The sequence below is a fragment of the Chanos chanos genome, chromosome 2 (assembly GCF_902362185.1).
Source record: "Chanos chanos chromosome 2, fChaCha1.1, whole genome shotgun sequence".
In the NCBI taxonomy this organism is placed as follows: domain Eukaryota; kingdom Metazoa; phylum Chordata; class Actinopteri; order Gonorynchiformes; family Chanidae; genus Chanos; species Chanos chanos.
Window position 1 is genome coordinate 32,054,325 of NC_044496.1, and position 72,089 is coordinate 32,126,413.

The following is a 72,089-nucleotide window of genomic DNA, read 5'->3' on the forward strand; positions in this document are numbered from 1 at the left end:
ATTGATTTTTTAAATTTTTTTTATAAATAGTATAACAGGGGACGACACTGCAGCCGCGCCTCATGGGTATTTGGGATGCTTGGTGTCAGGGAGGAAAAGAGAAGACCTATTCTGAGGGTTGTAAGACGTCGTTCAACTCAGCAACTCATGCCTATTGTACAGAAGTACATTAAACATGGAGCCACTGTTATTTCAGATGGATGGACAGCCTATAGATGCCTGAATGATGCTGGCTACAATCACGTGAGTGTCAACCATGAGGAGTTCTTTGTTGACCCTGACACTGGAGCACACACTGAAAATATTGAAAGATTCTGGGGACTCTACAAAGCTTCCATTTGGAGACTGAGAGGAAACAGATCCGAGAATATGCTGAAAGATCATCTGGATGTGATCGAATGGACATACTGGCGGGGAATGAGACATAGAGATGGCCCTCTTGCTATGCTCATACATGACATTAAAAAAAAATACCCTCTGTGAAGTGATGAAATATATCTGTGACAATCATACTGTCCTGTATTTTAAGAATACTTCCCAGGCTGTCGGAAGCTTACGGTTTTCAAGAAAGATCCCTGTGTTTAAATGAAGTTATAGTTCAGTGTCATAACGATCTGAATACACTGGTAGCTGAGACAGAGACAGGTTTGTTATGTTGTTTTGAAGAACTGATTTCCCTGCAATGTTAAGTCCAAAACTGTTATTATCATGCAGTTGACCATGGAAGCTGCCATTTTTGTGTGTTTGTGTGGCCACCTTTTGGCTACAAAGTTATTATGAGCACATGAATGTTATCAAATACTGTCTTGTTAATGTTTTCTATTAAACATTTCAGAATTTCCAATAACTGATTTGATCTTTCTATTATTGTAATTAGAAAACAACCTTTACTTTGGAACAGGGAACCTGTTCTTAGGTAGTACTGAGATATTGGCTGTTTATTAATGTCTACTGCATATGAGTTTTCATCATGTCATTCTTGTAAGGGGGAAGTAAGTCCTGACTTTAGAATAGGGAACCTGTGCTGGATCAATAATGACATAATTCATAGGCATTAATGATAGGACTGTGCTTGTTGCCACTGAACCAATTTCCACTTTAGAACAGGGAACCCATCTCCTGGATGTAAAGGGCTGTAGCCCACAGCAGCCTGCGCAATGAAATATAGCAATGAAGTTTGTCAATATGAATACTTATTTTACACTTACTCTGGCACTATAAGTAACATATTCAGACAGTATATTAGGAGCCTATAAATGGTCTGTTTTGATACTTACTAAGTATCAGTAAGTTGAGATTGAGACCTATTAGTCTGTTATTAAGGATATATCAAGAATAAAGGGCTTATTTGTTAAGGGTAAGAAATCAATAAATATACACCTAATAAATGATTAATGATGCTTAACACATACCTTATTGGACACTAATACAGGCATTTATTAGTCATGTGTCAATGGCTAACATGTGAACCTTAAAATAAAGTGTTACCAAATTCGGATAAGTAAAACCTAACCCAACTACAAAAATTGAACAACAAATAACAGTTACAGTTATAATAACAGCAAAATAAATTTTGTGTTGGAATTCTTCATGTTCTACAAACTTTAGCTTCAAACTTCAGCAATTCTGTTGCAGAAATATTATCATATTTGATAATTTGATATATCCCTCTGCTTTCAAGTGTATCCTGTGCATCACCACATGCATCATTAAATTTGACGTGTTCCCCTTTACATGCAATTGTCTTTTAACAGTTTTTGCACATCCCAGTGTTGGAATCCTTTTGAGTAAAATACAGCCACATTTTAGACCGTTTAGCTTTAGTCATTTTAACCGTGTGTAACCTATTGACACCTAGATATTTAAAACGGCAATGGTCCCCCCAGCCGGAGTTTTTTGTTTGTTTGTTTGTTGTTTTGTTTTCTTTTGATTGCACGCGAGTTGCTAACATTTATAAGTCCCATTCCTTTTAAATTAAATTCTATCAAATTCCTTATTTTTAATGAAATTTAATTGAATTAAATTCCGTTTTATGGTTAGTACTTTTCTAGGAACAAATTTGATTTCCGAGAACCTAAACAACGTTGCAAGTGCTTATGGGGGGTATTTCAGGAAGCGGGTTTAACAAACTCCGAGTTTAATTCTGAACTCTGAAAAAGGTGTTTGGTTCGGTTCCCACCTGCATCGGCAAAGGCGAGATAATCGGCGTGGGAGAGAATTGCTGCCCTAGTCAATGCGTAGGTTTGAATGCAGAAGTCTATTCATTTAACATGTAAGCACACTTTCTTTTAATATTACAGGTGGAAGTGGTGGAATGTAAGTGAATAAAATTCTATTTTCCTTTAGGAGCAATCCTACGGGCACAAAGCGCACTTGGTAGCCACTGAAAGTGAAATATAAAAACATAGTTCAAACAGGTAAGACACATTTTGCTTAGGCCTATAGGCTCATGATTGTACCTCATTTCGGTTTTAATCATATTTGACATATTAAACCAAGTAAATGTCATTCAGTGGCTATTTCAACTTGGAGTAGCTTTAACCCCCAACAGAATGCTGTTTTAAGACACACAAATGTCCTCTCACCTAATATCCTGCTTAGCAGATTAACATTTGGGCTGTAAATACTCCCAGAGATTTTGCCAATTATAGTAGTTTAAAGTATACTGAATCAGAAAGCTCTTCATCACAGGATGATGATGAAGACACGTTGTCTGCTGTCTCAGAGGGATTCAGAAAGGCCTACTGTGGTTTACATTAATATTATGTATGGTAGCTTCTGATATTTCTCTCCCTATTAAAATGTTTTTACATTCTTGTGTGGAATTTTGAGTTTAAAATGCACATTGAAGGGATGACACGTTCTTATCCTTTTTAACAGAGCATGACTGGGCATCACCAGGAGGAGAGTCCATCAACCTCCACAGCACAGACTGACACAGTGAGATGTTCAATAAATGCCAGGTTAATTCTGCATGTAGATCTGTAGAATTTGATGTCATCCTTATGTTTTCTTAGTTATGAATTAAGGAGGAAAATGGCTAAAAATGACTGAGAAATGATGCACTTGCAGTGGCAGATTAAATGGCCTATCTTGAAATTCAATTACTGGAACAGCAGTTAGAGGTGGGTGGTCACAGGTGAATTGTTAATTGTTGGAACAATCTAAATACAGTAGTTGCATTTGTAGGAAATAAAGAAGACCAAATAAAATGTGACTGATTTTTCTTTATTTGACTGCTGGGGGTGGTGGTGTCTTAATCTGTGAAATGTTTTTGGCAAATTCTCTCAGATGGCTCCTCCATCCAGGACATCTGCAGGGTGGATGGGACTGTCTTCCTCAGGATCGTTCATTTGTGCGGCAGGGTGCTGCTCTCCTCTAATTGTGGCAATATTATTATGGAGAACAACACATGGCAAAATAATGTCACACGCCATCTCTGGGGTTAGCCTGAGTTTACGCAGACACTGGAGCCGGGCTTTGAGCATACCTATTGTCATCTCAACCCAGGCTTTAGTCCTGCAGTGGGCCACACTGGAACGTTGTTGGGGGCCCAGCTCAGGGTCAGGGTAAGGGCTCAGCAGAGAGGGCTGGCATGGGTACTCTCTGTCACCAAGCAGGTGGCCATCAAACTCTCCTGTAATTATACAGTGGATACATTTTAAGGGTGTTAAAAGAGGGAGACAAGGGAATGATATTTGTGCAAAGCTTTACTTACCATGTGCAAATCCGTTGCTCAGGGTACACTAATGATACATTCGTATATCATGCACAGAGCTGGGCCACTGGCTTCAACATTTGTGATAAAGTGCACTGCATCACATATGATCTTGACAGTGCAGAGAATGAGATACATTAGTTGCAGTATATTGTGATGTATAGTCTTTGTTATTGTAAGACAATAGTCAGTGTACCTGCACATTAATGTTGTGGAAAGACTTCCTATTCACATAGTCAACTTCATTAACTGAAGGAGCAGTGATAGGGATCTGTGTGCCATCGATGCAGCCCATGACACTGAGAAACGCTGCAACATAAAAACTAACGATTGATCCCAGTCTGAGGTCGCAGCAGAATGTCATGAACACGATATAATTTAAAATATCGTTACCTTTAACTGAATGATTCTACATCAGTCGCCTGCAATCCTGTGTAATTCCTCTTTGATGGTCCTTAGAGGTCTGACACTAGGAAAATGTGCAGTAGCCGTTTAAGTACAAGGGACACTTTTTACGGCTCTACAAACAGTTGCTTTCCCGATATATTCGGCGTCGCCAGTGTGATAAAGGAAACTCCCGTCGGCAGAAATAAAAATGAAGAGCAAAGAACTTACTCCGATCTGAGAGCAAGAAGTCCACGGTGTGTAATATGTAGGCCGTTGTTCGGATAAATGATAGATTGTGATGAAAAACGGTAACGCTCGATTACGTAGTCATCAGGGAATGATAATACATCTAATTGGGGTCTCAAAAACTTCTCCCGACATAAGGCTATGCGAATTAATTTGGTTTCAACACCGATCGGGTTAGCGACGAAAGGAGACGCCATGTTTTACAAATGCTTCAGGTTCAGTCGGAGGGAGGAGCTAGAGAGAAACTCGGGATTTGTTGAAGAAAACCTGCCAGCGAGCAGGTTAGGTTCACAGAGTCAGTTACTGCGGTAACTGAGCCAGAGTTTGAGTTACCTCGCTTTCTGAAGCGGAAAACCCAGAGTTTCCCTCATCTCAGGGTTAACAAACTCAGAGTTTTCACTAAACCCGCTTCTTGAAGTACCCCCCATGGTAAGCCTCCAACGTCAACATTAACCAGTGGGTGCCGCCATGTGATCAGGCCTTTACTTAAAAAAACAGAAGCTTGACCCTAAAGCCCTAGCAGCATAGGAAAAGGAATAGTTAGGGGGTGAAGCTTCAAAGGGAGAAAAATGTCTGGCTTTAACCAAGTTTCACACAAACCCATCATGTCCAGGCTAAGATCACTGATCAAGTCACTAACCAGCAACACCTTATGTAAAAGTGATCTGATATTGGAAAAATTGTAGCTGCTCAGCTAATAGCCCATATGTCCTTTGAAATATTTCAGCCAGGCTTCAGGTGTTTTCACTCTACTGAAACCATGCTTACTAGAGTAGGGTTTATTAGTCATGGATGCTAGTGCTACTTCTCTTCTTATTCTGCTTGATCTGAGTTCGGCATTTGACACTGTCGATCACACTATGTTGTTAAAGCGCCTGGAAAATCAAATTGGCATTCATGGCCTGGCGCTCTCTTGGTTTAAATTTTATCTCTCTGAGAGAAAGCAGTGTGTCCACTATAATAATGTGACTTCTGAATACTGTAAGCTTAACTATGGTGTCCCTCAGGGATCAGTCCTTGGCCCTCTTCTATTCTCTATTTACGTGCTCCCTTAGAGTGACATTACTTATAGTTTCAACATTAACTTCCATTGTTATGCTGACGATACTCAATTTTTTTTACCTATCCAGCACAATGAACACTCTGAATTCACTAGCCTTGAGGCATGTCTTTGTGCTATTAAGGGTTGGATGTCTTCAAATTTCCTGATGCTTAACGCAGGCAAGACTGAAATGCTGGTCACTGGTCCCACTACGAATAAGCATCTTTTTATTGATCTTACCCTAAATTTTGACAACTGCATCATCTCTCAAAACTCTTCAGCTTAAACCTTAGTATAATTTTTGACTCTAGTCTCTTGCTAGTCACTCATATCAAGAACACAACCAAAACTGCCTTTTATCACCTCCTTAATATCGCTAAAATTAGGCCCTTTCTAAGTATGGCTGATGCAGAAACCATTGTTCACGCATTCGTCACGTCTGGTCTTGATTACTGTAATGTTCTGTACTCTGGCCTGCCTGCCTCTAGTACCAAAAGTCCTCAGCTGCTCCAAAATGCTGCTGCCAGACTTCTGACCAGAACAACGAAGTTTGATCACATTACACCTGTCCCGGCTTCCCTTCATTGGCTTTCAGTTCATGCAAGGGCAGATTTTAAGGTCCTCTTATTAACATATAAAATTTTACATGGGCTTGCTCCTGCCTACCTTTATGACTTAATTACACCCTATAACCCCCCTCACACCCTGCACTCTCAAGATTCTGGACTATTCGTCGTTCCAAGAGTTATGTTACTAACTTTTAAGCACTGGTTTAGTGAGTAAAGTTAAACAATGTACCGCTTAATTTTTAATTAATGTGTACATTTCAATTTCTAAATATAGATTGATAACGTTAGCTATACAGCTAGTGATTGTACTGTCTGCATTGTTAATAAAGAAGTGACATTAATGAGACTGATTTTCTCTATCTATGTATTCCACAAAAATGAGAACATTCACGCAATGAATTTTAGTACCCATTGTTATGTCTAATTACCAAAATTGCATAATAAGCAGCAGCTCGCTAGCAGCGGGTGTCTCTAGCGGGTGTTCCTGCCTGCATACAGAGACTCCGTTACTCCCTGGCATTGGATTTCTCGGGCAAGTGATCCTATCGGGATAAAGAGACACTGTTTCTCTGTCGAAGAAAAGGACAAAGTAACAATGAAGCGAGATATTTGTACGGCCAAAGTTTTAATGTACTTTCTCTCGCGCAGTTGCAACTTTAACTTCAACCGGCTAATTACACTGTAACGCACACAATATTCGACGGAAGAAAGGTGACCGGATCCCTTTTTATTTCTTTAAACGTCGATGAACTAAATCAAGAACCCTTCAAGATCATCGTACGGGCCACCGAGCCCTGAAGGTCTTCAAGTGACAAGGAAAGGGACTTCTCCCTGGACCTGTGAATCGCACTGCTCATCAGGTCACCTGACGCATCTTCGGTCGCCACGCAATGAGCTATTCAAAGTAAGGCTGGCATCAGGGCACACTTTAGTATTAAGATTATATGCAGTTAACGTGAAGGAAGTGTTGTTATTTGAATTCTTCTTCTCGTTGCTCATCCCCACTCTAGTTGGTGCCTAGCACACATGCTTGCGCACAACATCCTCATACCACGCATACCTATTGCCTGTGCGCCTGCGCACAGCCTCTCTCCCTCGCTCCTCCTCCTCTTTTCTGTGCGCCTGCGCACAGCCTCTCTCCAAAGAACTTCTCCCTCTCTCTTCAGTGCGCAGCTGGGCACACACCCACATACACGCACGCTCTCTCTCTCTCTCTCTCTCTCTCTCTCTCTCTCTCTCTCACACACACACACACACACACACTCACGTATCTCTGGTCTAACACTCATTCAGTCATACACTGAATACTTGTACATAGACTCATCACCATTATATTACCATTTACCCTTTGATCATTCTATTTGCTGCTGATTATTGATTGTACCATATCAGTATTAGTTTGCCAAGTAGTATTGATTATGTTAATAAATAGTATCTTTGAAATGAACTGTTGTCCTGTCTGTTTCTGCCGCAGCATTCACTGAATGCCAACCTCTGCCATCAAAGTACTCCCAATTACCTTCATCAACCTTGTTGTCCATGAGTGTTATGGATTTAGTAGTGTAATTGTAATACTCTCTAAGACTGTAGCACAGTGTTACAGCTAGCTTATTCCATTAATCTTGGTTGTTTAATTATAAAATATTGAACACCCAAATTAATGGTTAATAAATTATAAGAGACTGATTTTTATGAGACTGATTTATTAATCCTATCACACCTACATCTTTTGGTGTCCCTGTGTTAGGATTGCAATTGTACCTACAAAAGAAAGAAAGAAAGAGATAAAAGATACATCTTACAGATGCGCTGAGACGCATCATCAGTGATATAACCTGGGGTCATTGGGTGTTTCGGGTCTTTCAACATCAGACACCCTCGCTTGATCAGACCCCAGCTTGCGTCCCAGCAGCATTCGACCACAGATCTGCCCTCATGATCCAAAGCCACCCTGTGGCTTTCTCGGCAGCTTCAGTAGCAGATCTAATGGCCTACCTCTTTGCCTCCCTGGTGATGCCAAGTAATGTAAATGCTTTGCAGAGTGAACGCCCTGCAAATCCTCAGCAGCCCACCTCCACAGGCTCACAGCGAGTTCGCCAGCCCTGCCTTCTGCACTCTTCCACAAGCCCCTGGTGTTTTGTGCGCTTCCTCTTGTTTGCCTCATCCATGCACTCTTCCCAGGGCACTGTGAGTTCCAGCATGATCAATTGCTTGGTGGACTCTGAGACAACGATCATGTCTGGACAAAGCTGTGTTGTTGTTATCTGGGCTGGGAACTTCAGCTGTTTACCCCCCTCGCCAGTTGCCAGTCGACGGCAGTGGTGAGGAGGCTGGACTCTGCTCTGGGTTGTTGGTGGGGCTTCTCTCCGGCTCTGAGGAACGTGGTAGTCTTTGGCTTGTGGTGGCCCTTGCTGGTGCTGATGGCTGTGGCTACACTCTCAGCTACTGCCTGGAGCACTTGATCATGGCGCCAGCGATAGTGCCCATCTCCAAGGGCTTTTGGGCAGCTGCTAAGGAGGTGTTCCAGGATCCTCTTCCCGGAGAATGAGGGCAGGAAGGCATCTCACTTTTGCCCCAGACGTGAAGGTTTGCTGGGCTTGGTAGGACGTTGTAGACAGCTTGGCCCAAGAAACTGATGCAATGGAAGTCTGCTTGCCAGATGTTGGACCAGGTGATCTTTCTTTGCAGTACATTTTCCCATCTAGTCCACACTCCTTGCTGTCCCATCGTACCTCCTCCACTCCTGCCCGCACTTCCTCCTGGACAAGATGTTGTCGCTCTTTGCCCTGGATGTTGTTGACCCTGGTCACCGGGAAGTAGCCTATGCCTGCATGCCCTGTAGCTATGGACCCTACCAATGCCTTCTGCTTCAGTCGTGACTCAACCACCTCCAGGGATTTGCCTGCGCTCCATTTCCTGCCTGTTTGGAACTGGATGCCGGCAGATGCCACTTTTGGATCCCTGGATTCTCTGTACTGGAGAGCTTCCCGTGTTCGTGTCACTATGAATTGTTCAGCAATGCCACTGATCGGGAGCTGCAAGATGTTACTGGTACCATACAGGGCAGCACTGTTCAGACTGCAAGGTAGACCTAGCCACCTTCGCAAGTAGCTGTTGATTGTCCTCTCCAGGGCCTCGACTGTTGTTATGGGCACTGCATACACCAACAGAGGCCACAGGATCCGGGGTAGTATTGAATGCTGGTAAATCCAGGCCTTTAACCTCCCCAGCAGGCCTGTTTTGTCCACCTTGGTTAGCCAGGCCTCGAGGTCTTTGCTGGTTTTCTGAAAGGAAGCAGTGTCTTTTAAGCTGCAGTCACAGATCTTCTCAAGGCTCTTGACTGGCTGCTCTGTAATGGATGGGATGATGGCTTCGGCCAGTGAGAACTGGAACTTGACCAATTTTTCCCCTGTTCAGCACTAGAGACCTTGATTTTGTTGGTTTGAAGCTCATCCTTGCCCAGGTGATGAGCTTCTCTAGGCCTTGGAGTATACACCTGCTGGCTGGGACAGATGTTGTAGTGACAGTGAGGTCCATAAATGCTCTTATTGGGGGCTGTCTCACTCCAGTCTTGGTCAAATTGGCCCCTGCATTATACCTCTGCTGCCTTGACGATCATGTTCATGGCAAGGGCGAAAAGGATGACTGAGATGGTGCAGCCTGTTATAATGCCTTTCTCAAGCCGATGCCAGTCTGATGTACCAGACCCAGAAGTGACTCTTAGCCTGAAGTTACCATAATAGTCCAGAATAAGGTCCTTGATTTTACAGGGTATATGGTGTCGATGTAGGGCAAGCTCAACGAGTTTGTGTGGTATGGATCCGTACGTGTTTGTAAGGTACAGCCACAACACAGTCAGGTCTCCCTTGCTTTCGTGTGCCTCCCTGATAAGCCGTGTGACCACACCAGTGTGTTTCAGACACCCAGGCACTCCAGGGATCCCACCCTTCTGTATGGAGGTGTCAATATAGTTATTCTTCAGAATGATCTTGGTTAGTCGTCGTGACACGATACTGAAAAATACCTTGCCTTCTACGCTTAGCAGTGAGATGGTTCTGAGAAGACTGATGTTCTCAGAGAAAGAAAAAGAAAATTCTCTAAATATAGTCTTAAATTTCAACCACCCTTTTTTCCCCACACGTGGCACAGTATTCATTGGACCTGGGTTCTACCCGTGCTTTAACTCTAAAAACTGAGTATAAAAGAGATTTTGTCATCTTTCATTTTAAAATACATCCCAGTCAATTCCTTTTACTCATCTTTCTCATTTCCCTCAATTCTTTTAACCCAATATGCTGGTATCGCTTTTACTGAACTCTGAACTGCTACTTTACTTTGAACCTCATCACCTTTGTCTCTGTGGGCAAAACCCCAGGTTGTTTCTCATGTAAAACATCCTTAATCTGCTATAATAAACTCCTGCATGTAACCAGCTCTTAATGTACACAGCTATTTATCATCGAATCAAAATTTGTGAATTTAGGAATGATGACTTCAAGAGTCAGCTCCTCTCTTTCATGCTAAATATTCTCTAAAAATTCCCCTGCACCCTAAAGACTTCTCTGTAAAACTCAGGCACCTCAGCAAACAAGTCCTCTTTCATTTTTACGTGTAAAATTGCCGTATTCCCCATCTCCCCTGCTGCATTTATTGATAAAATATCTAAATATTTCCTTCCATCCTCTAATACTTTTGTCAAGGACAGGAGCACATTTTTCTCTCCAAGGGCTTTTCTACTGAGATGCAGCATTAATATTTCAATTGTATATCTCTTTGTAAAAATCTTAATAAATGTATCAATTTACCACTTGCTTTAGGTAATGACATACTATGCAGTGTTTGTTTCCTTGATAAGCTGGTGGAACCATCTATGCCATCAAGATGCATCCAAAAGGAGAGGAAAATAGGACATTGTTGCAAAAGCCCTGACAGAGAAGCACCCATGATTGAAAGAGCCTGGATCTGCTTTTGGCTGGTATGATTTAACATCAACCTAAAGTTTAAAATGGGAAATTTTAGGTATTGGCTGTACATTGCTGGTTGTTCAGAGCTCACTGTGAAGAGCCAGAAGAGGTCGGCATTGGGGAATGAAGCCAAAACAATAAAACAAAAAGTCAGAGGTAAATTTTCTGCCAGGCTTTCCTAAAGGAAAAAATTCTAATTGTCTTGAAGTTGAGAGAAGTACTTTGGAGTATAGAAAAGCAAGGTGAACTGGAGCCAAGTTGGTGTGCTTATGGACAGCACATTTTTCCTTGAGGTGATAGAAAGTGATTGAGAATGAGCCTGTATTCAAAGATGTGAAGAGCAGGTGGCCTTCTTTGTTTGCAGAAAGACAGGTTAGTATCCTTTCCTGGAAAGCATGGGTTGCTTTTACAGCATAGAATTACATTGCAGCATACAGTAAGTGAATAATATTGTTGAACCACATAACGATCTCAGTATTGTAACGAACGCTCTCTATTTCTCAGAATAGAAAGGGGCTACAAACGCATAAAAGGTCTGGGCGGACTATTTGCCTATACTACAGCTGCTGGCGATAAAAAAAACTATGCCGTCCTCTTTAAGATCACAGTAAGGACACAATACATATTACTATACACACAAACCTCCGTTGAACTGTCCGTATTTATAACAGAATCGAATTAATCCCCCACCATACATTTATCCCGAAAGAAAGAAAAAAGAGCGTACCAAAGACTGCGCACGTTATTTATAAAGTGCACTGGATAGACAAACAGACATCACCATACAATCAAACAACACAATTCCCCAACAAAAAATTCATGATTTACATTATATACAATCCCACAGATCCCCACCAAGAAGTCCACTATATACATCGAACGTCCCAGCTTCGCAAAGCGCACAGGTCTTTTTAATAGTTTCACTCGCGGCAGCGTACCGACCAATGATACGCTTACACCTCTCCGAATGGGACACGGCGGTCCTGTTTAAAAAACCCCGCGTCTCACCCGTCTGTACAAGTTGGCAACCGCTTCCAGGATTTTTGCCCCACAAAAGGGTAACAGAGGAAAAAAATGACCAAAAGGTGGAAAAAGACCGATTGTGTGCGTCCACGCCAACAAAAACAGTAATCCTTCTCATGTGCGACACGTATCAACACAGTTGTTGTCCAACAATGATCAAAAGGTGATGCCGCCTCTCGCCTGTGCCGCTTCTGCCTCCTCCCAACCTAACCTGCTGGCAGTACCTAAAAAAAATTGTCCCATCCCACCAACACCTCCAACTGATTGGCAGGCCAATAGATGGGACCTTAGTCCTTTTCCCGTGTTTTTTCTTTTAATGCTCGCTGTCTGAAAGTCCCATCCTCCGACTGTCTGTTTATTATTATGACAATTTTATAAACAGACATTTAAATGAGAACACAAGGAAGGAACGAAAAAAAAAAATAGACATATTAAAACATATATATTTATATATATTTTAATGGGTGACCATTACAGTATGAAACACCAGATTACTGTTCATGAAAAAACTCTACCACTGAGTCTGGTGTGAAAACAGCCTGGAGTCCAACAGGATTATGTAATAGTAAGTCTTTAAATGGAGTATAGCAGCTTACACAGATGGTTGGAACCACTTTGTTGATGAGATTGTCACACTAAAATATGTGACATGCAAGTTATTAGTTATGTTTCAGACCTCAGTGATCCTAATGAAGTGCCAAATCATTCACTTTTGAGATGTTTAACAGTATCACTGTTTTTTTTTCTCCATTTCTAGAAAAAGCTGTTATAATACTGTTACTTCATTTCATTTGACATCTCAGTCTATGGAGAATTCACTGTTAACCAACACATGTATTCGGAGGCTGTGTTTTGTGTCCTATTGTAATTTTTTATCTTTCCTCTCTGATTAACTGATGATGAAAACAAGAAGTTATAAGGGACAAATGTTGGGCTCTTGGCAGTAACAGAGAAAATCCTCCAAGCCTTCTCCTCAAGAAAATTATTGCTAAAGCCTATGTTTTGGAGGAGCAAATCATTCTTCAGGATCGGGGGGATGTGCTAAATACTTTTACTATTCTTACTGGTCTTCTTTATACCTTAACCATCAGTTATCCCAAGAAGCTAAGGTACACATATGAGGTCATCCAGAAGTGATGATAAACATTGGTAGGGACACATGCTCTATAAGAGTTCATGAACTACAGAACAAACTGCTCTTAAGAATACAGATGGCTGTCAACTTTGTTTCTTTCAGCAGTGGTTGTGCAGTTCTCTTTCACACACCCCTGTACTTAGGCACACAATCATTGTATCTGAGAGCATCAGTTGTTTATTCTATACTGTTGCTTGCATTTTCTGTTCATGTCTGTCATTGTTACCACTCTGCGTTGTATTTACCACTGGGCTCGAACCGGCGACCCTCGGGATGGGAGGCGAGCGTGCTAGCAAGAAAGCTAAAACCCACAGGCACTAGCATTGATCACTAGTACACATCTTAAAGTGTCGGGGGGGTGAGGTATACTCACTGCGCAGCACTCTACTCGCTTGCTACCGTTACACTCTAATGCACACAAATGTGCTCCTGTCCTCTAATGTGCTCAACTGTTACAAGAAATGTTAATTGTTTCAAACAACTTTCATTTTACCATTGTTGTGTAGTTCTAGTAATGTCACCACGCACACTCACAGTTGTGTCTTACTCAGAAACTGAGTGTGGCAGGGTGAAGCCGAACAGGGGTTCGGGTTGCCCGAAACGCACCAAAAACAAACAAAAAAATGGCTCCGCTGCAACTAGCACGTAAGTGCAAGGTGTTTTATTTACAGTGTAAACAAAAATGGTCCCAACCAAAGTGAAGAAAAGTGAAAAAAAAAATGTCCAAAATGGCAAATATGTACAGTGAGAAAAATATGTGTGTGTGTATATATATATAAATATATATATATATATATATATTTACAAGAAAAAACAAAACAAAACAAACAAACTAACAAAAAAAGATAGATTAACAAATAAATAAACAAACAAATCGCTACTTTCAATTCTCAAAAAAAACTCACCTCAATACACCACACAGCTACTCTCTGTACTCCTGACTCCCTCAACCTACAATGATGAAAAACCCCCTTTTGTACTGTAAGCCCCTCCCCTCGGAACATACCAGCTTCCTTTTGTTGACTTAAAATAAGATGGCAATTAATTATCCTCTCCAGTACATATACAAAATCACAAACACAAATTTTTCACTCCACAGTAATGTTTTATCTTTTACTAGTTCTGGCTAGTAACAGCCGATCATCACATACGTAAAAACCCCTTTTCGCTGGAGTGGCCCCTTCCCCCTTGTGCATCACGCATGCGCCACTCCGGCTAAACCAAATAAACGAAATTGCGTTCCTACGGTTCTGTTTGGTCCTCCCCTGCACCGGTAGTCCTATGCTACTGCACCAAACGGACGGACAAACAGAGAAGAGGGAGACACGACAACCAACAAACATTACAATGCAATAAGAACGTTCAAACCAAGTGACATGTATAATAAAGACGGGACAAACATTTAACGGGGTAATTGTGTGTGAGTGTAAACTGATAAAGACAATAACAGTAAAACCAACAAACATTTAGGTGTAATTGGGTGTGTTTGTAGGGTGCTTTAAACTGTAAGATTGTGGACGTGAATTGGAAATGTTTCTGTGTATGAAACCGGGTAACCTGCTGCGTGCTTCGAGTGTGCACCCTCGAAGCTAGCGCAATATGTTATTGGAATATGTGCATTATTGATATGTATGAATGATGTACATGAAACAGGGCACAAACACGAACGAACACTGTACAACTAGGGACACAAACACGAACAAACACTGTACAACTAGGGAAAAGTGGTTAGTTTGGGGGGAAAAGACGCCACTCACGGCCTGAGACAGAGCCCTCTGTCACACTGAGCATGCTCTCATATTGCATTGTTATAAGAGTTAATTGTTTTGATACCATTTGCATTTTGTTATGTAACTGCCTCTAACAAAATGTTTTTCAGGTCAAACATGATGTTCCTCACAGGAATACTGCAAATCAGATAACAGAACCATGCTTCTCCTTCTTAATGGATGATTTCTCACTTAGTCGTTGCAAGTTTCACTACTTTTTCTCAAAGTGAAGCTTTCAAAGGTAAAATAAGTCATTCTATAAAGGAATATTGTAATTCACACACAGAAAACAGACTCTCCGTAAATGTGATGTTTTCTCACTTATGCATTCCGTTTCTACAGTTTTTGCCCAAAAATAATGTTTTACGACTAAAAGGAATTACGCTTTACAGGAACACTGAAAATCATACAAAAATCTCTTTGTCCTCTGAATTGTACAGAACAGTTTACAGTGAAAAGCAGTTCTCCTTCTAAACTGATGCTTTCTCACTTAGCTGTTCCAGATTTTGATATGTTTGCTCAATATTGATGTTTTACATTGAAAACAATTTGTCCTTTCTAGAATTCTGCAAATCATAAGAAAAGTGTTTGTCAGTTGGATGTGTTCTTGCTTAGCTGTTGCAAATTTAGATGTTTTGATGAACATTACTGTTTTATAGTGGAAAGGGTTTCTCTTTCTATTTTTACAAAAATTTCCAGATGTCTCAAAGTGAAAGGCATTTCTCATGGTGAAATGGATGTATTCTGACATAGTTCTTGCAGGTTTCAATGTTTTTCCTAAAAATGACTGTTTTACAATTTAAAGAAGTTATGCCTCAAACAGGAATACTGCAAATAACAAACATATGAACTTCTGATAATAACAGAATTGCATACTTCCTCACTTAGTTTTGCTGGTTTTACTGTTTTGCTCAAAATTAGCTTTTTAAGTGAAAAATTATTCTGCAAATTCCTCTCTCACAAACACACACATACAGACACACACGCACGCACACACACACACACCCACAACAGCTGCAAACAATAGCATGCCAACAAAACCAAATAGTCATTTTGTTCCCAACCAAACCAAATAGTCATTTTGTTCCCAAACAAACCAAATAGTCATTTTCTTCTCCATGCATCACCAAACAGACTCCTCTCACTTACATTCACTCACCACAAGAATTTCAATGCATTTGTGACAAATGAATGTTTTAAAACTAATAGAAGTTACTGCTCTCAAGAATACACTGAGACATACAAAACAACAACAACAACAACAAAAGAAAATACTTGTGTACTCAATGCTCTCTCAAATTGTTGTTTCGGCTCTCACTGTTTTGCTCAAAGCGATCATTTCACAACTAAAACAAGTTATTCCTTACAGGAATATTTCAAATCACAAAAGAGCACTGCATGTCTCCTTCTAAACAAGATGTTTTAAGTCTTACAGATTTTGCTCAAACTGAATGTGACACGACTAAAACAAGTAGCACAGTGGAACATATGTCATTTGAGACATGTTTCATTTCATCAGTTAGTAGGAAGGGGTCACTTGTAACACAGTAGATTTGTTTGTAGCTGTAGTGGTAAGAGTTAGGTGCTCACTGAAGGTTGTGAGGGAGTTTGCAGGTTGGGTGGAATTGGATAATTCATTCAATCATTAAAGAACCACACTTGAGAAGAGGCCAGCTTGAGACTCTCTACTGTGTGGTGGTGGAATCACCAAACAGTTCCCTCATTGCCATACTGTGTGAGATGGAACATATATACTAATGAGTGACCCAACATATGTAGGTGTTGTTGAATCCTGTAATGTTGGCTTATGTTGTAAGCCAACATTAGGAGGAACTGGAGACTGATGAAGAGAGTGATCTGTGTTGAGACGGGTAGAAGAAGAATGTGATATGATGGTGGCTATGTACGCTGACGCTTGTCGTTCGCAGTAAACATCGTAATAAATAAACATCACAACTCTTTTATTTTATTGCTGATTTGCTAACAAAATGTCTGTAAATGTTCCTGCACCCACAATGTTTTTGCCCTGCCTGGGAGAACTGGCGATGCCTGTCAATGCCTGTAGTTGCGCAAATTTAACAACTATTTATTGGTGATAAATGCAACAGAGAATACCTGGCTCAAAGCCCGCAAAACAGCAATGTTACTTCATTGCCTGGGAGCCAAGGGACATCAGATCTTTTACGCATTGCCAGACACAGGTGACACTTACGCCTCTGCTGTCGCGGTGTTAGAGAAGCACCTCACCGCCAAAGTTAACATCGTAGTGGAGCGGCATGCATTCAGAAAGCGATTACAAGCACCACATGAAACCATAACACATTATGTAGCTGCTTTGAGTGCTCTTGCTGCTAAATGTGACTTTGATAATAAATCTGATTAGATGACCTGTGATCAACTGCTGGAACACCTTATAAGTCATCATATTAAGGAGAGGCTGTTATTGGAGCCAGACCTAACTGTTGTGACGTATTTTAGTTCAAAATTTATAAGGGCATGGAGAGTAAAGATGAGCAGAGACACTGACTGTGCAGTCACTTTTCATGTCAACACATGAAACGCAATGCTGATTTCTGCACCATTGTGCACTCACTCTCATTCACTCATTATCCAAGCTGCTTATCCTAATTAGGGTCATGCAGGTGCTGGAGCCTATTGTAGCATTCATTGGGCAACCCTGGACAGGTCTCCAGTCCATCACTGGGCAGACGCACAGACCAACACATTCACACCTAAGGGCAATTTAGTATCTCCAGTTCGCCTGACCTGCATGTCTTTGGACTGTGGGAGGAAACTGGAGCTCCCGGAGAAAACCCACGCAGACATGGGGAGAACATGTAAACTCCACACAGAAAGGACCCTAGCCACCCAGCCGGAAATCAAACCCAGGACCTTATTGCTTGCGCTACCCACTGTGCCACTGTGTGCCCATCGTCGTGCACCCTCAATTAAATCCATTACTCAAGTTAACTTCTCTACAGATGTTGCAGAACATTCTGCCATTTTGCTCCTCAGCCGTGTGAACTCTTGCTCCCACTTAACCCGGTACTCCCTCTTGACCTACTTGCTGCAACTTGCTTGCCCCATAACATTAGCTGCCACTAGCTGATACACGATAGCAGTATCACTTGTGTGTCCTTCATCCTCCACTGCATCAATCCCTCTTTTTTTAACTCATTTATCAACACCATCACAACTGTTGGGCTTTTTAAAGTAACTTCATACTCTCAGCAGCTGCAATATTTTGCAATAGCATGTAGCGATATAGCCTAACAATGCTAAAGCCAGCTAGACAATGAAGTTATGCACGTAGGATCAGAGACAAGACTATGCAATCCCTAATTAATATGCACACTTGCCACCAACTGGACAGGGGTGTGAATTACTTAATGTTACAGCAGGTTGCCATCAGTTTTCTAATCTGTCAGAATGATGGATGATCCTCAGATTTTTTCCACGACGGAAAATATTTGTTTAATGTGACCTCAGGTTGTACATACAAAACAGCATCTGCTCGACCGCTATTGGTGGCCATGAATGGACTTACAGGTTCAGGCCTGTATATCTTCATGTATTCCCTGTCAGTCTAATGATAAAATGACCTTCACTCACCCTGCTTCCCTGCAGCCTGTGCAACTCTCTGACGGTCCTTGGAAGAAACTGGACCTTGATATTGTTCGGCCATTTGAAACAGCTGTCCCTGGCTGTCAGTATTATTACTATTACACTGACAGATTACTTCTCAAAGTGGCCTGAGCTCGCTTCCTCCCACAGTGCTACGGCTGTTGATTTTATAAGGTTTCTAACTTCTGTCTTCAGTCGCCACGGCAACCCAGAATGCATTGCCATTGTCATTGGGCCTCAGTTCACTTCTGCTGTCTTTGCTGAGTTCCCAGAGCCACGGGTCATACATCATATCCGGACGTCAGTCTACTATCCGGCAGCCAATAGAGCCATTGAAAGGTTTCATCGTGCCTTAAGAAACTGCATACAAACAGCAATTCTGCAGTCGCAGCTATACAAATTTTCATTGTTAGAAAACATCTCCATTACTGACTGGTCTTATCTTTTATATCTTTATATATCATATGGATGCAGGCAACACCAAAAATTTATTTTAGAAAATTTTACAGCCAACTGTGTTAATATGCTCAAGCCACTAGATGTTTATAGAGTAGCCAAAAAGGGAAAAAAGTGAGGAAATATCTGTCTGCACCAAGAACAAGACAATGTGCTACACACACAGAATCGCTTCTGTATGATCAATATTAGTAGATTTTAATACTGAATGTCATTCATCAGAGAATTAGTGACTTAAAGCATTCACACAATAAAATTACTGACCAGTCAGTAATGGAGATGTTTTCCAACAAAGAAAATTTGTAATTTTACTAAAATTTGGCTGTTAAATTACAAAGAATATCCACAGGGAAAAGCTGCAATTTTACAGTAATTCATTGTTGAATTATGTATAGTACTTTGCTGTAATTTTATGGGAACTGTTTGGCAACTTTTGATGCCAGACATTTTACTGTTTTTTTTACTTTTTTTTTTTTTTTTTACAGTGTGGGAACTTGATCTGATCATGTTAAAGGTATGGCAGTAAGCACTGATAGAAAGATTTATGTCTATTGTTGCTGAAATAGACCCTCAGTTCCAGTTTGGTGGCATTGCTGCCAACTTTGGTTGGCAGTGACAGACGAATGGTTTCGAAAATCAAAAATCCTTCTGTTTTGTGAGGCTTGGTCTGACATTCATCTGTGCCACGTTTGGTAAAGTTTGGAAGAAATTTGTGGCCTGTGAAAGATTTTGAAACATTTTGAAAAAAATTGAATATGGTGGTCACAAGAAATAGACTGACATGACAAGTTGCCATGTCTTAGCCTGAGGACCTACCATGGTATCACCAGACATGTGAATCAGTTATTTATGCTGCAATTTTTTTGTGCCGCCTTAGAATGGGGTCCTGAGTCCACGCACCAAGTCTGGTTTTGATACATCAAACTGTCGCTGAGTTATGGCTATACTTCCTGTTTGGCAACTTTGCTGTCGAATACGATCAGAGAACAGGACATGCTGACATGTCCACACCTCAGGATCAAAAAAGGCATGACTTGAAATAACAATTATTATATTAGACCAAAAATGTGAAGAGTAATGAGCAAAAACATGTTTTTTTTCTATTATAGCGCCTGTGTAAACTTTTGAAACTTTTTTTTAAAAAATCCATTATGGCGGAAAATCCAGTATGGCAGAAATTGACATCACTGGGTGCGTTGAACTGCGCTTGACCCAAGAAATGCAATGGTACCTCACTTTTGAAAATTGGGCATACAAAAGTTGCATTGTGTAAACGCACCTCCAAATTGAAACTGTTGGTGACGCTAGAGCGTTCGAAGTGCGGACATGAAACTTGGTGAAAAGAATGAGGAATTGTCCCCAATGAATGTGCCAAATTTCACAACTTTTTACCATACAGTTCTAGGGGCTGCAATAGACTCTAATGGCAGAAGAGAAAGAAAAAGAGGAGGAAGGAGAAAAGGTAGAAACACAATGGGTGCTAATCTAGGCCAATTTGTATGAAGATTGGACAATATTTGTGGCCTGTGAAAATTTTCTTAATTTTTTCCAAAACAAACGAACAACAAAATAGCAGGCATTTCATTTAAGTTCGGGTGACCATATTTTGGTTTTCAAAAAAGAAGACAGCGCAGGGTGGGGTGTGTGTGTGCATGTGGATGCATTCCTCTTCTAACTTAAAGGAAATTTTAGTGTATGTCACTTTTAGTTCTTGTCGTTGAGCATGTACAGATGATGGTTGACAATGCAATGTGAAACTGCATCTCTACTTAACTGCTGCAATACATAGCCAGCTAATCTTTAATAAAACAAACATCTGCTAGCGTAATAACAGTGGGGAGATGACCTTATTTCTTTCCATTCAAGTTTTGGTGGCATTACGGCTTTCTTAAGGTCTCGCGCTGTTAATGATAATGAATGAGGTGCAATTAAACTAATATTTATGGCATGATACTGTACATGACCATCTATTGGTGGCATGCGAGAGGGCGGGACCTAAAGAAAAGGGTCAAAGCAATGCAAATGAACACACAATGAATGGCAACCGTGGACAGCAAAGGCCAAATCCCGGACATTTTTGGCAATTTAGAAATCCCGGCTGGACGTGTTTTTTAGGTCCCAAAATGAGGACATATCCAGGAAAAAGAGGACGTATTGTCACCCTTATTAAGTAGACATGTACAATTTGTCATGTCTCATCTTTGAGATCTCCCGAAGCATCAACTGACACAAGGATCACTTTTGCTAAGAGAAACACATCAACACTTACTATGCAAAAAATTGCTTTTGCTTATTGCAGCGCCCCCCCCCCCCCCCCCCCCCAGTGACCGAGTGACACAAAATTTTATGCATGTCTTTAGGAGGGTGCCCCAAGTTCACATGCCAAGTTCAATACATTAAAAAGTTGCTGAGATATGCCAAGTTGCCATGTGTCAGCCTTGGGATGTCTCATGGTATTACCAGACATGTGGATCACTTATTGAAGGTGAACACATCAACAGTTATTGGCCAAAAACACATCTTTACGCATAACCAATGTTAATTTTGGCAGGTGATTTTGATCTAGTCTTAGTTTTAATCTTTTGACTAAAATACATGTTTGTTTTTGTCATATTTTAGTCATTTGATCATTATTAGTTTTAGTCTAGACAAGTTTTAGTCACATTTTCATCAATTTGCATATTCTTTTTTTATTAAATCATAACAACGATTTCATCAAGCACACAAATATTCTTAGGCTTGCTATAGGTATGCACAATTAACATTACCAAGTCAAGTGAACAAGAAAACATAGCCGTCTGCCTCTAACTAAAAAAGTCAAGCCTTTAAGTTGATTTTGATAGAAATCTAACTTTTTATCGTATATTTCTTGGTGGCGCGTCTTCAAATGCCTGTTGAGGTTTGAGGTATTTTTCCAATCGATTTTGCACCCACATTGTTTGCAGTGCGTTTTATTTTCAGTATGAGTCACAAATCTGTTCTTTTTCTTTTTCAGAGAGTAGCCATGATATGAGTTGCCAACAGCGTTGCCAGACGGGAAATGTTAAAGTATCATACCAGAGGCTTAAAATGATTGTATTTTGAGGGAAATTATGGTACGCGAGTAATACCCAAGAGAACAAATACGTGTAAATATGTCATTTCAGAAAACATGTATTCACTGAGACGAAAGCCGTTTTGACAGCACTGACAAGCCACATTGTTTAGAGACAAACTTTGCCTCTCTCCTGTCCTCACCTTCCTGTTCAGCACCTTTTTTTTTTTTTTTTTGCTGTTTTCACATGGATGCAGCAGTAAGCTTTATCTATTGCAAACTCTTTTCATATGAGTGGGCGCTCATTTTACGAGCTCAGTTAACTTAATACTGTAATACTATAATGATAATTGCATTGCACTGGGTAAATAGAGTACTGACCCATAATTTACTGCAGTCAATATAAAATAACCCAAACTTTGATTTGTAAATAAGATTTGATTACTAGTTAAGTTAATGACAATTGTGCTCGTGAGTTAATCATCACAACAAGAATGATTGCCTGAAAAGAGTGTGAGAAGAGATGCGTAAACACCCACGTAAGATCCATATTTTATTATCTTGATCATGTGGGGAAGTAAATTAAAATATGACAGTCTATCCTGATTTCAACTACTAATGCTAAGTGTCACAAAATGATCAAATTATAGTACATTATGGGACTTTTGGCTGGTTGCCAAGTTAAGGTTAGTAAACGTTCGATTTCCAGAGGAGGGAGGCTATAATTGCTTGTCCTTTTGTCTGTCTTTGACATTATCGTTTCGTTAGTATTCGTCAACGAAAATGGTAATATACTCATTACAGTTTTTATTTTCAAAGGTGCATATGTATTTACTTATCATCTTGTTTTCGTTGTGGAAAAAAGTTCGTTGAAAAACATTTTTCGCCACAATTTTCGTCGACAAAATTAACACTGCTTATTACAGTGTCCCCCAGTGGTCAGATGACACAGAATTTTTAGGCTTCCTCAGAATCGGGTCCCAAGTCCATGCACCAAGTCTGGTTTTGAAACATCACTCCGTGGCTGTAATATGACCTCACCTCCTGTTTGGCGACTTTGCCAGTGAATACAGTTGCAGAACAGGAAATGCAGACATGTCCAGATCTCAGCATCAAGAAAGGCATGACTTGAAATACATACCATGATTTTAGAACAGAGATATTAAGAGTAATGAACAAAAACATCTTTTTTTCCTGTTATAGCACCCCCAAGTGGTAAAATGGAGGCAATTTGTTTTGGACTCCCTTTGGGTGGAGTCTGGAGTCAGTACACCAAGTTTGGTGTCAATACATCAAAGCATTGCTGAAAAATGAGCTCACTTCCCTTTTGGCAACTTTGCTACTGATTTCGATTGGCTGTGAGGGACAAACGCCCTTGCCCCCAAATATAGCCACAAGTGGCGATGGCAGGGCCTCGCATTTTTTGGCTTAGAACCTCCCACAGTATCTCCAGATATGTGAATCAGTTATTTAAGGTAAATACATCAACAATTATCAGCCCAAACACATTCTTGTTGCAGAACAGGAAATGCTGACATGTCCAGATCTAAGCATCAAAAAAGGCATGACTTTAAATAATGATCATGAAGTTAGACCAAATCTATGAAGAGTAATGGTCAAAAACATATTTTGTCTTATTATAGGGCCCCCGAGTGGTAAGATGCAGCAATTTTTTTGGACTACCTTTGGGCGTAGTCTTGAGTCAGTCCACCAAGTTTGGTGTCGATGCATCAAAGTGGTGTTGAAATACGAGCTCACTTCTGTTTTGTCAACTTCGATGCCGAATTTTATTGGCTGTGATGGACGAGTGCTTTCGAAAATCAAAAGTCAACAAATAACATTTGTGAGGATTGCTCTGAAGATCATCTCTGCCAATTTTGGTGAAGATTGGATAAGATTTGTGGGCTGTGAAAATTTTTTGAATTTTTCCATGAAATACACTTACCAAACACATTACATGCTAAACTGATTGGTTCTAGTGTGATACTCATTTGTATAAAGTTGGAAATTCGCCATCTAAATTTCGCTTGCTTAGGTGAATTCGCTCCAATTTCACCCCCATACAACCTATCAGAGCGAAGGGAAATTCAGTGCAATCTCTATGAATGTGTCCATCATTGTTACCTTCCATGTTTTAGGCAACGCCCATTACTATTTTCTAATTACTAACATATATTCATATATATTTTCATGTAGGCGAACTCGAAAATGAAGAGGCAAAGTGGGGAACGATAACGCAATGCTTGTTTGCATGTGCCTTTTCATATAGTCAGATACAGTGCATTGATGTAAAAAGTTAAATCACAAACTGGGACTTTGACATAGGTTTATCAACTTGGCAGGATATGTGTGAATAGGTATTGAAAAAGAAATGGCAAAAAGGGGTTTGAACTTTCATTTTACCATTTTCATTTTCATTTTGGCAGGGATTACAACCCATAACTCCTGGTATCGGCAGAAAATAAAAAGACGTGTTCACCTAAAGTCCTCTGGTGTAATCCACCTGCCGCTTGGGGAAAGCCGTGCATGCTTTTATTGTCATGGACCTGGCAAAAGCTTTGGTTAAGTTCTTTTCCACTTTTGGGTTGCTGAAATGCATTAAAACTGATCAAGGGTCTAATTTTATGTCTATGATTTTTGCACAGGTCATGTCAGAGTTGTCGGTGAAGCATTAGGTCTCCAGTGCTTATCACCCAGAGAGCCAGGGCACACTGGAGAGATGGCATCAGTAATTAAAAGCCATTCTTTGTTGGTATTGTTTTGAGTCAAACAGGGAGTGGGATGAAAGCTTGCTGCTACTGCTGTTTGCCATTCGTGAAACTACACAGGAGTCACTTGGTTTTCATCTGGCTGAGCTGGTTTTTAGGCACACTGTATGTGGCCCATGCATTTGCTGCATGAAAGGTGGCTTGCAGACAAGCCTAGACCTGCGCACAACCTTTTAGATTATGTGAGTTCATTCAGGGAGAGGTTGCATGCCGCTTGTGAGCTGGCATGCAGCTTCCCTTTCCATTGTGCAGTTTAAAATGAAACAAATATGATAAGACAGCTCTCAGTCGGAGTTTTAAACCAGGTGACAGCATTTTGGTTTTGTTACCCATTGTTGAATCCAGTCTTCAGGCAAAGTTTAGTGGTCGGTATGAGGCTGAATGAAAATTGAGTGACACAGACTGTGTAATTAGAACACTAGACAGGAAGAGAAAGTCCTTTGTGTGTCATGTCAGTATGCCGAAGCCATATGTTATTCATGATGACTCTGATCTGTCTGCGTCCCCTGTGTCAATGTGTCTCACCTGTGGTGACCGTGGTGTCACTGTCTCATAGTCCTGAGGAGGATGGGTTGTGTGAGCCACCTGTTTTAATTCCAAGTGCCCGTTTAGGGAATTCCAAAATTCTGGAAAATCTGGAGGGACATTTGTCTTACTTGTCTGAGCTGGCAAAAAGAGATATTTGCCATCTCATTCAATCCCACACATCACTATTTGGTGATAAACCTACTCAGACTACAGTTTTACAGCACGACGTAGATGTTGGTGGCCATATGCCCATTAAACAACACGTGTATCACGTAAGCCCAGCAAAATGGGCTGCAATGCAGAAGGAGGTTGAGTATCTTTTAGAAAATGGTTTTGGTGTGCAAAGTTCCAGCCTGTGGACCTCACCCTTCCTTCTGGTCCCAAAATCTGACCAAACACTTCACTTCTGCACTGATTACCGCAAAGTGAATGTCGTTGCTAAGCCAGACTCTTTTCCCCTCCCACATACGGATGATTTTATAGATTGTGTATTGGCGGGTGCCCCTCTCACATCGTGCACCTGAGATCTCAGCATTTGTCACTCCTGATCATTTCCTGCAGAATACAGTAGTGCCATTTGGGTTAAGAAACACTCCTGCCACCTTCAAAAGACTGATGAATACAGTCCTTTCTGGTGTCAAAAACTGTGAGGCATATTTGGATTATTCTTCCACCTGGCCTGAGAACCTGGATACTTTGTAGGAAATATTTAGTCACCTTGAGAATGCTTCTTTGGCTTCGAATTTAGTGAAGTGTGAATTCTGTAAGGTGATAGTTACCTATTTGGGAGAGAAAGTCAGACAGGGGCAGGTGCACCCTTTATTAGCTAAGGTTCAGGCTACTGTGGACTTTCTGGTACCAGAAACTCGGCAGCAACTCTGCCAAGTTCTAGGTATGTGTGGGTATTACTGTGGCTTTTGCAAAAATTTTGCTAGTGTGGTTGCACCACTCACTAGCTTGGTTAGCCCACCCAGGCAATTCGTCTGGACTGTTGAGTGTCAAAACTCATTTGATTCCGCCAAAGCACTTCTTTACAGTGCTCCTGTGTTGGCTGCACCTGATTTTACCCATGCTCTTAATTTAGCAGTGGATGCCAGTGCTTACAGTGCCAGTGCTGTTCTTCTACAGGAAGGTGACCAGCGTATTGATACTCCAGTGTGTTGTTTTTCTAAGAAATTCAATAAACATCAGGTAGACTACAGCACAAATGAGAAGGAAGCCCTGGCATTGCGTTTAACACAACATTTTGAAGTATACATTGGATCAAGCTCAGCACCAGTTTTAGTATATTCAGATCACAATCCCCTTGTGTTCTCATCTCATATGTGCAATAGCAATCAGCATCTAATATGCTAGTCGTTATTGTTAGAGGATTTTAACATCGAAATTCATCACATAAAAGGGATGGATAATATTGTAGCCGATATGCTATCATAGGTGGGGTTTTAAGTATCAAACAGTGAGATGTTTGTTCGTAGGTGTGGGGGGTGGGTGTTGTCACAAGAGTGTTTATTGTGTTTTCTGTGTGTTAATAAATACAACAAACAGGAACAGGTGAGGGGCGGAGACAGACACAGAACAGGAGCACAAAGACATATCAAAACAAGAGTCCAAATTAAGGTGCAGGCTGTGACAGCTGCTCTGGTGAGGAACCTTTATCTTTATCATCTTTATCTTCCATTGTAGTAGCCATTATTAAAACCGCCAAGTTCAGTTGTTAAAAAAAAATGCAGCACGCACTTGACTGACAGCATTGGAGTAGTTTACTGTGACTGGTTTTTCCCCCGTGATGAACACAATATGGCCTATCACATTTTAGAAAAGAAAATTTGTCCGATGACTTCAAAGCTATGCGTTAAAGTAACGAGTAACAAGAACCTTCATAGAAATGTAGTGGAGTGAAAAGTACAATATTTGTATTTCAGATGTAGTGGAGTAAAGGTCAAAATCATAATTAATGGTAGATAACCGGGATTCAAAGATGATGCAGTTGTCACTGTGGAACTGTCACACCTGTTTGGAGGTGGAGCGTGTATGCTGACCTGAATGTCACACCAAGAAATATTGTCTGTATGTTTTGGATGAATTCGGCTTAGATATTTCAAAGATCAATGATGCTGGAAAAATAGCTCATTTTGTAGTGCTACATTACATTACACTTATTTAGAGGACGCTTTTATCCAAAGTGACTTAAAAGTGGGGAAACAATTCAAGCTACAGTATAGTGAGAGAGCTATGAGTAAGCACTCAGCACTACATCTATTCAGTAGGGCAAGTTGCAAGAAATAAGTGTGAGTTTTTTTCAAGACAAAGAGCAGGAGATTAGGTAGTGAAGAACAGAGTAGGTGCAAGTTAGGCATGTTAGGGTGTTAGAGGTGTTAAGTGCTAGGAAAGGAGGTGCTCTCAGAAGAGGGGGGTTCTCACGAGCTTCTTGAAAATAGACAGAAATTCCCCTGATGACAGAGAGTAGCTCGTTCTGCCCTGATGGCAGATGGTAAAACCAGACGCGCCACCACATTCTAGACCATTTGTTGGGGTTTCACTGTACATGCTGGGAGACCTGCTAGAAGAGCATTACAGTAGTCAAGCTGAGAGATAACCATGGCCAGTACCAAGAGGTGGGTTGCATACTGAGTCAGGTAAGGCCTGATTTTCCTTATGTTGTAAAGAGAGAAGCACCATGACCAGGAGACCTATGGAACATGGTCGGAGAAGGATAGCTGGTGATTTTTATGTTGATATTGTTGTGGATAGATTGGCTGTGGATAGATTGAAGGTGGCGTTCCACCATTCATGTGGATATGTCTGAAAGACAAGCCAAGATCCGTGCGGGAGACCGTGGGGTCATCTGGAGGGAATGGCAAGTAAAGTTGGGTATCATCTGCCTAGAAGTGATATGAGAAGCCATGCGAACAGATAACTGGACCCAAGGAGGTGATGTATATTGCAAAGAGAAGGGGTCCAAGCAGATATTGTATATATCAGTTAGATCAGTTACTAGTTGCATTTGTTGTTACAACTCTTTGTCCAGAATGCCATTCACCAGTCTGTTTAGAATATTTTCATTCTTCGCAGTTTCAGAAGCACACATCTCTGCAAGGCCATGTAAACTTGAATATTCTATGAATAGTCTTCCATACTCTCTCCCCACTGTTGTACACATTGATGCGAGTGAGCCCTCTCATGTTTCACATTTTCTGTCAGAGTTAGCTTTTGTCAAGTATTTGTCAAGTTAATCATTTAATCATGATGAAAAATAAAATTTGATTGTAATGAATAATTGTCATGAACATTTATCAGGACAGGACAGATGCATACGTGAGCAATACATTTTAATAGTGAAACTAGCCAACACAAACAGGAACCAGCAAAAGACGAATACAAGAACTAGAAAATACCAGGATAAAAAAGGGTTTGTCAGCATTCTGATGTTCTGAACCAATCAAGTGTAAGCATACAAATATGTATTTGAATTTATTCAAATGAGAGCAGGTGTAATCTCATCTTAAGAGCATTTTTGTTTTCCTTTAATGTAACATATATTTATTATTTCACATATGATGTGCAATATAATACAGTGTTTACAATGTGTAATAGCTTTTTTAAAAATCTACACCAATCAGCGGCTTTTCACTTTTCATAATATTTCAGTTACATTTTTACTTTTGTATGAAAAAAATTCCAACAAGATACTTAATTACCAAAATTATTCAGTCATGGTCCCTTTAAAAACAGTCAAAGGTTATTATTATATGTCCATTAAACTTTGCCACATCTTTGAACTATGATGTTGACACAAAAGAAAGTTTTTAGTCATTTGATGTTTTTATAGTGTTATCAGAATATAATGGTTAGTGGGAAGTGAGCACCAAATGTACTCTGTTCTTTATTAAATCTGTTAGCTAGCCAATTAGTAAATGTACTATTCTGTAGATAAATATAGTCAAGGAAAAATCCAGGATCACGGTGAACTGTGAAAGAGTGAAACAACAACTATAAAAGTGCTTGCAATGTATTTTTAAAATAGTCTCAAATTTTTTTTCATTTGTTCATTTGTATCTCTCCTTGTCCTTTATTCCTTGCACATTTGGCAGCACTCTGGAGGTTTTTGTATGAAGTCCAGCTGGACCACTTCTTTTGGCAAAGAAACTAGATATTCAAATTTCCCTAAACTTTGGCACAAACCATTTGCATGGGGCAGGGCAGGGCAGGGCAGGAAGCTTGCATGAGGCACTTGTGACACTGACATTTTCTTGCATTGTTATGATGTGATCTATAAATCCATACCTTAGTCTCAGGGCTTGTGTTCTGTAAAGCTACATGTTTGTCCTATATGAAACTGGATTGTATTCATTTAATTTTTCACATTTTTTCAATGATTGTTACATGTAATCCGTCCACAGTCTGTTACAGACTTGTAACATGTAACAACTTGTAAGAGACTTGTTACAGATGTAACATCTGATGCTCTTCCATTTTTGGTTTGACTCTGAACAATGAATGTCCTACTATTGTAGTTTTAATTTGTATAAAAATTTCATTCAAATAAATTGTCTTTCCATAGCAAAAAACAAAATGTTTGCCATTGATCTTGATGTTGCTAGAATGTTCTGAAAAGACAGGGCAGTGATGTCATCTAAAAAACACAAGATAAACTTTGCTTTAATTTTGCTTGAAACTTTAAGGAGACATGCTTTACAAATAATGAGTATGTCTCTTGTCTGTGTGATAATGTTACGATATGGATCTGACTGTCCATGTTATTTTGATGTTTCACACTGATTTTGTCCTTAAAAAAAGATTCTACAATCAACCACTGTATCACTATTATCACACAGTTGCACATTTACAGGTAAATTGTAGGAAATGAACTTTGAACCATACAAATTTGCTAAACTCTCACTTTCAGTGAAGTCTTTAGTAAATGTATAGGTATGCAAATAGAGTTTTTTTGGGGGGATTTGCAAAGCAAGTTCACGAACATCTCTGTTTACAGGAAAGCATTCAAAGTTTCCTTCAGAGTTTGAATAAAAAGATTCTGTTTCTTGTGTTCAGCTCAGAGAGTAACAAAGAACAGAGACCACATACATGGAAAGAATGCGGTTACTACTTTTCATCTCAGGTGAATATATGTATGTGTGTGTGTGTGTGTGTGTGTGTGCTTTGGTGTATGTATGTGTAATTGCTATGTGTGACTAGTCATTGTGACATGACATCAAGTAACAGCAAATTCCAAACAGTTGTTGACATGTCCATCCACGTCAAGTAGCTGTTAGCTTGTTCTATCTTCTGGATATGACAGAGCACTCAGGGTCTTTGCTAATCATTCATAGTATTAAAATGTGTCACGCATAACAGTGTAGAATCAATATCTCTGCAGGTCTTTGCAGTATATCCACTCAGCAGTACCACTATGTAAGCAAGCCTCAGACCTGGCCTGAAGCACAGGATTTCTGCAGACAGTGGTACATTGACCTTGCTACTGTTGGCAACACAGAGGAAATGATTCTGCTAGAAAACAGTTTAATTAACATGGGGTACTTTGGCGCCATATGGCTTGGACTAGTAAAGGAAGTGGAAGATCACTGGCTTTGGTCTATGGGACAGAATGCTATGCTCAGTAATTGGCAACCACAGAATCCCTCTACTATGAGGGAAGGACACTGTGGGCTTCTGCTGACTACTGGAGGGTGGACAAACCAATTATGTTCTGTGGATGATCAATTTGTGTGCTACAATGGTGAGTACTGTACTTGCTATTATAGTCCAGTCAAGTCTACCATGGGAGCCACGACTTAACTCTAAACACACTCCTCACAGTTAAGTGAATTTCTGGTTGTTGGAATTGTCTACATCTCAGTCTGAACTGAGGAGGTTAGTTGTACTGAACAGATGAGAAACATACATTTCAAAAGGGAACAAAAAAGATAAAAGACAAAAAGAGAGTATCATTTGAATTAGACATGAAATTGATTTTACTGCAAATATGTAAAGCATCAGTTTTTATCAAAAGTGTATTAAATAAATTATTGCTATATCCATACACAGAGAAAGACTCAAACCTATCCAGATACATCTTCTCAGGAGGCTCTGTACTAAAGACATGGCAAGATGCTCAGATGTACTGTAGGCAGCAATACACCGATCTGGCCAGTGTTCGGAGCCTTGATGAGCAAGAACAGATCCTGAACCTTACTGCTGGTTATGCCGTTTGGTTTGGCCTGTACTGGAGGTCCTGGGCCTGGTCAGACCAGAGTGACTCCATGTTCAGAGACTGGTCTGTGGCACAGCCTGACTACAATTCAGTAAATAAGACCTGTGTCATCATGAATATGGCTGACTATGGGAGGTGGAAAAATGTCTTTTGCACAGAGGAACATCCTTTTGTCTGCCAAGGTGGTGAGTGGCATAAATGTTTAAAACAGAGTCTGGAGCAGTGTTTGGGTGAAGCAGATGAATATTTATTCACATCCAATAAGCCCTCTCAGTAATGCATATGCCTCCACAGAAGCCAAGATAAAGAAAAAGAAAATAGTTGAAATAAAGGTGAGCCCAACTGGGAATGTGAATCCGAATGATTCTTTGGTTAAAGAAGCCATCTTAAAACAGGTGGGTATCTTTCATGATTTCTCAGTTTAATGGGAACATTTTATTAATTTGTGAGGAATTTGTGAAACATGTCTAAATTATGGTTTTTATTTTAATTCTATTACATGCTCTTTCGAGTGACATTCCAACCAGAACACTAGTAATTTCCATGAAAACAGCTGCAGATAAACTCTGTTTAAATTTTCTGTGGATTTCTCATATTAAGGCATCTTACTCTTGCAATGAACAATCAAAGTAATTAGCTGATTTTTTAAAATTCATATGAAACATTTTAGAGCAATGCACAGCAAGCCTGTTGTGGTCTTCATATGATTTGCCATCAAAGAATATTATGAAGGGAGAATTACAGACCAACAGGTGTCATACAAATAAGCACTGAGCATTAGTAGGCTATATCAGACTGCATTACCTACTTAGTAGGCAGGTAGGTAGGCAGACAATGAAAACTCCTGGACAATATTGTTGATTCACTGCTCAAAGTATTTCGATGACCTCTGCAGTTCTACATTTTAAGGCTATGGTCTTTTTGTCTGCTCTTCAGATTGAAACAAGACTTAGAGACCAAGGGCTTGGAAACACCCTGACATGGATACAGAGGCGGGGTAAAAATGTATTTAATTTAGAGAAGGGCTTATAAAATAACATAACAAGAGAACCAAAGTCATACAAACTTGTTTCATTTGGAATGTGTTCTATATATTTTCATTAGAGTGCACTGCTGTAGCACCTGATAATAGTTTAATAACATGGGTTACCCAGATAACTAAGGGTAACTGCACTGGCACGTACTGCTCATGTTTGATTAAAATTCCTTATTTACCAAACCATACTTACCAAGATGATGACAATTCTCATAAGTGTACAAGATTCTTTTAATATGTTCATTTTAGTTAGCAAACGAGCAAGTGACACTATGTTTCCTTAGATAGGTTTTGGATCTCGTCTTAGTGCAGTTAAAATGTGATTTCCTTTTTATCTTTAAATGTTGGATGTAGATATCCCTTCATTTCCTCATATAGACTCAGGACAGGAGACAAACAAGATTTGAAACAGGCAGAATTTGGAGAGTTATGACAATGACGGACCAAAAATGGGCAACTAATTCATATTTAGAAAATAACTAAAGATATGAAGAATTCTTTTGTGGTCAAATTTTGTCTCCAGCAACAGTAGGGCTTCCTAAATGATACTTTGCTCTAGATGGTGTCCTGTACTAAAAAAAATCTTTTTCTTCCCTTATATAAGAATGAATGCTTCTCAAATGCTAGAATTTCACTTTTTTGTACTCTCTACTGTAAATTATATGTAAGGAGTAACACTTGTGTTGAAAATAAAGCCTGATAGATTAAATCTGTGGGGAAAGACTTTCTTCTTGTGGAAGTCACAGGACACCCTCCAAACACACAGAGGCAGATCCGCCTGCCACTTATCTAGTATTTTGAGCTACTGTTTTTTATATTGAATGCTCTTATGTATATGAGAATATTACTTCTGTTTGCAACTAAATTATTTAATATTATTAAATAGTCACTTACTTATGCAGAAACCAACTTTTGTTTACCAGCATCTCTAACTGTCTTCAAAGACTATGTGAGAGTGGCCTTGCACTCATGGAATAGATGGCAGTAAAGATGTTGATCGTGGTGCCAAAGATGTTGGATTTATTTTTCCAAGCCAAGTTCACCAGGTGAAAAGTTCCCAATAAAAAAAAACAAAAAAAAAAACTTCAACAGAAGAAGAAAAAAGTGACAAAAATAGTAATCAATGAAACACAAATCCACAGCTCAATTACTACAGCTTTAGACAAATGAACTTAACAAAAACTACACATCAAATTGGGTGACAATGCTGCCCAAACAACGCTGCCTAATAACAGTGCACTGGTGCTTTTAGCTGCTAACAGGGGGAAAACGAAAAACAAACAAACAAACAAACAAATAAACAAACAAAAAAACTTCACTGACCCTCGGGGCTTTAATCACTAGTAGGAAACCATTTCTGGCAAAAATGTATTCCTTACAAAATACAATACTGTGATAATTTGCACTTTAAAATTCATTGGTCATGCATATTATGCACTCATAAATAGATACAATAATACTTCCTTCAAATGTAAATTTAAGCATTACATTGTCGGCCAGCAACTGGAGGAGAGACTTTTTACATTGCAATGTGTAACGTGGTGGTTTCTTCTCTAATTGATAACTAATGGGCACAGCAAAGTTAACACCACGTCTCTAGGTTTGGGAAGGAGCGGGCAGAAAAGCACAACAAGAATATGGTTTGGTAGAAAACAGGTAAGTATGTATTAAAGGAAAAGAAATATATTCACTTCTAAGCATGAATTGCATAACAGGTTACAAAACTGACAATGAGGCCTCAGGGAACAAAACAAAACAAAAAAAATAAGTACAAAAGAATAACTGTTTTCAGTCCCACAGTTGCTACCCGGGTAGGCTTCTGTGCTGTAGACACAAGTCCAAGTGTATGTGGAAATGTATATGTGATTGTGTGTGGAAAAAAAAAGAAAGTGCACTGTCTGAGTCTCTTGGCTGACGGAAGTTGTCTGCTGACACGAACTCCTGGCACTATCTCGGCATACGCTCACCGCTGGGTCTGGCTCGCCATCTAATATACGTCTAGTTGTGGTAAAAGTCTCCTAAAAAAAAAAAAAACGATCTGCATGGCACAGAATACGTTCATTATGCTTAATTCTGCGACCTTACAACCTAGTTACAAAAAACTCTCTCTCTCGCTATTTCTTTAACTGAACAAGGGATGCACTTAGAAAGAACAAAATGCAGGACAACTTAACTTAATTAATGAAATACCTAAATTCACATTTGTAACGTACACTTAGAAAATCTGCATTTTTTCCCGTAACAAAATAAAAATTCAAATACAGTGTAGCAATAAGAGAGCAGGGTATCGAATCACACATTCAAAAGGGTCTGTTACAGTAGCATACGTCCGATCACTCGACGCACTAGCACACACACGCATAAAGATTACCAGTCTTACATAAGTTCATACAATCGACAATCATACAACACTACTCCGATTGGTTTTTTCCCCCAAAATAAAACTCGTACTCCTTTGTACGCAACGAATTTAGTCCCAGGTCTGTCATTCACTTAACTATACTAATACCATGCTAACATGACTAGCGAATTTGCTAGCATAGCACAAGAAAAGAAACAACTCATTTGTTGAGTTTCGCTCAACAAATGCAGACGTGGAAAAGTTACTTTACACGTTGCTCTAACACAGAGTAATCGTGAATTATGAAATAAAACACTGACTGAATCAATTTACCGACTCCTGTATGTCATACTAACAGGCTTTCCTCTGAAATATCCGTTAGTGTCTGCGCGAGATCAGTTTAACTGGTGCATGTATGCTGTGCTGTCGTTTTTTTTCTTTTCGGAAGTGCGCCCTCTAAAGGAGCTATCTATAACTGGCTTACGGAGTGTGGAATTAATTCATGTGTGTTACAAATGCATGGGCTAATAAATGTCTCAGTGATTCTGAGATTTTACATTGTACAGACTCCCCCCCCCCCCCCTCTCTCTCTCTCTCTCCTGCTCCTCCTCCTCCTCCTCTCCCTGTGTTCCTTTGACCCTTTTCATGGCCCAAGCCTCTATGCGTTCAGGACCAATGCACATCAAAGCAGAAACCACTCGCTTTAAAACCTAACAGACACCAGACTCGATGTTTTAGTGCAGCAACCCCCGTATCATTTGGTCAAAAGTTGATAGCGATCAGTTTGAGGGAGACAAGATCAGCTCGGGAGGTTAGTTTCCCTGTGAGAATGGAATTCAGACTATGCCACAGGACCCATCGGCATTGCTCCACTCAGGCACAAACTATGTAGAACAAAAGTAAAATGAAACTAATCGTACGATATTATCAATCAATTATTCATATAGAGTCATAATGGTTTCTGTAGTCATAAAAGCGCGGTAAGACGTAAGAACAACCAGGAGCCAAGAAAGGAGAGGCTAATTTTCTGGCCATCAGTGAAACTGTGCTGCTCTTGGTGATAAAGAAAACATATTTGGTCTTGTTTGGAAGCATAAAATGCAGCAGATACGAGTAAGCTAATGTAATTTTATATTCTTTAATGGAAAAAAAGTTATGTAAAATTATTTCACCGAGCTCAAATTGACACTCTTCATGTTCCAAGGAGTGTCTCCTCCCTCCAGGCAGAGACACCCCTAAAAGGATAGCAACGCCCCCCCGCCCCCACTCCCATTCGACACTAACACGAAGTCTTAACCCACGGTCTCCTATTGCTATTGCCTCTGTAACTCCGGTATCTCTTACCTGAATATGGCTGGGTCTGCTCTTCCTCTTCTTCCCCCTTTCCTCTCCTTTCCTGACCCTTTTGTGTGTAAGTAACTCCACTAGAACATCACTCAGATCGTTCTTTTGGTTATGCATGCTTCTTGTGAGTAATACCTCATACTCGAGTTGTTTTATATTCATATATCAGGTAGCAAGGATATATACCGTTACCCTTTGTTTTCTTGTGAGTAGTTTAGATGCTGTTGTATGCGTGTGCATAGCAGATGTGCTTTAATTCCACCTGCAGTGCAAGTTATTCAACATTAGATTCATTCTATGCCGTTTGAATTTGATTGTCGTAATAAACGTGTACGTTCGTATTCCTAGTTACTGAGGTTGGTGATCCAGGAACTTAGCTGGTACTATTGAATTCGAAGAGTATCATTGTACTTGCTACTTTAATGCTGTTATTTATTATATGTACGGCTAATGAGCTGTATAATTTATAGGTCCAGTGTTCAGAGTGCTGAGCTATAAATAGAGTTTTTTGGAATAACTGTAATTTCACAGGGTTCAGGTTCTGAAATCAGGTTATGATCACAGCTAAGTGATTGTAGTGTTAAGTCTAATATCCACAGTGAACCATCAACCAGAATTTCCATATACCATTAGCATGACAACATACAAACAATCATAAACTCCCCTCTCAGCATACTTATTCCTCTTGTATGATGATGTCACACGTTCTATGATGTCACACACTAAAACACACTAAAAATCCTACTAACCTTGTCTTGTGTTTATTGTTTACTGTCACAGAATTCCAGTAGCGTAATACGGAGGGTAATTAATGTACAGCCTTATTGTGATCTTTGTTTATGAGGAAATAGGATCTGACTGATGCACTTATTGTAAGTCGCTTTGGCTAAAAGCGTCTGCTAAATACCACATTGTAAATTATAATTGTAACAGTGACTTTTCATTCATTGCCTTCCAAATAACAATAACTTTAGTTATCTTGATGCGTCTGTTACTAAGGCTCACTTTCAACTGTTAAAGGCCAATTTAACTCCACTTTTGGAACGTATCCAACAGGACCTTACTCGCTGGTCCACTATGCCCTTATCACTAGCCGGACGAATCAATACAATTAAGATGAACTTCCTTCCAAAACTCCTGTATTTATCTCAGTGCATTCCATACTTCCTCACGAAAGTATTCTTTAAAAAGCTTGATAGTCTTATTTCATCATTTATTTGGAACATTAAAACACCAAGGATCCAAAAATCATTTTTACAAAGGCCTAAGATGCATGGCGGGATTGCTCTACCAAACTTTCAAATATATTACTGGGCTGCAAACATCAAAAGCCTATTAGATTGGCTATGGGATGCATTTGCCTCGGACGTTCCTTCCTGGTTACAAATTGCATCCAGCCCTTGCAGTCAGATTTCACTTTGTGCTCTTTTGTGTTTGTCAGTTCCCAGACATGCCAGAACCCTGTGATGTTACATTCCTTAAAAATATGGTCCCAATTTAGGAAACGCTATGGTTCGTCCCTATGTCTATTTATGCCCCAATTACAGACAATCACCTCTTCCCAGCCTCCCTCTTAGAATTCACTCTTCATCCATTTGTGCGAGCCACAGTCTTAATCAATTCAAAATTGTACATCGGCCCTATATGTCCAAGGTCAAGCTTTCCAAAATTTTCCCTGGGGTTAGTCCTGTCTGTGACAGATGCAAGCAAGCTCCCGCCAGTCTTTACCACACATTTTGGTCATGCCCAAGTCTAACAGCATTCTGGTCCTCTATATTTGAAGTTTATTCAGAAATAACAGGTCTAACAATTGAACCCTGTCCTTTTCTTGGACTTTTTGGTGTACCATCAGAGGATCGTCCCCCCTCCTTTGGCAGGTGGATCTGTGCCGCCATGTTGTTTCTTAAGATTGAAAGGATGAGGTACACGCCTAATGGATTCACAGGGAAGTTTGATATGACAACGTATGACAACGGTTGTTGTTTTTGTTTTCTTTTTTTTTTTACACCTTGTATGCTTGTCTGTGTTATTTCCCTGCTGCATTTGTGTACTGTACATGTTGTAAAAAAAAAAACAACTTCATAAAAATTCATTGACAAAAAATGACAAATCACAAAATCACAAAAAAGTGATCTGACAAACACATTCTGTTCTTTTCACCACATGATGACAAATGACTGCATCATATGTACACTGCCTGGCCAAAAAAAGTCACCATTTGGATTTGGAGCCTCTGGAGACAGTGTTATGATCTGGGGTTGCTTCAGTTGGTCAGGTCTAGGCTCAGCAACGTTATGTGGCAATAAAATGAAGTCAGCTGAGTACCTGAATGTATTGAATGACCAAGTTATCCTATCAGTGGATTTTTTCTTCCTTGATGGCACGGGCATATTCCAGGACAACAATGCCAAGATTCATCGAGCTCAGATTGTGAAAGAGTGGTTCAGGGAGCATGAGGAATCATTTTCACACATGAATTGGCCACCACAGAGTCCTCACCTTAACCCCACTGAAAATCTTGGGGTGTGCTGGAGAATACTTTACAGAGTGGTTAGACTCCCCTGTCATCAACAAGATCTCGGCCAAAAATTAATGCAACTCAATAAATGTTATGACGTTGCATAAGGTTGTCAAAACAATGCCACGGCGAATACGTGCTGTAATCAAAGCTAAAGGTGGTCCAACAAAATATTAGAGTGTATGACTTTTTTTTGGCCAGGCAGCTTATTTTCTTCTCCCAGAGATTCTCTCTCTCTGTCTCTCAGCCATGATACAGATTTTCTCTTTTTAAAAATCAAAAATCTTCAAATACAGAAGCTGAAAACAAGTTTTTGGATTCTGAAATAACAATTTTTGAAATTTGATATGTTTAGGTAAAGTTTAATTTCGCATGAAGTTTAAATCATTGGCCCTAGATTCGAGATTTCCAAAACTTGATATAATGTTTCCAAAAAATTATATCCAATTTCAAAATATATGTCAGATTTTATATTCATATAAAAGTGGAACAGTTATTTAAACACAGGCACAATCCGCACCTCCTCTTGACAAAACGAGCACTGAACATAAATTGTTGAGACAATTATCTCTGAATATGTTGTCATGTAACTCTCCCTGGGATCTTCTCTTTCAAACATCATTAGTGTGTGGCGGTAGTGGGACTGTTTCAATGCTTTAATTGTTCGGGCGCCAGGTGATATCCACCACCACTCAGAGTAGTTAAAAATAAAATTATGATAATAATGAATAATAATGACGTTGGCTTTAGCTAAAGTACACCAAACACAGCTATTTAATTTTTTATTTATTTACCTAAAGAAACACATTCCAGACCGGAAACTTCAAAAGATGTATTATATTCCATCATTCGGTGCGCGGTAACAACGTCTCTTTCGGGTTAAACGAGGCGGTCCTCCACTTCGTGAAAGGACTGGGGTAGCCGGGATCAAAAAAGAGAAGATGGGGAGAGAGAGGACAAAAAAAAAAAAGACAGAAAAAAAACCTTTTCTTCAAGGTCCGTTTCGAAAGCCTGCTTCCAAAAGAAACAATTTCAAACAATTTTAAGATTAAAAATGATCACACTGTCGGGCAGACACTGTGCAGCTTTCAGAAAGAAAAGGACATTTGTTAACCTTAAGTGTTCCTTAGTAATTAAAGTTGCAGTTGTGTAAACTCTCTTCCTCTTTTTCACCCTTCTTTGTCTATTTCTATCACCATCACTCTGCCTCTCTACCCCTATCCCCTTTGATCCCAGTTCTCTCCTTGATGGCCCAGGCCTCCCTGTGTGTAGGACCAATACATATCAAAGCAGAAACCACTCGCGGTAACACCTATCAGACGCCAGGCTCGATGTTTTAGCGCAGCAACTCCCAGACCATTTGGTCAAATGCTGATAACGTTTAATTGCGAGGGAGACTAGATCACCTCGGGAGGTTAGTTTCCCTGTGAGAATGGAATTCAGACCATGTCACAGGCCTCATCTGCATTGCTCCACTCGGGCACAAACTATGTAGAACAAAATAAAAACGAAACGAACCATACGATATTATCAGTTAAATACGCACTGTTCGTATTGTCATAAATGCGCGGTAAAACTTAAAAATAGCCAGGAGCCAAGTCATGAGCAGCTAATTGTATGACCATCGGTGTAACTGTGCTGTTTTTAATGGTAAAGAAACCATATTTGGTCTTGTTCGGGAGCATAAAATGCTGTAGATTCAAGTACGCGGACGTAATTTTACTATTCTTTAATGGGAAAAAGTTATGTAAAATTATTTCAACCGAACTCAAATTAATACTTCCCAAATTCCAAGGAGTGTCTCCTCCTTTCAGGCAGAGACACCCTCCCAAAAGGATAGCGGCACCCCCCGTCTGCAAATCAGATAAAATGCCGGACTCTCTGCTGTCCTGCAGTTCAGTTCAGCTGCGCCAAAGTTCAGTTCAGCTGCGCTAAGGTTCAGCTCCAATTGAGCTCCGGTTGTATCAGCCGTAATGTAAGTCCGTCCGTTCCGTCCTGCTCGTCTCCACGAAGAATCGTCCCAGGCTCACCGCTACGGAAGATCCGCGACGCTAAAAGACTTTCCCGGCACCGACACGAAGTCTCGTTCACGGTCTCCTTCTGCCTACCTCGGTAACTCCGGTCTCTCATACCTGAACGTGGCTGGGCCTGCTCTTCTTCTTCCTCATCCCTTTTCTCTCCCTTCCTCACAACCCCTTTTTTGTGTGTAAGTAACTCCACTAGAACATCCCTCAGGTAGTTCTTTTGGTTAAGCGTGCCTTCTCGTGAGTAATGCCTCATGCCCGCGTAGTTGTTCATTCATACATACTTTAGGTAACGAGGATATTGTTATTGTCTACCGTTAGTTGTTTGTCTTCTTGTTAGTAGTTTAGATGCTGTTGTATGTGTGTGTATAGCGGATGTGCCTTAATTCCAACTGATTTCCAATTTATTCAACATTAGATTCATTCTGTACCGTTTGGATTTGATCGTTGTAATAAACGTGTACGTTTGTAGTCCTACTCTTTGAGTACGTGATAAATTATTTCCTAGTTGCTGAATATGGTGATCCAGGAACTTAGTTAGCTAGAAGTATTGAATTCGAAGAGTATTATTGTACCTGCTACTTTAATGCTGTTATTTATTATATGTACGGCTAATGAAGAGGTATTCAGAATAATTTCTAGGTTCAGTGTTCAGAGCGCTGAGCTATAAATAGAATTTTTCAGAATATCTGTAATTTCACTGGGTTCAGGTTCCAAAATAAGGTTATGGTTACAGCAAAGTGATATTAGTATTAAGTCTAATATTCACAGTGAACCATTAACCAGATCTTCCTCATACCATTGGCACGACAACACGCAGGATTGCGACTTTTAGAATTTCCGTTACATAATTACACTGAATATAATTTCATTGCAACATTAACAGGGCAACCCGGGCGCCATAGGAAAATAAAAAAGGAAATAAAACAAAATTTAAATAAACAAGAAACAAAACAGCTATCCCAAGGTAAAACCCTACCGGCAGAAAACCTCAGCAGTAACCCAAGGTTACGCTTCCTATATGAGCGGTCAACTATAGGACCGGACTAAAAAAAAAAAGGCAAAACCACAAAAATTTACCACACCTGCCGTGTCACCTGCTAAAAAACGATAAACAATTCACAATAGAATCGTAAGCAGGAAATGATCTCGGCTTACTGGTGGAAAAACGAAGAATGAAAAGGCAGCAGAATGAAAAGGCCTCTCTCTCTACAACGCTCAAACCAGCTAGCGCGTCCAGACAGGGCAGCAACCCAAAGTGTACCAGGGGCGCACAGGTGCGACATACCAGGCAGAGGAAGTGAGGGAGAGAGCGCAATGTTACCTGGGCCGGTATTTATAAACAATGACCATGACCCGTATGCAGACGCCATATTTTTAAAAAATATTTTATTATAAGGAGACATGGCTCTTATCGCCACAAGTGCATTGATTGAACATCGATCAGGGAGGCTCAATCTTTGAGAATGTGAATATGTTGAATCTATAAATTTAAACATAGTAGTATATTCTAAATGCTAGTGACATAAAATAATGTTATTTAATCCAGATATCTATCCATTCCATCTATCCATTTGTTATGATCACCTATGATAGGCAGACTTTGATCGACATCAGATCTACAAGGGGTATGCATTTTATAGCCAAAATTTATTCAGCAGACTCAGTGAACTTCTATTTGTTTAGATTTCAATTGTTTAGCCTGCTGCACCTTGTAATCGGAGCCAGAGAGGGAAGCAGGGCAAAAGAGCTGGAGCACTTGTCAGGCAGAGACAACAGAAACAACGAGAAAACCTCTTTGAAGTATCCTTCTAACGAATAATGTTCATCGTAATGAACATCATAATGTTAAGACTAATATGACTATGTATATAGCTAGTAGTGACATTTTCCCATTAGTGTACTTTTATGCCCACGTAGCTCATTTCGGTCTAGAGTCAAACAGACCATATTTCGTTGCAATTTATTTCCAATTCAACTGACTCCCTCCTCTGATATGATTACTGTAAGCCCGGTGATGCTGAAGTTAGGTTTTATCAATATCAGATCACTTTCACCTAAAGCATTGCTTGTTAGCAACCTGATCAGTGATCTTAGCCTTGACATGATGGGTTTGTGTGAAACTTGGTTAAAGACAGAGGTTTTTCTCCCTTTAAATGAAGCTTCACCCCCTAACTATTCCTTTTCCTGTGCTGCTAGGGCAGCAAAGAAAGGTGGGGGTGTAGCTCTAATCTATAATACTAAATTTTAGTTTACCCAATTTTGACTCCTTTTGAGTTGTTCTCCGTGAAGCAATATGGTACTGCCTCATCTTTTCTCATAGCAGTGCTCTATCGTCCCCTGGGGCCCTATATGCAATTTCTAGATGAGTTTTCTGAATTTATCTCTGTTATTCTTACTAGAGTGGATAAAATCCTGATACTGGGGGACTTTAATATCCACATCAATAACAATTCTGATTCACGTAATAAAGCTTTTACAGCTATCATAGACACTTTTGGCTTTAACCAATATGTCCATGAAACAATTCATTTCAGTGGCAACACTTTAGATCTTATTCTAGCTTGTGGACTGGATATCTCTGACGTTGTCGTCTCTCCTTACTCCGCTGCCCTCTCAGACCATTTTCTTATTATTTACCAAGTAACTCTTCCATTCACGCCAGTTGTCTCTACCTCGATTCGTGGCTGCTTAATGCTTCCACCACTGCTGTGCTCGCTGATCTGCTTCCTACTGCTCTCAACTCTTTCAATGATCAGCAAAGATCTTTGAACGACTTGACGGACAGCATAAATTCAACCCTTTGTAATGTACTAGATATGGTAGCACCATTAACTACAAAAAAGAGGCATAAACACTTAACACCTTGGTTTAATAATGAAACCTGTCAGGATGAAACCCTGATGAAACTCTTTAACTCAATTTAACCTTATCGCTCTGTCGAAATTGGTGCACTCTGCTAAACCAGCTTCTTGCCTCCTTGATCCCCTACCTGCTAAACTTTACATAGAGCTTTTCTCAGTTCTCCGTCCAACAATCTTAAACAAATATGTCACTTAAGTCTGGTGTTTTACCCTCTGCTTTTAAAACAGCCGTGATCAGGCCGTTATTTAAAAAAAACAAATCTTGACCCTGAAGCCTTTAATAATTATAGGCCAATCTCTAATCTCCCCTCTCCTCCATCCTCACTCCCTCAGGTCCAATCCCGTAGCCTAGGAAGGAGACAGTGGTCTGATGGAACACGCACTTCTCTGCCTTCACGTAGAGCTGGTGTTGTAGAAGCCGGAACAGAACCATGCGCACATGCATGACTTGCTCCAGGAGCGTGGCAGAGTGGATGAGTATGTAGCCGATGTAGGCAATGACAAATCGTCCCAGCATATCCCACAGAACGTCATTCACCATAGCCTGGAAGACAGAGAGTGCGTTAGCAAGACCGAATGGCATCACCTGATATTCGTAGCGGCCGGAGGTTGTCTTGAAAGCGGTCTTCCACTCGTCTCCTTCCCGGATTCGGATGAGGTTATAGGTGCTGTGGAGATCCAATTTGGTGAAGAACTGGGAACCCTAGAGTTGCTCTATTGCTGAGGGGACCAGAGGGAGTGGGCGCAGGCCCCCCATCCTTCTTCTCCACGAAGAAAAACCCTGCCAAGGCTGGAGAGGTAGAGGGGCGGATGTACCCTTGCTGCAGAGCCTCGCTGATGTATTCCTCCATGGCTTGGGTCTCCTTCAGGGAGAGGGGGTACACTCGACTGTGAGGAGGTGAAGTACCGGGGAGGAGGTCGATGGCACAGTCCCAAGAGTGATGAGGAGGGAGACGGGTGGCGTGATCTTTACTGAAGGCTTCTGCCAGGTCATGATATTGGCTGGGGATCTCAGGGGAAGTTGAGACTGGAGGGCTTTTGACAGATGCGGCTGCACAGACTAGCTGTAGACACCGATGCTGACAGGTTGAAGACCAGGCGATGACTTCTCTCTCTGTCCACGAGATGGCGGGGTTGTGGTTCTGGAGCCAAGGTAGATCAAGGATGAGTGGGTGAATGGAGCCAGGCAACACCAGAAATGTGAGGACCTCATGATGGATGGCCCCCACAGTGAGACTGACAGAGCTGGTGGTGTGAGTGATTGACCCACTCCCTACAGGGTGACCATCCAAGGCGTGGACTGAGACCGGAGTTGGGAGGCGACGGAGGGTAAGTTGAAGGGCCCGAGCCAAGGCACCACTGATGAAGTTGCCCGCCGCCCCCGAATCTAGCAGGGCTGAAATAGAGGAGGAGAAATCACCGGCGAGGACTCCCCGCGATGGTCTGGACTCTCCTCCATGGGCAGGGAAATGTTCGCTGCATCCATGGTGCGGCGAAGTCTTCTGTCAGGAAACTGAAACTGCAACAGGACGCAAGTGCACAACACAGGATTTTATTTACACAAAGGCAGAGGAAAACAAAGGAACTGGAGAATACAACAAGGTATGTCTCACAAAGTTCGTACAAACTGGGTTCATCTCAGGCAAAGGTCCGTGGTGCAAAACCAAGTGTAGACTTTGCAAAGAAGGTGCACAACTAAGGGGTATAAATAAGGAGGAAAATGAATGAAATTAAAGTGTAAACAGGTGAAGGTGGTGAGTGGTGATCAGACCAGTGATCAGTAGCCCGGCGACACTGAACGCTGAGTGGCTGAAGCAGACGGGGGGGGGGGGGCGAGGTCATTACACCGACACAGTTTTGTTGACAAAACTCCATTGCAACGTACATATTTTGTGAAAAAAAACCATTCATGCATATTTATTCATATCCAGACTATGCCTACATTTTCTATTACATGTGTGGAATTAGATTTAGCTGCTCCGTGGTAGGCAACTCGTGGTATGAACTAGTTTTAGCCGAATCATTCAAATGCGGTAAACTAACAATAGACTATGGCACTCTATTGGGAGGGGGTAAGATGACAACAGTCCACGAGCTAAAATAAGATCTAAAGTGTTGCCACTGAAATGAGTTGGTTTGTGGACATATTGGTTAAAGCCAAAAGTGTCTATGATAGTTGTAAAAGCTTTATTAAGTGAATCAGAATTGTTATTGATGTGGACATTAAAGTCCCCCAGTATCAGGATTTTATCCACTCTAGTAAGAATAACAGAGATAAATTCAGAAAACTCATCTAGAAATTGCATATAGGGCCCCGGAGGATGATAGAGCACTGCTATGAGAAAAGATGAGGTAGTACCATATTGCTTCATAGAGAGCAACTCAAAGGAGACAAAATGTCACTACTAGCTATATTACATAGTCATATTAGTCTTAACATTATGATGTTCATTACAAAAGCTGAAGTGAAGTGGCTAAATGACAGAAAGATGGCCTAACAACATGCCTTGAATCTCATCAGAAAGATTAAAAACAAATGCTCTTTTCAGCCTATAGGGCAGTCATGTGACATTGCCAACATGCTGACTAGGGTCATATTTCTATTCTACCAGTAACCAGTTGCCCTGATACAAGATATTGAAGCAATTTTCTGTCAAGTGAAAGATTGATAATGCTAACTTCTTTTGCTGCCTTTGGCTCCTAGTGGTGATGGTCAACTACCAGCAGTGTTCAGGATGACTGTTCATTTGTTGGCTGTCGTCTCTTTGGCAAGTTTGCATTTAAGTAAACTGCTGATTACAGTGAAACCAAGCACAGTGAGGATGTTCTGAGTAACACTCAGAGGAACTTCTATGTGGGTGAGCAAGCAATCAACCTGGCCTAAAATTAACAAACAAACAAACAAACAAAAAAAGTGAGTTTCAACAAGCAATAGCTTTGCAGTTCTAACTTTAACACTTTTGCAGCAGCCATCCGAGCAGTATGTGTAACAAAATGATAAAGACAGTTCCATTACAAGAACCTATGTTCTACACAAATAGGACTTGTGCATCTCTAATCTTCATTGACAGAAAGAGATATCAGATATATATGCTTGTCTTTTGAACTGCCAGAATTTGAGTTATGCAAAATTGTTGCAAACATCTCAGTGTCAGAACTAGCAAATAATGTTGCACTTGGATTTAGAGCAGATTCCTTTCTGAAGACAAAAGATATAGGATCCAAAGTGCCTATCACAGGCCAAGAGCAATTGGTCAAGGCCTCCTGAGCAGTCACCCTGCACCTTGGCTGATGTCCCTGAAGTAAAGAATGATGTTGCAGTCTTCAGTACCACTGTGAAAGAGAACCTCCCTAGGCTCATAGAACATTTGATATTAAAGAGAGAAGAGAGGGAGGCACAAGATGCAATCAGATCTCTAAAAACAGCAGTGTCTGTAATAAGAAGAAATACCCGGAGTCAGGGCTGAGATGAGACCTCAGAGCCTATCTGCAGACCTTAAAAAGGCAGAACAATCACTTGTACACCTCATCCACCTGCAAACGTTGTAATTTTTTTTTTTAAAGCAAAAGTGATTTTAACATTGGAATATCTTTGAAGGTGAGCAAAAATCTGGGGACCCACTGAAGAGTCATCTATTGCTCTCGACATGCACATATGTGATTGTTGATTATTTTCACTATACTCCTGTAAATATGAGCCAGAACTCAGCAAAAAAGATATGGAATACTGTTCAGGTGTCTCATCAGCAATCTTGGCTATCTGCTGATGGCGATACCAGTCCAATACCGGTCTGATCTTTTTCACTCTCTTAAACAACTAAGCTCTTAATAATACATTTGTCTGGATGCTCTTTGCTTAACCTAGCCATCTAAAAACCATCATGCTCAAACTGTGAAACAAATATTCTACTCCCCTAAAGAAGAAATGGTGCCACTTTACAATAAGACTACCCCTATAAAGGATTCATAAATGGTTTACAATTGGCTTATTAATTATGTTGTAAACGCTTTATAAATCATTAATAAGCAATTATAAACAAGCTATAACTCAGTTTTCATACATTAATGCGGGCTCACTATTTGGCAAGATAAAGTTATTGCTGCGCTTTTCATCTATCTATTCTGTTAAATCTTGCTAGTTGCTTAGCTTACTTTATGTTCTCCTTTTATCAGTGAGCATGTTAAACTGTCAGCTTCATTTCATTTTTATGATTATTTATTAATTAGTTACTAACATTTATAACTGCCGAAAGGGTGCCATACTGTAAAGTGTGAAACACATTACCATTTACTAATGAGTTACAAACATTTACAAACGTAAAGGGAGCCTTATTGTAAAGTGTGAAACACATCAGCGTTTACTAATGAGTTACTAACATTTATAACTGGGGTTAAACAACAGTCCATCGTCCCAAGGCATGCTGGGAAGCTCCAACCATCTACCTCCAACATGCATCACAATATACCATTTTGATATGATAGCATATGTCATATCAACCCCCTTGATAATAATTAGGACAACTGCTGATAAAATGCTGAAAATGTCAAGGTAAACAATATTGCAGCCTTAGTGTATGAATTTGGTAATTTGATATGCAAATTTGATATGCAATATTTGGGTATGCAAAATGAAACTTTTTGACTATTAAGTTATGCTAATTGTGGTTAAATGCTAGTAACTTTTTAACAAATATCTGATGGGGCTGACAGGTATAAATGCTGGAGAAGACAAAGTAAGCTAAGTAACCAAAGAGATCGGAGGTTTAATAGTACACATAAATGTGGGATCACTATTTGGCAAGCAACAGGTCACTGTTGCGCAGCTAATCTAATGGTTTATAACAGTTTAGTAATGATTTATAAAGTGTTCACAATCTAATTGATAATCTAACTGTAAACCGTTCACAAACCCTTCATAAGGGCAGTCTTATTGTAAAGTCGAAGAACATATCGAAGAACATAGCCCACAACATGACTAAGTCATGCAATACTGCTACTTCTTTTTATTTAACTTTTTCTCACACAGTGAATTCAGCGACTTCTGGGACATTCTAAAACGCTTAACATGAGAAAGCTTAACGTGGCTTAATGGTCCAAAACAGCGATCAATGATCACCTAATTTCTCTTGGACATGTTGTCCAAAACACTTCTTCCTGTCAAAAAAATCAAAACCAAAATCCTAGAAGTATGGACATTATCTCACGTTAAGCATTTTCCTCTCCATTGACATCCATTATAAAGAAAAAGCTTAACGTGGCTTAATGTCCCAAAACAGCGATCAGTGATCACCAGATTTCTCATGTCCCTTCAACCCACATAGTATGTGTTGCAAAGTGTTCATTCCAAGCCAAAATGCCACATTTACTCATTCAGCTTGAGCGCATAACACATTTATGGTAGCCAGCAGTGACTAAACGTTCAGCTGACTTTATGCACTTACGGTGCACCTAATTTGTGAGAAACAACCGCCTACAAATAACACACAAAATGTACTCATCCCTGTACTCTGGATCACCCTTATGCTTTTATGGATAGCACAGGGTCCAGTTCTTAGTGTTTGTTTGATTTAGCTGTAGCCCTTGCCAGGTGGAGTTGTACTCTCTCTCTTAGTTGTATTAAACCTTTTCCTTATAATGGGCATCAATGGAGCATAACTGAGTCTGAAACACTTGTTAACATATGTTAATTTAGTTAATTTAATTATTCCTTGTGTTTTTGTTTGGATTTTTCAAAAGAATATTGATAAGAGGTGTGTGAGAGAAATTTAGTCTTCTTTGATCGTACTTTTGGTGTATTAAGCCAGGTAGGTTTTCCTTTGCATAATGGGTGGCAATGGAGAAGACAGCGCTTAACGTAATGCCTTACTGCCATACTACCATTGTCTCAGAACATGAATGCATCCAGATTGAATCGACACCAGGGACGGCTGGCATAAATGGGCTAGCAGGGCTAAGCCCTCCCTATCTTTTACAATAAAGATGAGAAAATTATTGTTAAAAAAAACTTATAACAGATTTTTTTACATTTTGGTGGAACCTAGAGCAGCAGTAGCACCAAATAGTCACAAGAAAAACACAGAATATATCTAAATGGGCTTATTTTCTGTTTCCCATGCTTGCTTTTTGGAGGAGACAAGGTTTGGATCTTTGAAACTGTAATCCCCCCAGGATCACGGGGCGGCATTGTTTATGGTCGGGACTATGACAGTTTATGATCGTCTTCGATCCTCCCGCTTTCATTCATGATTTATGAAAGCATTCTTGGCAAATGCTTTCACTTTTGTTTGCCTAGCACCGGTCCATGAATTTCACCTATGTGCAGTACGGATGCCCCTGGCTGTCTCTCTAAATCATGGCCCTGTGTTGCAAAACGGTTGAGATAAAAACAGTTGCAGTATCCATGGGCAGTCGTTACAGTTGGAACAGGTTTTGTAGTGCATCCCCACGTGGACCCTTTTCTGACATTGTATATTTTTGCATATTGCATATTCTTGCATATTTTGTTTTTGTTAAAAATGGCATGTGCTAATGTGTACAGAGGAAAATAGTTAAATGGTATGTAGCCTGTGTGTGTGTGTGTGTGTGTGAGAGAGAGAGAGAGCGAGAGGGAAAGACAGATACAGAGTTTGTTGTCATCAGGCATTCTTGTGGGTACCTCTCTATAGTGTTGTTGTAGAGCACTTGCTATAACAAGGTATATATTGTCCTTGCTATAACTTGGTATCTCTGATGTGATGCTGCTGTTGCTGCAGTGTAAACTATTGATGGGTATAAAGCACTTGTTAGCCCACCCACCCAATATCACCACCAGCCGTCACTGATGGACACCAATGCAAACCAAGTAGATCCTGAAAGACAAATTCTTACCTCCATCAACACTGAATGAGTGTAAATTATGACTGAGAATAAGAGTCAAACAAAATAACTGAGTCTGAAGAGCTCAGGCTGGAAATGATTACATCGTACTGAATGTAATCAACTGAAATTGGGTTAAAGCTAGACAGACAGACAGCAGTAACATAGAAGAGTTGAATAAAAAAGTTAATAGAGGTGGGTAAGTATCATCCTCAGTCTGTTTATGTCAATTATATCAGTTTCATTACAAAGATCTGCTGGGAATGGTTGGCCTCTGTCAACTCAGCTATTACACATAACTACGCTGTAAATTAGTAGAGAAGACATGGGGCACTGCTAGAAATTTTAGGCGCTATGAAAGATTGTAATATTGGGCCCCCCAAACCTAAAGAGTGCTACTAATAATGTTCTATGAGGGCCCCCGTCAGTACCTGGGCCCTTGGAGCTGTCATAACTCACCCTCTACTAATATGCAAAATATGTAATATGCAAAACCTCGACCCTTGTGCAACACTGTAATATCAGTGTACTTACATGGCAACTCCTCAGGAACTGTCCACTTAATATAAAGTGTAACATTCTGGACAACAACCATGTATGTAGAGCCTAACCTACTTGGCGCCGCTCTGTAACATCAGTGAAGTTACAAAGTAACAGGAACTGTCAACTGAATTTTAAGTGTAATCCTTAGGTCATTACTGTGTACCACCAGAGTAATTACATGGTAAATCCACAGGAATTGGTCGCTTAATATAGAGTGTAACACTTTCTTTACCAAACGCTGTGTAATATGTGAAGCTTAAACCATAGGGTACTACTGTATCACCACTGTAGTTACATGGTGACTCCACAGGAACTGTCAATTTAATGTAAAATGTTAAACATTGGTCATCACTGTGTAGCCACCTGAGTAAAATCAATGTAACAGCATGATAACACCAAAGGAACTGGCCATTTAATATGGTCACCAACCACTGTGTAATATGTAAAATCAATAGCACTTTACACTACGGTGCGCTTGTTCTAGTGTAATTACTCATATAAATACTGTGGAACAAGTATTATAAATATTTATTATTACACTTCATGTACTGTGTTACAATGTTAACCCTAACCTTATTTCGAAGTACTCAGTCATTTTGATTCAGCACAGTCCTAAGCAGTTTGAGTAAGCTAACAACTTAACAAAACAAATCAGAAGTAGCTACTATGACACAGACAAATTTCAGAATCTGAAAAAAAATGTCAGAACACAAACAGTTCAATAAAAGTTCAAGGTTATCTATAGCCAAAAAAATCATACATTGTGGCATAGTGCACCTTTAATGAAGCCTAAACTTGTACACCTTTCTAATATCATGGATCAACTGTGCCAAGGCACCTTCCCTTTCTTCTTGCCAGACAGTAGCGCCACTGAATGAATTGCAAGTGTTCTCTAAAAAGTTTTGTGGTCTTGTTACCCCTGAATGTTGATACCTGTGCCTTGATGGCTAGCCAGTCCCATTGTATATGTTGTGTGTTGCTGTTTCGTCCTGAGACGTATTTGTTGTTTCGGTTTTGGTTTCTCTCTCTCTCTCTCTCTCTCCCTCTCTCTCGCTCTCTCTCTCCTCCTCGTCCTCCTCCCCATTTCTTTTCTAGATTGCTGGCAGTTTATCATTGGCTGGACGATGGGCACGGGAGGTTTGAAAAGACGACTGCTGTGCTATGGCTTCATTCTCCTAGTAAAACAAAGCCATAAGGCTCTTCTATTAGGAGGTTTACTACTTGTTCTGAGTTAACTAACTCAGAGTTTTCTCTAAACCTGCTTTCTGGAATACCCCCCCGGTCCTGTGCCGAGGCCTGCTCCTGACCCAGTTCCTCTCTTTCTTCTTCCATCTCAGACTCTGCCGATGCTTGCTATACGTTTGAAGGAGCTAGATCTAGAAATCAAAAGGCAGGAGCATGAGACACAGTTGCTCCGTTTACGTGAGCTTGACATGGAGATGGACAGGGATATCAGGAGGCATGGACTGGTCCGACCGGCCGGTGGCGAGCCTGTCGCTTTGGTAGGGAGAAAGCAGCTCTTTTTGACAAGTGGTGTGCCGCTACTAAAGTGATATCTTTTGAGCAGTTGAGAGAATCGATCCCACTGGAGGATTTTACGAATTCTGCTGCTGAAAATATAGTTGTACATTTAAATGAACAGAAAGTTGCCACTCTTGCTGAGGCCACTGTGATGGCAGATGAATTTGTCCTAATGCATAAAACTGTGTTTCCCATGCGTCAGGACAGAGAGGTCTCTGTGGCCAAAACGGCTTATGAATAATTGCCCTCGAAAGTCTTTTCTATTAGTGTCCGCCCAGGAAAGTGAACGAAGTGACTCTCGCAAGCCCCGAAGCCCACAGCCCACAGTATATGATCTGTTCTTGTTGACTGGCTCTGTGTCTCTCTCTACGGGTACCAAGGCTAAACCCGTGTCCATATTGCGGGATACAGGTGCCGCGGAGTCGCTCATACTCCAAAGTGAGTTGCCATTTTCTACAAGATCCTCCACTGGTGGTAGTGTGTTGCTCCGTGGCATTGAGAACAGTTGTGTTGCAGTCCCACTGCATAATGTGTATTTAACCTGTTGTCTTAGGGTCATCCGTTACCCCAAATCGATGTTTAACAGCACAAAAGACCCCCTAAATCAACATTTTTCATTTTGAGATATGAGGACTCCACCTCCAGTGACCCCAGCGTAACAAAGAGTGCAACATTGCCTTTGTACATATTTCCATGACAGCTGTACACCAACAGGGTTCAAAGATTGCCCCTAAGGGGTCATTTTGACCCCAGTTATAAAGTCATTTACAGGCCACAAAAAAACAAACACACACACCAACAAGCAAACACACCAAAGAGACACCCTCCTACTAATGGGAAATGCAGTAAGTGACTATTAAAATGCGGCAGATGGCTGTAAGCAGAGGACTGCTGAGGCCCCCTGGGCAAGTTAGCCCGACCCCTGTATCTAGGCAACCTTGATAGGGCCATAAATCTAGGAGGCACCCTGCAGTCTGTCTTGCTGTGAAATAAGGAAGCACAGGGGAGAAGTGGTAAGTCTCTTTGCTGAATCCGTGTTCAATGTCTAACAGGTCATAGAAAAAGAAAACAATTATGGGGGGGTGTTAAAAACGAAGTGGGGGGGGGTTGCCTGATTAAATGCAGTCTTTCTGCAGTGTAAAACCAAGATAGAGTTAAAACCACAAAGTTTGTGATTAATGACAAGTTGTTTCTTCATAAAAAATAGATTTTCAATCAAGCTGCTTTGAAGTTTTTTGGAACAGCTTTTGTTTTCGGGGTCATTTTTGATCCCGTAGGGCAAAATCTAAACACCAGAAGATAAGACAGCACGAGGTTAAAGTCCGATTTGGTTTCTGGGTGGGTGAAAATGGGGGTGTGCGCTCAGCTACCAGTTGAGGGGGTGAGTGTTATACTGGAGAATGATCTAGCAGGTGGCAAAGTTTTCTCCAGCCCAGTGGTTGTTGATACACCAGACCCCAATAATTCGGCTGACTTAGGGAAAGAGTTTCCCTCTGTGTTTTCTGCCTGTGTTGTGCGTAGGCACGACAATTCAAGGATATTGTTGATTTATCTGAATCATTTTTGGCCTCCCCTAACACTGTTGAATGCAAGCTTTGTGTTGAAACAGAGTAGTGCCCTGAGTGGAAAAGTGAGCTGGCCACGGGTGTGGAGGGTTCGTTGAAGGTGCAGCTTTGTGCTGCTCCTTTGTGCAGCTTGAAAGTGAAAGCAGTGGTGAAAAAACTGATTAAATTCTGCTCTGTCTTTGGACTGCCGAAGGTCATTCAGTCTGATCAGGGTTCGAATTTCACTTCTAAACTGTTTGCACAAGTGGTGAGGGATCTGGGCGTGAAACATCAACTTTCCAGCTTACCTGGAATCGCAGGGCGCTTTGGAGCGTTTTCATCAGTCGCTCAAAACGATGCTGTGCACATACTGTCTCGATACCAACAAAGAGTGGGAAGAGTGGCTGCCTCTCCTTATGCTCGCTGTACGTGAAACTGTACAGGACTCTTTAGGTTTTAGCCCGGCTGATCTTGTTTTTGGTCATTCTCCTCATGGCCCAATGAAACTTTTACACGAACAGTTGTTGTCAGAAAACACCCCTGCTGTGGCTGTTTTGGACTATGTTAGTCGTTTTTGTGAACAGCTCCATCTAGCTCGTGATGTCGCTTGTGCTCACCTCACGGCATCACAAGCCAAGATGAAGTACCACTTTGACAAGAAAAGTGCGTTACGCAGCTTCCAGCCAGGTGCTTGTGTTTCTCCCTATCCCTAGTTTGGTGCTGCAAGCAAAATTTTCTGGACCCTATAAAATTGAGCGTCGGGTCAGTGAAACGGACTATGTAGTCCTCACTCCTGATCGTAAAAGACAATCTAGGGTGTGCCATATAAATATGCTAAAACCTTATGTGGATAGAACATTCAGTAGTAAAACCGAAAGCGTGTGTATACCAGCAGATTATGCACCCATTGCAGTCATGACCCCACATGTTTACTGTCCTGAAGTAGATGGGCTAGCTAGAGGGGACGGTGTAGTTTCTGCTGGCAGACTGGAGAATTCAGAGATTCTCAAAGATCTGAACGCTCACTTGCAGCATCTCCCTATTCCTCACCGCCGCGATGTTGCGAGTTTGATATATGGTTATCCTAGCCTGTTTAATAACATTGCTTCACAAACTGATATTTTATTTCATGATATAGTGGTTGGCGTCTCTCTCCCCATAAAACAGCATCCCTATCACATTAACATGCCGAAGAGAGAGGTTATGAAGGGAGAAGTTGATTATTTGTTGAAACACGGTCTTGCCATTCCTAGCCAGAGTCCCTGGAGTTCCCCTTGTTTGCTGGTTCCGAAACTGGATGGTTCATTCTGGTTTTGTACAGGCTATCGCAAGGTAAATAGTGTGATGCAGGCTGATTCTTTTCCCCTTCCGAGGATTGTGTTGATCGAGTCGGGGTGGCAAATTGTGAGGCTTACCTAGACAATCTGGTGATTTATTCTGCTACATGGGAGGAACATCTTGAGTCACTGAGTACTGTGTTTAGTCGTGTTTGTGATGCAAACTGAACCGTTGAATCTTGCAAAGTGTGAGTTCGCAAAAGCTGTCGTAACTTATTTAGGCAAACAGGTCGAACAGGGGCTGGTGCGCCCTATTAGTGCCAAAATTGATGCCATTGTTGATTTTCCAACCTCAACGAGAGCTACGCCTCTTCTTGGGCATGGCAGGTTATTATAGGGGTTTTTGTCCAAATTTTGCCTCTGTTGTCTCGCCCTTGACAGACCTTCTTAGTTCCTCTCGTAGGTTCGAGTGGAATCCTGATTGTACCCGAGCTTTCAACGCCGTAAAAGACCTTCACTGTAATGCACCAGTGCTCTCAGCTCCAAACTTCGCCAAGCCGTTTAAATTAGAGGTGGACGCGAGTGCTACTGGGGCTGGAGCAGTACTGCTGCAACAGGACGATTTTGGCTATGACCATCCTGTCTGCTACTTCCCCAAGAGGTTTAAAAAGTGTCAGCGCCGGTATAGTACGATCGAAAAAGAAGCTTTGTCACTGTTGCTTGCTTTGCAGAACTTTGAAGTGTATGTTGGTGGCAGTGCCTTGCCAGTGGTTGTATATACAGATCACAACCCCCTTGGTGTTTTGTCCCAAATGTGTAACAGCAATCAAAGACTAATGTGTTGGTCATTGTATTTTAAGGGTGGGGGTGTTATGTCCTGAGACGTATTTGTTGTTTCGGTTTTGGTGTCTCTCTCTCTCTCTATCTCTCTCCTCCTCCTCCACCTCCCCATTTCTTTTGCAGATTGCTGTCAGTTTACCAGTGGCTGGATGATAGGCGGTTTCGGAGGTTTGAAAAGACGGCCGTTGTTCAAGGCACAGTTGGGCTCATCCTCCTGAAAACCTCTGCCGCCACGCGAAAAACTTGTTGAAATCTATTGAACATAAGATGTGGAGTAGTGTGTCCACACTGAGAGCATATTGTACATAGTTGTAAATAGTCATATTGTGTGTTGTTAAAAATACTTTTCTGTTCGATGTTAGTCAGCATTGGTAGGGGGTGGGTAGCGTTTTATTTTGCTCATGTTTTCTCCTGTTTATGTTGGTTAGGGAGACAGGGAAGTCTAGTTGTATTTCTTTTTAATATTATTATAGTGGCAAAAGTTCGGTTCTATGTTTGTTATAATTAAGCCACTTCTTTCACATGGGCACGCTAAAGGGTAAATTTCGACTTCGTATCCATATCCACTTGTAACTTTTATCATTCACCAGAGCTCTGAAGCATGCTACTCACGACCACGTCCAGGTGAATGTCGGCTTCGTTTATTTTCAGGTTCATTAAACAAACAGAATCATGTTCAAAAGTTACATCACTCTTCCTTTAAAGTTCTTGCAGTTGTGATCATATTTACATCTCAGAATCATAAATTTACAGATGGCGGTCAAAAGCCTGTTTGCCACAATGTGCGCACGTGTCCAAAAAAGATCCATCCTGCAGCAGCGTACCTACCTTCTTACCGTTCCAATGCTCACACATGCGCAACAGGGGATCCACCATGAACCAATCAGCACCATTCAAAAGCAAAAACACTATGAACAAAAATCGCTTTAACAATATCTGGATCTTACAATTATTTTGGGTAGGTAAGGTGGCTCCCTCTCCTCTTTGTATAGCGGTATTTTGTGTATTATTTTGGTCTTGCCCACCCCTGAAGTCTTTTGCGTTTCATTGATACTAATAATAGAGCTGGCTAACAATTCCAAAAGTGGTGCTGGTGTTGCGATATCGCTGGCGGCAAGTTAAGGAGGGAGTTCCACACAATTATGTCAAATAGATGCATTTGTATATTTCCCCTTCCTCCAAGACACACACTCACAAATAAAGCAGATAAAGGAATACATTTTATTTGATTACCTCATGATTTGTTTTGCTGATCTGTTGAAATGGCAATGTTCCTGTGACTCCTATTGTTTTACATTCCAAATGAGCTCAGCAACTCCCAAATGTTCTAAGCACATTAATGCACGTGCATGCACATCCCTAATAAGTATATGGCCGTATAATAGCCTTTTGTATAAGACTCTTTGGTATGTTGCTCTACATTTCCTTTCAGGTCTTTGGACCATATGTTACGTTCAACTCAATTCTCACTTTGAGCAGTGCAAAATGTGCACTTGTTTTATGTCTGAAATCAATCGTTATTTTGCCAGAATATTCTCAAAAATCGCCTGCCTCTGCAAGGAAAGTATGCATAGACATGTGCATAGAGCAATGTAGCACTAAAGAGTCAAATGCTTGTGGCAAAAATTGAGCTACCTTTCTGAGCAATTTGTTCATTCTGGACAATGTTGTTGAAGTTTTGGCAACAAAGTCTTCCATTAAATCAATTTGTCTTAGATGCAAACCCTGGGAAAAACTTGTGAGAAAATAATTTTGATTAAATGTAACAATGTATAAAAAAGATGATCAGAAATAAATATTGCCTTAAACAGTAATACATGTTATTTTGAAAACAATAATTCTTCTAAGTTGTTTTAGGTAGTAATAGCCAGGTCTTCATTGTTTGAGGTAATCAAAGTCGTCAATAAACATGTTTAAAACAATGACAAAAAATAGAGTAGCCTAGATGAAATTTCATTTCAAACTTCTATAACATACTACTGTGGAAAGCTAAACACCCTGATTAGGGTGAGTTATTTTTCTATCTTTGGCAGAGGGCCTTGGTGAGCATTTGCAGCGTGAGTTTCAAATTCTGCTTGGAGGAATTCAGCTGCTTCTGTTACTTAACCAGGGGAATCCTAGAGTTATTAAACAGTGATCCATTGTGAGTAGAGAGCGTAATTCTGCGATGCTTGTTTCTTCGACACGTCCTTAGATAACGGTGCGGAATATTGGCAAAGTAGCATGCTCTCTAACATTAGCTATCCAAAAAATAAGGTGGGTGTCTAACGCTACTCACCATATATAGCCATCTTGTCTGTTGTGAGCTGACATTCGCATCTTTTTCCCACAGCAGCGACTGTAGGGGTTCTTCTGTAGGGGTTAGTACTGCAGTTATTTTTGTTAGTCGGTGGTGTGCTTAGCCATAAAAAAAAAAAAAAAAAAAAAAAAAAACCTTGCCTCACAAAGAGTGTACAGTGTTCCCTTACTGTTCGCTTACATTTATTGTCAAATGTCAAAACATTTCAGAACTGAATAGTATTTCCTTAAATGTACTCGCAACATGGAAAGTTCAATTCACATTTCTTTTTGAGGTTGACTGCCCTAAAACCCTGAAACCCACAACCAGAAAGTATAAAAGAAATGACTGGCTGATAACTTTTTAATCAAATTGAATAAACTGTATCTAGGCCTGGATAATAAAACGACAGCAATATGTACAGCGATAGACAATTCATCAACAGCAGTAAGAAAATTGTTCGATAGCATAGTTTCACTTAAATTTATTAAACAAACCACCAGGAAAGCACATAACAAATACACAAAGTTCGGTCGCATGAACAAACCCAAATCATACCCCCTCATAAGCTCATAAACAGCTTATCATTGCTCAAGTTGCTACTTGATGAACAAAACTGGGATGGCCTTATTCAATACTTCAGACGTTTTACTGACACAACTCATCAATCCACCGCCTCCTCTCTTTGTGGTCTCACACTCATGAGAACTCAGGATAATTTAATGCAAGAGTTAATGCTAGCTTCGTGTGTCAGCTAGTTACAAGATTCAAGTTGTTCAGTAATTCCTAAATTCTTCAATAAAACAAGTTGATAGTGCTAAACAGCTATGTTTTTTCATACTTGAGAGTTTTAGGACAGTTTGAGTGAGAAAATCTCGCTCCTCTTCAAGTGCCTTCATTTTCTGAGCCATGAACATCAAGCTTGTCTTTTTTCCCCAAGGAGGAAGACTCATCTTGTTCTTTAAAAACAATTTGAATTTAACATCAGCTGAGAGCAGCTGATCTCAAATTCAAAATGTACACAGTTAGTTTAAATCCCCATTATGTACATGCAAACTCACCTGCTTCAGGAAATGCCACTGTAGTGCAGAGACATCGCTAAGTAAAGCTAAGATGGGGCATAAGGGGATGCTGAGGCTAAAGATCTCAGATAGCATGCCCATGATCTCTGACCAAAAGTTTTGGACATGTGGACAGAGCCAGAAGGCATGGAAGTAATCATCTATTGAGGTTTGACAATATGAACATGTATTACTTTGGCTAAAGGCCATGCGGTAAAATTTGTGGGTAGTAATGTGGGTTCTATGAAGGGCGTTATACTGTATAATCTGGGCTTTGGAATTACACGACATAGAGAATGTGTTATTGCATATGCTTTGCCAATTATTATCTCTTGGTAGGTTATTTATGTCTGTGGTCCACTTGTCGATAGGGATCAATATTATGCTGTCTTTGAATGATAGGAATTTGTATATTTGAGATAACATTTTTTTGAGGTTTATGTGACTGTAACTTTAAACAGAGGGGAGGGCTGTGACTGTTAAAATTCCTAGTGTTGATTATTTTTTTATGAGCTCTTTTAACTGGATCACTGGAAGTAGCAGTGTTATATTTATGTTACGTTATATTTTATGTAATGTTATTTTTTTTTTTGGATATGGTCAAAGGTCATGAGCAAGCCATCATTGAGTAACTGTCCTAGGCTGGTTACTCCTCTCTCATTCCAGGTTGAGAAGAAAAAGGGTTTGTTATTGATTAAAAACACTGAGTTATGCCATCATGACGTATGGATAGATGGTGAGGGGCTGTTGAATTCCACCAAGCAGTTAGAGTGGTGCTGACAGTGTTGTTTTTGTAACAGGAGGGTATTCCAGAAAGCGGGTTTAGTGAAAACTCTGAATTTGTTGACCCTGAGATGAAGAAAACTCTGGGTCTTCCGTACCAGAAAGCGAGGTAACTAAAACTCTGGCTCAGTTACCGTAGTAACTGACTCTGTGAACCTAACCTGCTCGCTGGCAGGTTTTCCTCAATAAACCCTGAGTTTCTCCCTAGCTCCTCCCTCCGACTGAACCTGAAGCAGCTGTCTAACATGGTGTGTCCTTTCATCGCTAACCCGATCGGCGTTGAGGCCAAATTAATTCACATAACCTTATGTCAGGAGAGGATTTTGAGACTCCGATTAAATGTATTATCATTCCCTGATGACTACGTAATCGAGCGTTTCCGTTTTTCATTATAATCATTTATCCGAACAACTCCGGCCTACATCTCTAATATTAGACACCGTGGACTTCTTGCTCTCAGATCAGAGCAAATTCTTTGTGTTTTTTGCCGACGCGAGTTTCCTTTATAACGCTGGCGACGCCGAGTATTTCGGGAAAGCAACTGTTTGTTGAGCCGTAAGAAAGTTTCCCTTGCCTTGGGCTACTGCACATGTTTGTAGTGTCCCCTGGGCACAGACCTCTAAGGACCATCAAAGTGGAATTACACAAGATTGCAGGTGACTTAGGTAGAATCATTCAGTTGAAGTTAATGATGATATTTTAAATTATATAGTGTTCATGACATTCTGCTGCAACCTCAGACTGGGATCAGTAGTCGCAGGGTTTCCCAGTATCATGAGCTGCATCGATGGCACATAGATCCCTGTCACTGCTCCTTCAGTTAATGAAGTAAAATATGTGAATAGGAAGTCTTTCCACAGCATTAATGTGCAGGTACACTGACTATTGTCTTACAATAACAAAGACTATACATCACAATATACTGCAACTAATATTTCTCATTCTCTGCACTGTCAAGATCATATGTGATGCAGTGCACTTTATCACAAATGTTGAAGCCAAGTGGCCCGGCTCTGTGCATGATTCACAAATGTATCAGTAGTGTACCCTGAGCAACACATTTGCACATGGTAAGTAAAGCTTTGCACAAATATCATTCCCTTGTCTTCTTCTTTTAACAACCTTAAAATGTATCCACTATATAATTACAGGAAAGTTTGATGGCCACCTGCTGGGTGACAGAGAGTACCCATGCCAGCCCTCTCTGCTGAGCCCTTACCCTGATCCTGAGCTGGGCCTCCAACAATGTTCCAATGTGGCCCACTGCAGGACTAGAGCCCGGGTTGAGATGACAATAGGCATGCGACACTATTTTGCCATGTGTTGTTCTCCATAATATTGCCACAATTAGAGGAGAGCAGCACCCTGCCCCACAAATGAACGATCCTGAGGAAGACAGTCCCATCCACCTTGCAGATGTCCTGGATGGAGGAGCCGTCCGAGACATAATTTGCCAAAAACATTTCACAGATTAAGATACCACCAACCCCGCAGTCAAATAAAGAAAAATCAGTCACATTTCATTTGGTCTTCTTTATTTCCTGCAAATCCAACAATTACTATATTTAGACTGTTCCAACAATTAACATTTCACCTGTGACCATCCGCCCACCTCTAACTGGTGTTCCAAAAATTCAATTTCAGGATAGGCCCTTTTAATCTGCCACTGCAAGTACACCATTTCTCAGTCAGTTTTAGGCATTTTCTTCAGGAGATGCATTTTTTTACAACTCCTTAATCGGTAACTGAGAAAACATAAGGATGACATTAAATACTACAGTTCTCCATGCAGAATTAACCTGGCATTTACTGAACATCTCACTGTGTCAGTCTGTGCTGTGGAGGTTGATGGACTCTCCTCCTGGTAATACCCAGTCATGCTCTGTTAAAAAAGATAAGAACGTGTCATCCCTTCAGTGTTCATTTTAAACTCAAATTCCACACAAGAATGTAAAAACATTTGAATGGGGAGAGAAATATCAGTAGCTTAAAAGATTAAAACCAAAATGAGGTACAGTCATGAGCCTATATGCCTAAGCAAAATGTGTCTTACCTGTTTGAACTATGTTTTTATATTTCATTTTCAGCAGCTGCCAAGTGCGCTTTGTGCCCATGAGATTGCCCCTAAAAGAAAATAGAATTTTATTCAATCACATTCCACCACTTCCATCTGTAATATTAAAAGAAAGTGTGCTTAAATGTTAAATGAATAGACTTCTGCATTCAAACTTACGCATTGACTCGGGCAGCAGTTCTCTCACACGCCAATTGTCTCGCCTTTACCGATGCAGCTGTGCCCGCCCCCGCTTTTTTTTTTGAAAATGTGCTCATACTCGCCATAAACACGTATCAGAATTTCTAACTGTAAAACGACTTTTGTTTTCGCCGGTCGCCATGGTGAATCGTAGTATTGGAGCTCCATTGATGATGGCTTTTTATAATTGTCATGCACGCACTTAACTCAGAGTTAACATACTCAGAGTTGATCGAACCAACTCAGATCAGCTTTTCTGGAAACGAAAACTCAGTGTTTCCCATCTCAGGGTTCATCAACTCAGAGATCAGGATTAAACTCAGAGTTTGTTAAACCCGCTTTCTGAAATACCCCCCAGGTAGCTGTAGGCATGTGAAGCCATGTTTGTTGATGATTCTTTTCTCTTCTTTTTCAGTTAGGGAATTAAGAGTTCTGAGAAACTTTACAATTTTAGAGAAGAGACTGTTTCTGCTTGTTAAAAAGACATTTCTCGCTGAGATAAGCGTTTCTGTGCAACGGTTCACTCCAAATGCATCTCTTACAGGCCAAATAAGCTTTCTCTCACAGAATCATTGCAGATGACACAACATGTGTTTCTCCAGCTCAAAAAAATGTTTTCTCAGCATGTACTTGCAGGTTTTCAGCTTTTTACCTAAAGTGAAAGTTTTACAGTTAACGCATGTTATTCATTACAGAATCACTGCTAAACACTTCAAAACACTTTTCCTGACTGATTTGCAACATTTCCCACTTAGTTCTTGCAGTTTCCCAACTTTTCTCTTAGAATGACACTGTTTCTACGAAAGTGTGCTTCTGCTGGTTAAAAAGACCTTTCTCGCTGAGATAAGCGTTTCTGTGCAACGGTTTACTCCAAAAGCACATTTTCCGGGCTAAATAAGTTTTCTCTAATAGAATCATTGTGGATGACACAAAATGTGTTTCTCCAGCTCAAAAAAATGTTTTCTCAGAATGTACTGGCAAGTTTTCAGCTTTTTACCTAAAGTGAAAGTTTTACAGTTAACTCATGTTATTCATTACAGAATCACTGCTAAACACTTCAAAACACTTTTCCTGACGGATTTACAACATTTCCCACTTAGTTCTTGCAGTTTCTCAACTTTTCTCTTACACTGACACTGTTTCTACTAAAGACGGATCTCGCTGAGATAAGCGTTTCTGTGCAACAGTTCACTCCAAATGCATCTCTTACAGGCCAAATGAGCTTTCTTTCACACAAACATTGCAGATGACACAAAAAGTCTTTCTCCAGCTCAAATACATGTTTTCTCAGCATGTACTGGCAAGTTTCAGTGGTTTTACATAAAGTGAAAGTGTAACATTTAAAAGATGTTAATCATCAAACAGACACTGCAAATCACTCAAAAACACTTTTTCTGACTGATTTACAACAGTTCCCACTTAGTTCTTGCAGTTTCCCAACTTTTCTCTTACACTGACACTGTTTCTACTAAAGAGTGACTGTGCTTGTTCAAAAGACGTATCTCGCTGAGATAAGCGTTTCTGTGCAACGGTTTATTCCAAATGCATCTCCAACAGGCCAAATAAGCTTTCTTTCACACAAACATTGCAGATGACACAAAAAGTCTTTCTCCAGCTCAAATACGTGTTTTCTCAGCATGTACTGGCAAGTTTCAATGGTTTTACATAAAGTGAAAGTGTTACATTTAAAAGATGTTATTCATCACACAGACACTGCAAAATCACTCAAAACCACTTTTTCTGGCTGATTTACAACAGTTCCCACTTAGTTCTTGCAGTTTCCCAACTTTTCTCTTACACTGACACTGTTTCTACTAAAGAGTGACTGTGCTTGTTCAAAAGACGTATCTCGCTGAGATAAGCGTTTCTGTGCAACGGTTTGTTCCAAATGCATCTCCAACAGGCCAAATAAGCTTTCTTTCACACAAACATTGCAGATGACACAAAAAGTCTTTCTCCAGCTCAAATACATGTTTTCTCAGCATATACTGGCAAGTTTCAATGGTTTTACATAAAGTGAGAGTGTTACATTTAAAACATGTTATTCATCACACAGACACTGCAAATCACTCAAACACACTTTTTCTGACTGATTTACAACAGTTCCCACTTAGTTCTTGCAGTTTCCCAACTTTTCTCTTACACTGACACTGTTTCTACTAAAGAGTGACTGTGCTTGTTCAAAAGACGTATCTCGCTGAGATAAGCGTTTCTGTGCAACGGTTTGTTCCAAATGCATCTCCAACAGGCCAAATAAGCTTTCTTTCACACAAACATTGCAGATGACACAAAAAGTCTTTCTCCAGCTCAAATACATGTTTTCTCAGCATGTACTGGCAAGTTTCAGTGGTTTTACATAAAGTGAAAGTGTAACATTTAAAAGATGTTAATCATCAAACAGACACTGCAAATCACTCAAAAACACTTTTTCTGACTGATTTACAACAGTTCCCACTTAGTTCTTGCAGTTTCCCAACTTTTCTCTTACACTGACACTGTTTCTACTAAAGAGTGACTGTGCTTGTTCAAAAGACGTATCTCGCTGAGATAAGCGTTTCTGTGCAACGGTTTGTTCCAAATGCATCTCCAACAGGCCAAATAAGCTTTCTTTCACACAAATATTGCAGATGACACAAAAAGTCTTTCTCCAGCTCAAATACATGTTTTCTCAGCATGTACTGGCAAGTTTCAGTGGTTTTACATAAAGTGAAAGTGTAACATTTAAAAGATGTTAATCATCAAACAGACACTGCAAATCACTCAAAAACACTTTTTCTGACTGATTTACAACAGTTCCCACTTAGTTCTTGCAGTTTCCCAACTTTTCTCTTACACTGACACTGTTTCTACTAAAGAGTGACTGTGCTTGTTCAAAAGACGTATCTCGCTGAGATAAGCGTTTCTGTGCAACGGTTTGTTCCAAATGCATCTCCAACAGGCCAATTAAGCTTTCTTTCCCACAAACATTGCAGATGACACAAAAAGTCTTTCTCCAGCTCAAATACATGTTTTCTCAGCATGTACTGGCAAGTTTCAGTGGTTTTACATAAAGTGAAAGTGTAACATTTAAAAGATGTTAATCATCAAACAGACACTGCAAATCACTCAAAAACACTTTTTCTGACTGATTTACAACAGTTCCCACTTAGTTCTTGCAGTTTCCCAACTTTTCTCTTACACTGACACTGTTTCTACTAAAGAGTGACTGTGCTTGTTCAAAAGACGTATCTCGCTGAGATAAGCGTTTCTGTGCAACGGTTTGTTCCAAATGCATCTCCAACAGACCAAATAAGCTTTCTTTCACACAAACATTGCAGATGACACAAAAAGTCTTTCTCCAGCTCAAATACATGTTTTCTCAGCATGTATTGGCAAGTTTCAGTGGTTTTACATAAAGTGAAAGTGTAACATTTAAAAGATGTTAATCATCAAACAGACACTGCAAATCACTCAAAAACACTTTTTCTGACTGATTTACAACAGTTCCCACTTAGTTCTTGCAGTTTCCCAACTTTTCTCTTACACTGACACTGTTTCTACTAAAGAGTGACTGTGCTTGTTCAAAAGACGTATCTCGCTGAGATAAGCGTTTCTGTGCAACGGTTTGTTCCAAATGCATCTCCAACAGGCCAAATAAGCTTTCTTTCCCACAAACATTGCAGATGACACAAAAAGTCTTTCTCCAGCTCAAATACATGTTTTCTCAGCATGTACTGGCAAGTTTCAGTGGTTTTACATAAAGTGAAAGTGTAACATTTAAAAGATGTTAATCATCAAACAGACACTGCAAATCACTCAAAAACACTTTTTCTGGCTGATTTACAACAGTTCCCACTTAGTTCTTGCAGTTTCCCAACTTTTCTCTTACACTGACACTGTTTCTACTAAAGAGTGACTGTGCTTGTTCAAAAGACGTATCTCGCTGAGATAAGCGTTTCTGTGCAACGGTTTGTTCCAAATGCATCTCCAACAGGCCAAATAAGCTTTCTTTTCCACAAACATTGCAGATGACACAAAAAGTCTTTCTCCAGCTCAAATACATGTTTTCTCAGCATGTACTGGCAAGTTTCAGTGGTTTTACATAAAGTGAAAGTGTAACATTTAAAAGATGTTAATCATCAAACAGACACTGCAAATCACTCAAAAACACTTTTTCTGACTGATTTACAACAGTTCCCACTTAGTTCTTGCAGTTTCCCAACTTTTCTCTTACACTGACACTGTTTCTACTAAAGAGTGACTGTGCTTGTTCAAAAGACGTATCTCGCTGAGATAAGCGTTTCTGTGCAACGGTTTGTTCCAAATGCATCTCCAACAGGCCAAATAAGCTTTCTTTCACACAAACATTGCAGATGACACAAAAAGTCTTTCTCCAGCTCAAATACGTGTTTTCTCAGCATGTACTGGCAAGTTTCAGTGGTTTTACATAAAGTGAAAGTGTAACATTTAAAAGATGTTAATCATCACACAGACACTGCAAATCACTCAAAAACACTTTTTCTGACTGATTTACAACAGTTCCCACTTAGTTCTTGCAGTTTCCCAACTTTTCTCTTACACTGACACTGTTTCTACTAAAGAGTGACTGTGCTTGTTCAAAAGACGTATCTCGCTGAGATAAGCGTTTCTGTGCAACGGTTTGTTCCAAATGCATCTCCAACAGGCCAAATAAGCTTTCTTTCACACAAACATTGCAGATGACACAAAAAGTCTTTCTCCAGCTCAAATACATGTTTTCTCAGCATGTACTGGCAAGTTTCAGTGGTTTTACATAAAGTGAAAGTGTAACATTTAAAAGATGTTAATCATCAAACAGACACTGCAAATCACTCAAAAACACATTTTCTGGCTGATTTACAACAGTTCCCACTTAGTTCTTGCAGTTTCCCAACTTTTCTCTTACACTGACACTGTTTCTACTAAAGAGTGACTGTGCTTGTTCAAAAGACGTATCTCGCTGAGATAAGCGTTTCTGTGCAACGGTTTGTTCCAAATGCATCTCCAACAGGCCAAATAAGCTTTCTTTCACACAAACATTGCAGATGACACAAAAAGTCTTTCTCCAGCTCAAATACATGTTTTCTCAGCATGTATTGGCAAGTTTCAGTGGTTTTACATAAAGTGAAAGTGTAACATTTAAAAGATGTTAATCATCAAACAGACACTGCAAATCACTCAAAAACACTTTTTCTGACTGATTTACAACAGTTCCCACTTAGTTCTTGCAGTTTCCCAACTTTTCTCTTACACTGACACTGTTTCTACTAAAGAGTGACTGTGCTTGTTCAAAAGACGTATCTCGCTGAGATAAGCGTTTCTGTGCAACGGTTTGTTCCAAATGCATCTCCAACAGGCCAAATAAGCTTTCTTTCACACAAATATTGCAGATGACACAAAAAGTCTTTCTCCAGCTCAAATACATGTTTTCTCAGCATGTACTGGCAAGTTTCAGTGGTTTTACATAAAGTGAAAGTGTAACATTTAAAAGATGTTAATCATCAAACAGACACTGCAAATCACTCAAAAACACTTTTTCTGACTGATTTACAACAGTTCCCACTTAGTTCTTGCAGTTTCCCAACTTTTCTCTTACACTGACACTGTTTCTACTAAAGAGTGACTGTGCTTGTTCAAAAGACGTATCTCGCTGAGATAAGCGTTTCTGTGCAACGGTTTGTTCCAAATGCATCTCCAACAGGCCAAATAAGCTTTCTTTCACACAAACATTGCAGATGACACAAAAAGTCTTTCTCCAGCTCAAATACATGTTTTCTCAGCATGTACTGGCAAGTTTCAGTGGTTTTACATAAAGTGAAAGTGTAACATTTAAAAGATGTTAATCATCAAACAGACACTGCAAATCACTCAAAAACACTTTTTCTGACTGATTTACAACAGTTCCCACTTAGTTCTTGCAGTTTCCCAACTTTTCTCTTACACTGACACTGTTTCTACTAAAGAGTGACTGTGCTTGTTCAAAAGACGTATCTCGCTGAGATAAGCGTTTCTGTGCAACGGTTTGTTCCAAATGCATCTCCAACAGGCCAAATAAGCTTTCTTTCACACAAACATTGCAGATGACACAAAAAGTCTTTCTCCAGCTCAAATACATGTTTTCTCAGCATGTACTGGCAAGTTTCAGTGGTTTTACATAAAGTGAAAGTGTAACATTTAAAAGATGTTAATCATCAAACAGACACTGCAAATCACTCAAAAACACTTTTTCTGACTGATTTACAACAGTTCCCACTTAGTTCTTGCAGTTTCCCAACTTTTCTCTTACACTGACACTGTTTCTACTAAAGAGTGACTGTGCTTGTTCAAAAGACGTATCTCGCTGAGATAAGCGTTTCTGTGCAACGGTTTGTTCCAAATGCATCTCCAACAGGCCAAATAAGCTTTCTTTCCCACAAACATTGCAGATGACACAAAAAGTCTTTCTCCAGCTCAAATACATGTTTTCTCAGCATGTACTGGCAAGTTTCAGTGGTTTTACATAAAGTGAAAGTGTAACATTTAAAAGATGTTAATCATCAAACAGACACTGCAAATCACTAAAAAACACTTTTTCTGACTGATTTACAACAGTTCCCACTTAGTTCTTGCAGTTTCCCAACTTTTCTCTTACACTGACACTGTTTCTACTAAAGAGTGACTGTGCTTGTTCAAAAGACGTATCTCGCTGAGATAAGCGTTTCTGTGCAACGGTTTGTTCCAAATGCATCTCCAACAGGCCAAATAAGCTTTCTTTTCCACAAACATTGCAGATGACACAAAAAGTCTTTCTCCAGCTCAAATACATGTTTTCTCAGCATGTACTGGCAAGTTTCAGTGGTTTTACATAAAGTGAAAGTGTAACATTTAAAAGATGTTAATCATCAAACAGACACTGCAAATCACTCAAAAACACATTTTTTGACTGATTTACAACAGTTCCCACTTAGTTCTTGCAGTTTCCCAACTTTTCTCTTACACTGACACTGTTTCTACTAAAGAGTGACTGTGCTTGTTCAAAAGACGTATCTCGCTGAGATAAGCGTTTCTGTGCAACGGTTTGTTCCAAATGCATCTCCAACAGGCCAAATAAGCTTTCTTTCCCACAAACATTGCAGATGACACAAAAAGTCTTTCTCCAGCTCAAATACATGTTTTCTCAGCATGTACTGGCAAGTTTCAGTGGTTTTACATAAAGTGAAAGTGTAACATTTAAAAGATGTTAATCATCAAACAGACACTGCAAATCACTCAAAAACACTTTTTCTGACTGATTTACAACAGTTCCCACTTAGTTCTTGCAGTTTCCCAACTTTTCTCTTACACTGACACTGTTTCTACTAAAGAGTGACTGTGCTTGTTCAAAAGACGTATCTCGCTGAGATAAGCGTTTCTGTGCAACGGTTTGTTCCAAATGCATCTCCAACAGGCCAAATAAGCTTTCTTTTCACACAAATATTGCAGATGACACAAAAAGTCTTTCTCCAGCTCAAATACGTGTTTTCTCAGCATGTACTGGCAAGTTTCAGTGGTTTTACATAAAGTGAAAGTGTAACATTTAAAAGATGTTAATCATCAAACAGACACTGCAAATCACTCAAAAACACTTTTTCTGACTGATTTACAACAGTTCCCACTTAGCTCTTGCAGTTTCCCAACTTTTCTCTTACACTGACACTGTTTCTACTAAAGAGTGACTGTGCTTGTTCAAAAGACGTATCTCGCTGAGATAAGCGTTTCTGTGCAACGGTTTGTTCCAAATGCATCTCCAACAGGCCAAATAAGCTTTCTTTTCCACAAACATTGCAGATGACACAAAAAGTCTTTCTCCAGCTCAAATACGTGTTTTCTCAGCATGTACTGGCAAGTTTCAGTGGTTTTACATAAAGTGAAAGTGTAACATTTAAAAGATGTTAATCATCAAACAGACACTGCAAATCACTCAAAAACACTTTTTCTGACTGATTTACAACAGTTCCCACTTAGTTCTTGCAGTTTCCCAACTTTTCTCTTACACTGACACTGTTTCTACTAAAGAGTGACTGTGCTTGTTCAAAAGACGTATCTCGCTGAGATAAGCGTTTCTGTGCAACGGTTTGTTCCAAATGCATCTCCAACAGGCCAAATAAGCTTTCTTTCACACAAATATTGCAGATGACACAAAAAGTCTTTCTCCAGCTCAAATACGTGTTTTCTCAGCATGTACTGGCAAGTTTCAGTGGTTTTACATAAAGTGAAAGTGTAACATTTAAAAGATGTTAATCATCAAACAGACACTGCAAATCACTCAAAAACACTTTTTCTGGCTGATTTACAACAGTTCCCACTTAGTTCTTGCAGTTTCCCAACTTTTCTCTTACACTGACACTGTTTCTACTAAAGAGTGACTGTGCTTGTTCAAAAGACGTATCTCGCTGAGATAAGCGTTTCTGTGCAACGGTTTGTTCCAAATGCATCTCCAACAGGCCAAATAAGCTTTCTTTCACACAAATATTGCAGATGACACAAAAAGTCTTTCTCCAGCTCAAATACATGTTTTCTCAGCATGTACTGGCAAGTTTCAGTGGTTTTACATAAAGTGAAAGTGTAACATTTAAAAGATGTTAATCATCAAACAGACACTGCAAATCACTCAAAAACACTTTTTCTGACTGATTTACAACAGTTCCCACTTAGTTCTTGCAGTTTCCCAACTTTTCTCTTACACTGACACTGTTTCTACTAAAGAGTGACTGTGCTTGTTCAAAAGACGTATCTCGCTGAGATAAGCGTTTCTGTGCAACGGTTTGTTCCAAATGCATCTCCAACAGGCCAAATAAGCTTTCTTTCACACAAATATTGCAGATGACACAAAAAGTCTTTCTCCAGCTCAAATACGTGTTTTCTCAGCATGTACTGGCAAGTTTCAGTGGTTTTACATAAAGTGAAAGTGTAACATTTAAAAGATGTTAATCATCAAACAGACACTGCAAATCACTCAAAAACACTTTTTCTGACTGATTTACAACAGTTCCCACTTAGTTCTTGCAGTTTCCCAACTTTTCTCTTACACTGACACTGTTTCTACTAAAGAGTGACTGTGCTTGTTCAAAAGACGTATCTCGCTGAGATAAGCGTTTCTGTGCAACGGTTTGTTCCAAATGCATCTCCAACAGGCCAAATAAGCTTTCTTTCACACAAATATTGCAGATGACACAAAAAGTCTTTCTCCAGCTCAAATACGTGTTTTCTCAGCATGTACTGGCAAGTTTCAGTGGTTTTACATAAAGTGAAAGTGTAACATTTAAAAGATGTTAATCATCAAACAGACACTGCAAATCACTCAAAAACACTTTTTCTGACTGATTTACAACAGTTCCCACTTAGTTCTTGCAGTTTCCCAACTTTTCTCTTACACTGACACTGTTTCTACTAAAGAGTGACTGTGCTTGTTCAAAAGACGTATCTCGCTGAGATAAGCGTTTCTGTGCAACGGTTTGTTCCAAATGCATCTCCAACAGGCCAAATAAGCTTTCTTTTCACACAAACATTGCAG

The 72,089-nt window shown here is 40.1% G+C and overlaps 1 pseudogene; it reads right to left on the reverse strand.

Moving 5' to 3' along the window:
• Positions 1–7,953: 7,953 nt before the first annotated feature.
• Positions 7,954–45,090, reverse strand: LOC115804745 (uncharacterized; annotated as a pseudogene).
• Positions 45,091–72,089: the final 26,999 nt, after the last annotated feature.